Source organism: Crocuta crocuta, unplaced genomic scaffold (genome assembly GCF_008692635.1).
Source record: "Crocuta crocuta isolate KB4526 unplaced genomic scaffold, BGI_CrCroc_1.0 scaffold1289, whole genome shotgun sequence".
NCBI lineage: Eukaryota > Metazoa > Chordata > Mammalia > Carnivora > Hyaenidae > Crocuta > Crocuta crocuta.
Genome location: NW_027529606.1, coordinates 31,937 through 83,821, shown reverse-complemented (window position 1 = coordinate 83,821; position 51,885 = coordinate 31,937). Strand labels below are relative to the sequence as shown.

At 44.7% G+C, this 51,885-nt stretch overlaps 2 protein-coding genes and 1 non-coding gene across 4 annotated transcripts in view; 2 read left to right on the top strand and 1 right to left on the bottom strand.

Moving 5' to 3' along the window:
- The first annotated feature begins 6,951 nt into the window (after positions 1-6,951).
- MAGED2 (MAGE family member D2) lies at positions 6,952-14,673 on the top strand. Of its 2 annotated transcripts, none has more exons than XM_077761931.1 (13): positions 6,952-7,049; positions 8,087-8,160; positions 8,540-9,019; positions 9,622-9,930; positions 10,048-10,111; positions 10,361-10,440; positions 10,978-11,072; positions 11,762-11,841; positions 11,935-11,977; positions 12,301-12,363; positions 13,448-13,562; positions 13,950-14,368; positions 14,542-14,673. In XM_077761931.1, the coding sequence occupies exons 2-12, from the start codon at positions 8,116-8,118 to the stop codon at positions 14,358-14,360; spliced, it is 1,785 nt and encodes a 594-aa protein (XP_077618057.1). In that variant the 5' UTR covers positions 6,952-7,049; positions 8,087-8,115; the 3' UTR covers positions 14,361-14,368; positions 14,542-14,673. The 2 variants fall into 2 exon arrangements, with proteins under 2 accessions (XP_077618057.1, XP_077618058.1); XM_077761932.1 differs by lacking the exon at positions 6,952-7,049 and adding an exon at positions 7,464-7,527.
- On the top strand, positions 13,176-13,290 carry LOC144229820 (small nucleolar RNA SNORA11). Its single transcript, XR_013334610.1, has one exon. It is a non-coding gene; the product is annotated as a small nucleolar RNA SNORA11 (small nucleolar RNA).
- A 26,328-nt stretch (positions 14,674-41,001) lies between the features above and the next one.
- The window catches only part of ITIH6 (inter-alpha-trypsin inhibitor heavy chain family member 6), a 42,164-nt gene continuing 31,280 nt past the window's right edge, over positions 41,002-51,885 (bottom strand). Inside the window, 15 exon segments of the mRNA XM_077761933.1 lie at positions 41,002-41,126; positions 41,129-41,198; positions 41,200-41,246; positions 42,128-42,205; positions 42,208-42,419; positions 42,421-42,467; positions 46,584-46,738; positions 46,921-46,956; positions 48,251-48,343; positions 50,117-50,426; positions 50,429-50,544; positions 50,547-50,735; positions 50,738-51,156; positions 51,158-51,750; positions 51,752-51,843. Of these exon segments, the coding sequence (XP_077618059.1) occupies positions 41,002-41,126; positions 41,129-41,198; positions 41,200-41,246; positions 42,128-42,205; positions 42,208-42,419; positions 42,421-42,467; positions 46,584-46,738; positions 46,921-46,956; positions 48,251-48,343; positions 50,117-50,426; positions 50,429-50,544; positions 50,547-50,735; positions 50,738-51,156; positions 51,158-51,750; positions 51,752-51,843 (2,582 nt within the window).

The following is a 51,885-nucleotide window of genomic DNA, read 5'->3' as shown; positions in this document are numbered from 1 at the left end:
CCCCCCCCCCACTGGCCCTCCTGCTGCCTCCTTTGTCATCTTCCCATTCATCCCCCACACACCACTATATATTCCAGGTAGCCTAAGCGATCCTTATGAAACCCAAATCAGATCCTCTCCTATCTCTGCTCAAAACTCCCCTGTGGATGTCACTGTGGCTTACAGGGTCCTATAAGATTAAGCCCTGTTATCTATATGACCTCATCCTATCATTTCCCCTCCTGCCTTCCTCCACTACTCTAGCAACACTGACCTTTATGCTCTTTAAAATGGCAGAGAGGAGAAAAAAATGCTAGGCACAAGCTTGCTCTAGGGCCTTTACACTGACTGTTCTTTCTGTTTGAAATGTTCTTTCCCAAGGCATCCACTTGGCTAGCTTTCTCATATCATGCAAGTCTTTGCTCACATTATACCTTTTCAATGAGTTTTTCTCTGATCAACCTATTTAAAACTACAATAACCTCCCACTCTCACTGGAATTCCCCATTTCTTTTACCCTGATTTATTATTCTTCATAGCACTTACCACATTTTAACTTGTATATTTTACTTATTATCTGATTATTTTCTCTCTTTCCCTCACTAGAATATCTGCTCCAGAAGAACAAGGATGTCTGTCTTCTTCACTGCTGTATCTTCCGCTTCTAGAACAGTGGGTGGCACATTCAATATATGTAGTAGACATTCAATAAATAATTGTTGAATGAATGAATATGATAAAAGCAAAAGATTCAAAGAAAAAGAAACACTATTAGAAACTTTGTGTGTGTATGTAACTGCTTGAGAAAATCATGGTCCAAATGTAAAGCAAAATAAAATCTAACATGATTATAAGCAGCTGATGTAATATAAAAGAGACTCTCTTTGACCTTGATGGTAGAAACATTCTCCTTTGAGAGACCCAAAGATTGTGTTGTTGGACACGTAGAGAAGGAAGTATATTCCTGGTTCACTAACTGGCTGGATTTTGAAAAATATTTGCATAGTCATGATCATGTAAATGCTATTTACAGGTTTTCAGGTTTTAGAGCCAACTTGGGGACAAAACAAAGAAGACCTGGTTGTGGCTGCAGAACACAATGTAAATGTTCATAACCTGAACAATGTAAAGGAAAGATGAAACTGACAATATGGGTCATTGAATGGGCAAGGGGAGGGTAGTGACCTTAATATCCTTGCCTTAAAAAGTGGGCAATTAAAATTATCTGTCAAAAATGAATGGAACAAGGAATGGAGGTTTGAGTATATATTTAAAAAATATTTTTAATGTTTATTTATTTTTCAGAGACAGAGCATGACTGGGGAAAGGGCATAGAGAGAGGGAGACACAGAATCTGAAACAGGCTCCAGGCTCTGAGTTGTCAGCACAGAGCCCAACGCAGGGCTCCAACTCGTAAGGGCAAGGTCATGACCTAGGTTGAAGTCAGACGCTCAACCAACTGAGCCACCCAGGCTCCTTGAGTATATTTTTTTCAAGTAACAAAATTAACCAAGAACAAAAAATGGAATATCAGTGTTCAACAATGGTGGGGAGTAGAGGGCAAAGTGAGACAGTATATGCACATAAACAAAATCTTCATTGCCATACCAGGGACACAATAGGATATTGTCTAAATTTTATAAACCAAAAAACACCTTTATGCACATTATCTAGAGTTGTAAAGGGAACTACCAGCAGAACAACAAAAACAACAACTAGAAACCTTTTAAGACTGCTTGGAGGGAGTGGGATGGAGATGGGGAGGATAAGGCAGGAGACTGGTGGTTTTTATTATATGCTCTCCTGTACTGCTTGATTTGTTGCCTTGTACATGCATTACTTTAATAAAAATAAAATTACAAATACCTTATGTTGATCTCACAACAAAAAATAATTATATATCCTATGATACTTTATGATAGTACCAAAATGGACATGTGAATATCCAGTTAGACTCACCTCCACAGAAGATAATCATACTGTAATGTACCTCATATGTGTTTATGAAGAGCGTTGGAAAGGATATTCTGGAACTTAAAACACTGGAAATAGTACAGCATAGTGGTGAAGGCTCTTGTATTTGGCATTGTACTGACCTGGGTTCAAGTCCTCTCTCTGACATTCACTAGTTGTTAGTTGCTTTGTCATGGGTAAATTATCTCCTTCACCCCCAATGTTTTCCCTTGTAAAATGAGACTAATACTCATTTTACATTGAAATGAAAGCCCCTCAAGTGCAAAGACAACCTCTATAGAGATACTTAATACATAGTTGGTGCTCAGTGACTGTTGAATGACATAAAATGATGTGCGGAGGAAAGACTCAATGTACAAAGAGCAGGGGAGAAGGCATGTTAGTGTAAAAGTGAGTAGCCAGTTTCCTCAACTATGGGAAATTTGCCTCTGGTTTAACAAAATGCAGTCATTTTGATTGTGGAAAGATAGCTCTCTGAGCTTAGAGTATTATGAAGTAAATTAAATTGCCCTGCACACAAAAGGAAGAAAAATGAGATTCCATCAGCAGCTCAAGAACAAGGACATAGGAACCAGGAAATTGGAAATAGGAGTCCCTCAACATGTTCAGGGACAGAAAGGGCCCAACAGCAATGAGGAGTGGGGCCCAGGAAAAGGGATGTTTAGTAGGCCTTTCCCAGTGATGGGATAGCTGAAAAAATATGAAAAACAGGAAAGTCTGATATCAAATTTTAAGCTAATTGTTATGCTGTGCAGACTTAGACGACAAAAAAACTGATAGGTAGCCTTGGAAAGAAACCTTTGCCACTCACTTCTAGCCTGAATTTTTCAGAGGTACTTACTTTGTATAGTTTGGCAGAAGGGAATGTGTTAGGAGTGGACTGGTGGTAAGGATATTCTGGGCTTTCCATTTAAGCTTCAGGGGTCTAAAATCTTAGATGTTCCAGAATTAGGCAGTTTCATCCCCTGACATTCTGCACTAAGCAATCTTTACCCTGTCTTTCCTTATCTCCTTAACAGAGCTCCCTGGTGATAACTCCGCTTTTCATCTTTGTCCTTAGTTGATGTGTAGGACCTAGATGATTTCAGGTATTTGCCTGCTCATGTATGGATGCTGGAAACTTTGTGGGACCCAGTGACCTAGGTTCTTCATATTTTATGGGTAGGTGCTAAAGATCAAAAGATTCCAAGAGTTCACAAGGAGAAGATGGAAGGAAATCTCTCTGGTCAAAGGGTGAAGATTATGAGTGAATTTGTTTTTTCTCTCCTGATAAGATTTCTTCCTGTCCTCTGATCCTCAGTTCATAAGATAAGGGTGGCTATGGAACTATGTTAGGGAGACGGTGGTATTGAGAAGGAACTGGGGAAGTCTGGCTTTAAAAATCTTTGGGAAAGCCTCTCTGATGGACTTGAACTGAGATTTTACTTGAGTCCCTTGAATCCAATATCTCCTAAGGTTATGACTCTGTATTCCTTTAAAGTTACTCCAGAATCCCAAAGGCCACAATTGGGACTTAAAATGTGGAATTTAAAATGGTGGCAATTGTAACATAGGATAGATCTAATAGACGGTGTTCCATGGGGAAGAAATTCTACAAAGCGTCCTAAGCAAGCAAAGGCTTATCTGGTAATACTAAGTGTTTTGTTTGGTTTGAATATAGGCAGTATTTAGAAAAACAGAAAGAAAAAGCCTGAATAACTAGTTAGGGATAAATTTTGGGAGAACCTTGAAATCAGGCTCACTTATTTCTTGAAAGAGTAGTCTATACTCATTGTCATGTATACCTCACCTACCACTGACATCTCAACTCACTGTAATCATGAAACTACTACATGGCATAGACTCCCCAGTAACAATGGTTTAAATAAGGCATACATAGGGGCGCCTGGGTGGGTCAGTCGGTTAAGCATCCGACTTCAGCTCAGGTCATGATCTCAGGGTTTGTGGGTTCGAGCCCCGCATCGGGCTCTGTGCTGACAGCTAGCTCAGAGCCTGGAGCCTGTTTCAGATTCTGTATCTCCCTCTCTTTCTGACCCTCCCCCCCGCCCATGCTGTCTCTCTCTCTCTCTCTCTCTTTCTCTCTCTCAGAAATAAATAAAACATTAAAAAATTAAAAAAAAAAACAAATCAATAAGGGATACATATATTTATCTCACCTAAAAGAAATCTAGAGGGTAGACGGTCCAAAGCTGGGATGGTGGCACCATGAAATTGTTAGAAATCCAAGTTCTTTTTAGTTTACTATTCCACTATTCTTAGGATTTGACTCTTGTCCTTATGGGCTTTATTCTAGGGGGCTATGTGTCCAGCTAAAACTAGAAATATTTTTAAAGATGTTTTGTTACTAAGGAAGATGATAAAAATGGATATTAGGGTAACCAGTTAGCAATCTATTCCACAAATGTCTGTACTGAAATTATCCTCTCCAAGCTTATCAGTGACCAGACCATCACCACCTGATTGTTAAAATCCCTAGATTTTTTTAAGGCATTTTCTTGATCTATTTGGTAGTATTCAACACTATTGACCACCCCCTCTCCTTGTGAAACATTTTCTTAACTTTTTTTTTTTTGAGGGAGACAGAGGGAGAGAGAGAGAGAGAGAGCAAGTGGAAGACAGGAATAGTGGGGGAGAGAGAGACAATCTTAACCAGGCTCCATGGTCATGGGATCATGCCCTGAGCCAAAATCCAGAGTCAGACACTGAACTGAGTCATCCAGATGCCCTTAAACATTCATTCCCCCTTGGTTTTGTGACACTACTTTCTCCTGCATTTCTCCCTATTTCTTTGGTCACTACTTATCCATCTCTCTCGTGAGTTTCTTTTCCTCCACCTATGCCATAGTTACTGCTGGTCTCCAGGGCTCTTCCTTAGGCCCCATCTATTCTAAAGCTAAATATTCTCCTCAGGTGCTATTGCCCTCTCAATAGATTAAAGAACCATTTATATACTGATGACTTCTAGATATGTAACCTTAGTTCAGACCTCTCTCCTGAGCTTCAGACATGCATATTCAACTGTCTGTGGAATATTTCTTCTTGAATGTCCCACAGCTGTCTTAATATCAATGTTCCCCCGTTAGTATTCTCATTTGTTAGTATTCCATATCTCAGTGAAATGGGCTACCATTAACATGTTTGATCTCTCAAATCAGATCCCCAAGAGTTCCCTTTGATGGTTCCCTCCTCCTCCCCCTTTCCCTACACCCAATTATTCATAAAGTCTTGTTGCTTTTTACTTCTTTAATATATTCTGAATTCAACAATTTCTCACTACATCCACTGCTACCACTCTAGGCCAAACCACAATCATAGCTTACCTAGATGACTACTCACCCTGTTTCCAGGTAGACATCTAATCTATACTCCTTATGGATTAGGCAGGTAAAGTGTTCCTTCTAAAACACAAATCTGTGTTGTATCAAACCCTTAAACCCTTCAAAAACCTTTCAGTGCTCTCAAGATCAAGACCAAAGTCCTTATCCTGGCATTCAAGGCTTGCTATGGTTTGGAAGCAATGGAAATTTGGGTCCTACAACAGGAAGAAAAGGAGGGTCTGTGTCTAGTATGAAATAAAGCCCTGTGGAGAACAGAGGCCCATCTTTAATGACTGGGACGTGTGCGTGCACGTATGTGTGTGAATTTTCCATAGAATATAGAAATTGATATTTTATTAGCTTAGTAAAGGAAAAGGTTACCTCATAAAGCAGAAGGCTTATGACCATTTGAATTATTTTTTAATGTAAGAAAGGTATTGAATATTATTTCTGTAACTAACCACTGTGCTGAATTATGTTTTCTAATAACTTTTTAAACTCTTGGGTTCTCCAGGTCTGCATTCATACACTCTATAATTAATGATAATTTTATCTACTTTCTGTTATTTATATATCTTATTTTGTTTTCCTGAATAGACCCAATTACTTACGTGAATTTATTATGTGACAAAGTGCCATTTGAAATCAGTGGGGGGGGGAGATGGATTAATGTGTAGATGGTATAGGGATAAGAGACTGTGATTTTGGAAAATAATTAAGCTGAATTCTTTTACAAAACAAATTTTGGAATAATCAGAAAATACAAATGTAAATACTGAACCCCAAAAAAGTGCTTGAAAAAAACAGGGATTGTTATAGGAGTGCAGAAAGCATCTTTAAGCATGAAGCAGAATTCAGTTGTGATAAAAGGACACCACATAATAATTAAATCCTTTTGTATAGCAAAGATTATCATCAATAACATGAAAAATATTTGTTATATATGTGACACATAAACATGAGAGACATTGTCGGTGGTTACATTATTCCATGTACCTTTTGAGAGTAAGTTGACAAATTTTAAATGGAAGACATTTTTGTAGCATTTGAGTAAGCAAAATAATACCATAAATAACCAAAAAAAGCCCAATACAGACACTACAAATTCCTTGTAGTGTTGCTTATAATAGCAAAGGGAGGGGAAGACCATCTGAATGTCCATATCCATGTATCCTAGACCTGGACTGGTTAAATATTATGGACTATCTATGCAAGAAAAGTCTATGCAGCTGTTAAGAAAAATGTGCACTACAGAAAGATGTTTAGAATACATAACTGGAAAAAAATAACCCGGATTCTAGAACAGTAGGGATAGGATACCATTTGTGGGGAGAAAATCCAAATAATTAGTGTATGAATAGAAAACAATCTGGAGGGCTGTATATCAAAATGTTAAAAATGGTTATTTCTGGGAAATGAGATGAGTGGCCTTTCATTGGTATATTACATATTTCTGCATTATTTGAATTTTCACATTACCTTTGTAATAAGAAAAAATAAAGATATAAAAATAAATAAATTCAATCAATGAGTCGCTTTGAGGGTGTGGTTTTGGTTGGAAGGTTTGCAGACCTAGCCTGGTACTGTGGCATAAACACAGGCTTTGGAGTCAGACAGCCCTGAGCTGGGCCCCTTTGCCCCACCCCCAAGGAAGGAGGGGGGGCGACAGGGGGCTGCGGAAAGGGGCTGGGCTGGGCTGGTTGCAGCTCCAGTCTAGGAGGCTGAGACTTTGAGAAGGACTGAGAGGGCAGACGCATTCCGGACTTGCTCGAGGACAAGGTGAGGGGCGTTGAGATTTGGGTTTCCTGGCAGCCAGTGGTTTCAGCCCCCTGGAACCTATAGCCAGGCAGGTGGGCAATGTTTACTGCACCACTGCAGCTGAGGTAGAGATAACCTGGAGCGAGATGTAGGCAAAGAAGACTACAGAGGGTAGTAGGCGGTAGGACTGTGGATTAGAGATTAGTGCGGGAGGTGGGGGAGAAGAACGGGGAACCGGACTTGTTGGGTGGCGAAGTGGCAGTATTAGGGGGAGGAGAATATTGAGGGAAAGTGGAAATCCACAGAAGAAAATAGGAAAAGCAGAGAAGGGTTAAGGAATATTAAGGAAGGGGGTGCATAGGTAACACGGAGGAGGATGTAAGGAATGGGGATAGGGAATTCTGTGGGGGGTAAATAGGAAATGTGGGGAGTAATAGGNCTGTCTAGGAGTTTTGGAGGGGCTTGGAGAGTGAACGCACTGTTCTTTAAGGAGAAGGAGGTGAGCTGCGGGGCCCAGCTTTGGATCGCAGCCCAGTAGGGGCTCTGTGACCCAGAGCCCCACCCTCTGGGATCTGGAGAAAACCTGCTGTAGGGACCGGATCGTACCGGATCCATCCGGATAGGAAGGGAGGGGACTGGACCTAGTTTGGCTGGGCCCAAGATGGAATCACAGGCTTCTTTCTGATTTGAGGAGGGGGTATATTAAGGAAGAGGCGGAACCAAGATGCGCTTTGCCCCTGGTTGGAGAGGGCGTGTTGTGAAAAAGGGCGGGACCTGGCGGTACTGTGGACTTGGGGTTGGTGTGAGTAGGGGAGGGGCCAGGACCACCAGATACTGCGATAATTTTAGAGGGAAGCTTGTTGGGGAGGGGGCGGGACGTAATGGTACTGCAGACCTAAAGAAGGGCCTGTGTTGGAAAGGGTGGTGGACAGAGGCCGGGCCATTGCGCATGCGCACTATGAATAGCTAGGAANGGTTAGTGAAGATCAGTTTGCAGGTAGAACTGGAGGGAGTACGTTCTGGAGGCTCCCCCTTTAACCCAGGCCTTCTTTCCTCAGGCTCAGCTCTTGCCAGGCCAACTTGAGATATGTCTGACACAAGCGAAAAAGGTACGGGTCCAACCCGCTTCCAGGTAAGTCCACCTTCCTTCCTCTCATTTGCTTCTTTTCTTCTCCAGTCCCTGTTGTTGCTTCAGTTCCCTTGGCACCTCCCCCCCCATCCTTGTCCTTTTTTACCCACTTTCCTGCCTGGGTGCCCCTCCCCCCATCCTGTAGAAGGAGGGAGGAAGGAAGGAAGGATGTAGGAAAAAAGGAGGGAGGGAGGGCAGGCCTGCCATTCTTCCGCCATCACTTCCTGCTCAGAAGAAAGAGGCCTTGTTGGGGTTAGGTGGGCAGAGCACATCACAAGTTGGAGTTAGTATAGGTCAGAGAAGTGAGGCCTGGAATTTTGGAGCCATTTGCTTACTTGGGGGTGGGGAGAAGGTCTGTGAGCTTTCCTGCTTCCTCTTGCAGACTGAAGTTCCAGAGAAGGACAGTGGCTTGAAGATACAGAGCCTATTGACAGTGACCCAGAACTTGGAGGTCTCAGAGACACAGAAGACCTCAAAGGCACCGGAGGTCCAAGAAGCCATGAAGGTCTCAAATGTTGCAGGAGTCTCAAAGGCCACAGAGGTCTCAAAGACTCCAGAGGCTCAGGAGACAGCTGCCACTCAGGCCTCACCTACCACTAAGCTGACTGATACCCAGGTTCTGGCAGCTGAAAAGAAGAGTCCAGCAGCTGACACCAAGATGCAGAGTGCTGACCCTCAGCCTGTGACACTGCCTGCCAATGAGACCAAAAAGGTCAGCTGTGTGGCTAATACAAAGGTCCTGGAGCCTGAAGCTCCTGCCTCTCAGGCTTTGGCAGATGAAACTAAGCCTGAGGGTGCAGCTGCTCGGGCTCAGGAGAATCAAGATACTCGGCCCAAGGTCAAGGCCAAGAAAGCCAGAAAGGTGAGACCTCTGTAATCATCACTCTTCCTTTTCCATTTCTACCAGTTGGTTCATTTGTTTTGCAAACATTTAGAAATTTTCCTGTGCTCATCAAGGCTTTGGGGAACAATTAAGAGGAATATGATAGAATTTCTCTCTACAGAGTTCACAGATCATGGAGAAATGAGATAGTACACATAGCTGCAATCTGAATATAAAGCAGTTTGTATTTACATAGTAGCTACCATGTGTTAGACCTTGAGCTAGGCACATTCATGCAGGTTATCTCATTAAATCCTGAAAATAATCCAGTTTTATAGAGAAGGAAGCTGAGTCCCAGAGAGGTGGAATGATTTATCAAGGGTGGTACAAGCAGAGCACTGGTGGATATAGGGAGGGGAGAATCCTCAGGCCCCATCCTTATGTTGCTACTGGCCTGGTGAAGAGATGAAACTCCTGCCTGGAAGTCTGTGAAAAACAAACCCAAGAGTCAATATGGCCAATGTCTAGTCAGGCTGCTACTACAGGGGTGGGATTAAAGGGGCCTTCTGGAAAAACTAGGATAAGGGAGAAGGAACGTCTACTTTATCTGACAATATTGTGCTTTCTCTCTATTGATGCAGGTGAAGCATTTGAATGGTGAAGAAGATGGCAGCAGTGATCAGAGTCAGGCTTCTGGAACCACAGCTGGCCGAAGGGTCTCAAAGGCCCTAATGGCCTCAATGGCCCGCAGGGCTTCAAGAGGCCCCATAGCCTTTTGGGCCCGCAGGGCATCAAGGACTCGGTTGGCTGCTTGGGCCCGGAGGGCTTTGCTCTCCCTGAGATCACCTAAGGCCCGTAGGGGCAAAGCTCGCCGCCGAGCTGCCAAGCTCCAGTCATCCCAAGAGCCTGAAGCACCACCACCTCGGGATGTGGCCCTTTTGCAGGGGAGGGTAAGAACGCTGTCCTCTACTCTGCCTTGTCTACTGCCTTGCCTGTTTTTTCTGCCTTCTTCTCAAATGTTTTGCAAACATACTTTGGTCTTTCAACCTTTTTTTTCCCTTATCCAGGCAAACGATTTGGTAAAGTACCTCTTGGTTAAAGACCAAACGAAGATTCCCATCAAACGCTCAGGTAGCGTCCTGCTAACCCTCCATCCCCCAAGCTGTGCTCTCCATTGCCCGCTTTCCCATGTGCTGAGGACATTTCTTCCCCTTATGCTCCTACCTTTGTATTCCCAAAGTTCTAATTTGGCAGTGCCAGCATTACTTCAGAACCTGTCTGTGCCACCCATAGCAGAGTTCTCAATGGGTCTTTAGCTTGGGTTTTGGGGCCACCTGGCTTCACTTCAGCTCAGGTGCTTGCAACACTCTCCCCTTGCAGACATGCTGAAGGACATCATCAAAGAATACACTGATGTGTACCCTGAAATCATTGAACGAGCAGGCTATTCCCTGGAGAAGGTGAAGGGGCAGCCATGGGGGATGGATGCGATGGGGAAGCATTGAATTAAACAAGTGTACATGTCTCTTCTGGGGGTGGGACCTCTCATTAATTCAGTCCCATAACTGTGTGGATGTGTAGATAGTAGCCTGAGGAGGGGCATAGACTAGCTCAGGGTCACATAGCAAGTCTGGCAAAAGCACAGCTAGGACCCAAGCCACCCAGCTTAGTCCTGGTTTCTGTCTGCTGCTGGAAATGTCATGAAATGTATTTCACATGCTCATCTCTTTCCTTCCATTCCCCATTCTCTGTCTTCCTAGATTCCTGCTAATCACAGAGATGATGCTGATAACAGTAGTACATTCCTTACTTATTTGCTATGTGCTGATCACTTTATGTTTACGTACATTATCTCACTGATCCCTTCCCCTTACACACATCCACACACACACACACATGCATACCCACGCACCCCAACATACCTAGGTACAGGGGGAGCTGTGGGATGCCCAGGAAGCTGAATTTGTGATCTCACAAGCTGTTCTCCCCATCCGTAGGTATTTGGGATTCAGTTGAAGGAAATTGATAAGAATGACCACTTGTACATTCTTCTCAGCACCTTAGAGCCCACTGATGCAGGCATACTGGGAACGTAAGCTGGGAAAGGGCTGGGGTGGGAGGGAGGCTCTGCTTCTGTCTATGGCACTATCCCATCCCTGTCATCTCTACCCACATCTCCTTGGAGAGACAGGAAGACAGAGCCTGAAAAGCTCCTCTCCCAGCTCACACACATAGTTGGAGCCCTGCACATAGTAGTGGTGCTTGATCATGATTGACTGAAGGGTGTAGAAGCCTGGAGCAGTGCATTCCTACTGTGAGGTGTTCTGTTTCTCCAGAAGCTTCCCAGGAAAGTAGACCTGTCATTGCTTGTCTCATCCTATTGGCTTTGGTAGAGTGGTTCTCAAAAGAAAGTTTTCTGGTGTGGGTGAATCATGATGCTTAAAGGACAGGAGCATCACTGGGGCTGTGCCTAGAATTCTCGTGGGGCAGAGGGATCTGGGAGAGAAAGGAGAGACTCACCCAGCCTGGGTTGTACCAGGTTTCAGGCATTCTTCCATCTTCCAGGGGAGGATTGGATTTTCCCATTTTACTCAATAGGAGACTGAAGCTCAAGAGTTTTAAGTGCCTTGCCCAGGGTCACACAGAGCTTGAAGCATAGACTGGGGAGAATTCTCTCATGTCTGAGGAATCTGGGAGAGGCTAGTTTAGTGAACTGGCAGGTGTGTTTTTTGTGACTAGTACTTGGACATAAACCTCATCTCTACCTTGTTATTTTCCTAGGACTAAGGATTCACCAAAGCTGGGTCTTCTCATGGTGCTTCTTAGCATTATTTTTATGAATGGAAATCGGTCTAGTGAGGGTGAGTGGCTGGACATGCAGCTGAATGGGTGGCCACAGTTGGAATTCCACATGTTCATTTTCTGTCCCTGTCTCCTCTTGCCTTCCCTTGCAGCTGTCATCTGGGAGGTGCTGCGCAAGCTGGGGCTGCGTCCTGGGTATGATTGGGCTCTCTCAGTGCTTGCTGTCCATGTTGTCCTTTGACGAGAGAGGATGGTCCCTGGATTGCATCAGTCTGGTGGTCTGGTGGAGTGGGCAGGGGTGCTAGTAGAGGGTCCAGGGTTCTGACCTTGGTGGATGGGGAAATGGTCCCTAACTCTGCCCCTGTCTCACTATCTCTTGGGCTTCTGTGGAGTTTTCCTCTTATGCTAACAACCTCTTTTCTCTGTTGAAAATGCATCTGCATACATCTGCGAAGTGCCATATCTGATTAATTGATTGATTAATTGACTTATTGATGGATTTTTCTTTCTGCTATCAGGATACATCACTCGCTTTTTGGGGATGTGAAGAAGCTTATTACTGATGAGTTTGTGAAACAGAAGTAAGTGTATATCTGGTGATGGTGTGTTCCATGTGTTTTTCCTGTTTCCAGAGCTGAGTGATTAAGCTGTGGTGCATGTGCTTAGGCATGTGTATATGTGTGTATGGCAGGTAGTAGATAGCTTATTCCTGAGGTAGAGTGAACAGGAAGACACATTCCCTGACCAACATGTACTCTCACATATGCCTCAGAGCAATTCTTCAGGGTAGGGATTGTCATCACCAGCATTGCACGTGTGAGTAAACTGAGGTTCAGAGAGGTGAAGTAATTTGCTTAGGAGGTTACACAGGTAACAAATGGAAGAGTCATATTTTGATACTGGCCCCAGTGCCTTGGTTCTTTTTACTGTGCTAACCAGAGCTTTATAGAAGTTAATGTCCATAAAGAAATGCTATAGAATGATAGCTTTAGGCAGCCAGGTACTATGCTGGGGGCTTGACTTGTGTATCTCATTTCATTTTCATAATTACCCTGCAGTATAGGTGCTGTCATCCCATCCCCATTGTCAGTTGAGGGACCTGAGTCTCAGAGAGTGGAAGTTTGATTGTGGCCCTGGCTGGTAATGGGCCCATTTGGTCATGGAGCCCTCTTGACTTTCTAGCCAGGGCCCATTGTGTCTTTGGTTCTTAGCACATATGCACTCACACAGAGACATTAGCATGTACCTGCATGTGCATGTGCATACACATATACACACACAGTTGGGAGTATGCACAAAATACGCTACTCTTGGTGGACTGTTTCTTCCCTTTATAGTCATTTTCTATGGTGGACTGTCCCAGGTCTCACCGGGTTATAGACTCCCCAGTGGTGGGGTGTGCTCAGAACAGGGGGCCTGAAGAAATGGCTCCTCTGTTTACAACACACCCAACAAGAATTAAAGGGCACAGAACTCGTGGCCTTCCTATGAACAGATACCCTACATGTATCTCATCTTGTACCTCCACATGGCTTGTGGTCAGGACCAATGGGATAGGGCTCAATATTGGAAGAAAATCTATAGTATTTAGTGGGGATGTCCAGTCCATACATGGGTGGGCTGTGGTTGTCTTAGACATAAAGGCTTTCAACTTCTCTTTTCAAGGTACTTGGACTATGCCAGAGTCCCTAATAGCAATCCCCCTGAGTATGAGTTCTTCTGGGGCCTGCGCTCCTACTATGAGACCAGCAAGATGAAAGTCCTCAAGTTTGCCTGCAAGGTAATTGGATAGCTGCCCAAACTTGGCATATCAAGTGCATGGGGTCCCACTGGCTAGAGTAGGCTGTGTGTATAGCAGCCTGCAGCTCATACACAAACATTCTGAAGCCTGTTAATGTGCCATCTATCTGAATCATTTAATTTGTACAACTAATGTCATTATCCTACACCAGATAAGAAAACTCAGGCTCACAGAGGTTGTTAGGTAACATGTCCAAGGTCACAGCTAATAAATGTCAGAGCAGGGATGGAACCTTAAGCACATAATTACTAATAGTATTTATTATGTTGTTAATATTGTGTGTAGCATGTAACATGGTGCCTAGCATAAAATAGGTGCTCAGTTCTTAGATTCTGATCCTTCTGATGGTGGTTATTTCTGTTTCAGGTCCAAAAGAAGGATCCCAAGGAATGGGCAGCTCAGTACCGAGAGGCGATGGAAGCAGATATGAAGGCTGCTGCTGAGGCTGCAGCTGAAGCCAAGGCGAGAGCTGAGATTAGAGCTCAAATGGGCATTGGGCTTGGCTCTGAAAATGCTGCTGGGCCCTGCAACTGGGACGAAGCTGATATTGGACCCTGGGCCAAAGCCCGGATCCAGGCGGGAGCTGAAGCTAAAGCCAAAGCCCAAGAGAGTGGTAGTGCTAGCTCTGGTGCTAGTGCCGGTGCTAGCGCCAGTGGTGGCTTCGGTGCCAGTGCCAGCCTGACTGCTACTCTCACATTTGGGCTCTTCGCGGGCCTTGGTGGAGCTGGTGCCAGCACCAGTGGCAGCTCTGGTGCCTGTGGTTTCTCCTATAAGTGAGATTTCAGGTATCTACCTAGACTGGGTTGGGATGGCTTGAGCTTATGGGGTTGGGATGAGGAACTGGCTGGTTATAGGAAGGCCAAGGTTGCATGTGGGAAAACCCCCCTACTGGCATTTTATTTCTTTCCTTTTGATGGCTATCAGTTGACTTTTCAATTTATTTTACTTGTGTTTTCAGATATTCCTAATCCCAGCAGTCTTTCTCTTCGAGCCAGGGTGCATCCTCAGAAACATATTCAACACAGCACTCTAGGCAGCCACTATCAATCAATTGAAGTCGACACTCTACATTAAATCTATTTGCCATTTCTGAGTTTGTTGCTTTGTTGTTGTTTTGGTGGGCTGTCACGTTTTGGTATCACATTTAAAAATGAAATGAGAGAGTTTCTACCTCAATCTATATTTATTGGATTCAGGTGAGCAAGATGAGCATGCCTCTCTGGGATAGCTTGGGCCCCAACTCTAGTCTGCAGTACAGGCAGGACTGCAATGGGGTGGGGAGTCATGAGGATTGTAAGCATAGAGGACACACTAAAGAAGTGAAGTGGGCAAGTCTGGAACAGAAAGCAGAGGTAGAGACTGGACATCAAGTATAGGCTCTCTTTTTGAGAAATGTGAATAAGACAGGGAAGAGAGATCGGTACTTAAGGGAGGTAAGGGAATAAATCAAGATTTTCTTTGGAAAGAAAACAGAGGTTTGAGTGGGCAGGACCCAATAGAGAGGGAGATGTTAAAGATTGACTCATGTAGCCCTGAGGAGTTAGGAGGGTAAGGTCTGGGAGAATGGACTGTCAAGAAAGGACTTGGAGAGGGGACTGTGGAAGGCATTGGGGAGGCCCCAATAGAGGATGGAGTCTATGATTTTTGGGAAAACTTTACTCCGTGGCAAGGTGCTCAGTAATCTTGGAATCAAGATGAGTTTGTTTATCCCAAGGTTTATAAGGACACAAGATCAAAGGCAGTGAGTATGTGGGTCTGTATCTTCATTAATTTGTGCACAGTGTCTGACACAGTAGATACACAAAATGGTGTAAGAGATGGATCATGGGACTCAGGCAGGCTTGGGGAGGAAGATGAGGAAATTGAGAGAGAGTGTAGGTAGAAGACTTGACAGCAGAATGTTAAAGAAATACACCAAATATCAAGTGCCTGCTATATGTCTGGCAGTGTTCTAGGTATCTGCGAAGAGGTGTTGACAGAACTGGAAGGATGAACTAGGGACTAGTCCTATGGTCAGACAGTAGGATGATTGTATTTAAGAAGATAGAGCAGAGAGAAAGTGATGGTAAGGCCTAAGGAATGGGTGCTTAAATGGGAGTGAAGACATTTCCTAGAGATGAGGGAGGGGTCAGTAGCCTGGGGGAACAGGGTGTTGGTTGGGTTATTCATGTGGACAGTGAAATCACCAGGAATGGTGGCAGGAGTTGGGGTAGAGAGGAACACTTGGAACCAGGTGCCAAAGTACACTTGTGTGGTTGAAGGTGTCCTCCCAGCTACACTGCCCACTAAAGCATAGGGCCCTCAGACACTCCAGGATCCACCTTCATCCTGTTTGGGTGAGTATTTCCCTGCACCTTTCTCTCCAGGAAGCCCCTACCCTCTAATCCTCTGATACCAGACCCCTAATCACTGGGACAGAGTCTTATGGAGAACCTAGTAATGGTTGCCTCTTCCCTCCTGTAAAGTCAGGAATAAAGGAACAATCTAAAACAAAACCCACCTCCATTTAAAGCAAGGCAGCTCCTTGCCTATGGCCATGAACTGAGACTTGCTTTTGCTGCTGAGATGTTTTTCACTGGAAGCAGAGGTTCTTTCTTTGCTTTCTTGGACCACGGTTTCTTCAGGGGCTGGGTAGTACCTGGGAGAGGTAGACAAGGTCAGAGACAGCTTAGACTTAGGAAGGACTCTTCTTAAGAGTACCTAAGGGTACTGTGGCCAAGGATCCCCTCAGATTTCCAGGTGATGAATGGAATGGGGATGTGATGGGGGCTGGCAAGGAACTTGGGGACTGTAATTCTATGATAATTTAATTAAAAGTGCTTGATAGAGTTAAGAGTGTTATCATAGTCCTGGGAGAATTATGCCCTTTCTCCTTCCCTCTGCAGACCAATGGGCTTGCAGGGCTCTCCACCTCTTCTCCCTTCATGTAAGGCCTAAAATTTGACAGGACAAGGGGTTGGCTTATTCCTTCCCAAACGTAAGGACTGAAGGCATGTGGAGCAGGGGAAAAGAGATCGAGTCTGGTTCCAGACGAGTGGGTGAGTGGCCAGAGCTGGGAAGAAGAAATGGGGACAGACTCCAGTTCATATTTTTGCCACTTGTCAGCTTGGACGCCACTACTCCAATGAATAAACTCCCACAATTTTTGTTCTTTCTTTCACTGTGTCATTTATTAAATCCCAAAGAATTCTAGGTTATATTATACATCTTTCCCTTGGCTAGGAGATGAAAGATCTTTTAGAACAGTTTCTCCACCTATTCTTCTTTTTTTTTTTAATGTTTTATTTCTCGGAGAGAGAGAGAGAGAGACAGCGTGAGCAGGGGAGGGTCAGAGAGAGAGTCACAGACTGAAACAGGCTCCAGGCTCTGAGCTGGCAGTCAGCACAGAGCCCGACGTGGGGCTCGAACCCACGAACCGCGAGATCATGACTTAAGCGAAAGTCGGACGCCCAACCGACTAAGCCACCCAGGCGCCCCTCCACCTATTCTTCATTATCACTCCTTCATTATCACTTCATTATAAGGACCCTTTTTTGATATTTTGTCCTAATTGCTATTGGTCCCTCCCATGAAATTTCAATACCATAGATCTACCATATATATCTAATAACTATGTATATTTGTGCTTTATACATAAAATATTTTTAATTAAATACAGGGCTAGTGTTGACTCATGTTTAAGTTAAAAGTTAGTTTAAAAATCATAAAAGCTATTAGCATTTAACTTTATTTGCTGNATGTATCAAATTACATATGAAAATTAGCCATTTTTTTAAAGTAAGCTCCACACCCAGTGTGAGGCTTGAACTCACAACCCTGAGGTCAAGAATCACATGTTCTACCTGACCAGGCCAGCCAGGTGCCCCTGAAAATTAGTCATTTTTATAACTGATATGATAGCTGTATAATAAATTTTTGGAAAGTTATTCCCGATATATTTTTACAGCAAAAGTAAAACAATTGAAATTTTAAATTATTCTAAAACTATTTTTAGTGAACTTAATTTTTAGGTATTGTCAACAGTTTTTCTTTTCAGTACTTGACATAAATAATGATGGATTGAGGAAGTTTTGTAGAATTAAATAGAAACTTTTAATTTAATTCTCAAAGTCCAAATAACAAAGGAGCTGAGGATCAAAGGCAGTCAATGGCAGCAAATGGACACACGGAGGCCACTTCTCACTGTATGATTGCGATGGAGCAACGGATTGTAAATCCTCCAATCACAGCCATCTATTCTTCGAGGTTTTGTAACGCTGCCCTTTTCGTACATTTTGTGTACCTTCCATGACTTCAGCATCATTGCTACTCATGTGATACCCAAGAAAACCCAGTAAGAGAAATAAAAACAGAACTAAGATTTTATCAGGTAATCTTGAGCCTTAGAGGGCCACAAACTATCATAATAGCTTATTTTTTGCCTCCCCAAGAGTTAATTTTCACCCTTTTGGGGGTGATTACCCACCACCCCATCCACCTCCACCCCTGGAATTTAAAAGTTAAAAATGCAAGCCATAAAGTAATATTTCCTTAGTGAACAGAATAAAAGAAGGTAGAATGAATGTGGGTAGTGAGGGAAAGGGTTGGGGGAGGGAGAGACAGAGAGAGAGAATAAGAAATACCTACCAGAAACCAAACATTTATAAGAACAAAATAGATAGCAAACTTTTCCCCAAACTTACACTTTCAAAAATGCCTTGGTTCAATATAATGCTTCTAATTCTAATTCATGTATAACCACCATTCACCCCTTCTCCAAAATGAGATTACTGCAAATCTTACCACCTACTATTTCCAGCTCCAAGTCCAGTAATTTTGGACTATTCCTTTTCCTATTCTAATTTTCTTGCAATCCTTTGTAGATATGCTACAAGCTATGAACTAAATTGTACTTTGAGCCTCCATGCACATGCTGTATTCTACAGTGGGNACACACACACACCACCCCCCCACCCAGGAAGGAAATGAGGAGGATGGGAATAGCCCTTGTTCTGAAACTAGCCCAGACACACACACACACACACACACACCACCCCCCCACCCAGGAAGGAAATGAGGAGGATGGGAATAGCCCTTGTTCTGAAACTAGCCCAGAGGCCACATCTGGTGTTTCTAATTTACCTTTGTCTTGAATCCATGTGTGCCCCTTGCCTTTAACAAGCACCTGCCTTTATCTGCTCATGGTTATTTCCTTGGTAGCATGGGGCCCTTGCAGGTTCTCCATGTGTATGGTTCCTGTATTCTTATTCTAACCTTATTACTGGACACAACGTGAATGAAAGCATCCAGAAGATTCCCCAGTACTCCTAGATAGAGACAGTAGATTAAGCCCTGCTCCACTGGGTGCAGCAATCCTGAACATGACTTATAGGAGCAAGTTGCATATTATGCTCCTAAGGGACTCTAGAGGTTGCCTCCAAATGATTGTGTGAAATCTGATCTCTTGGAGACCCTACCTTTATTGGGTTGTTGTAATCTTTCTTCAACTTTTGCCACTGGACATGGAAGTGCTAGGGTCACTCAGTGAATCTCCTGGGTTCCCAATATGCTCTTTCTTACCCATTGTGTAACAGACTTCCTATTTTCCCTTGCTAATTAGAATCACTCATCTCAGCCACATAGCAAACAGCCTTTTAATGCCTATTGGTTCATTGTCATTGGGAGCTCCAAATAGCCAGACAAAAGTCTCAACCTCCTGTGAATCAAATTTTTGCAAGAGTTTCACTAAGTGAATTGATGAGAGGTGTCACTCCCATTTTCACCCTTTGGTTCCTAGACCTATGTATTCTTTTTATAAGAGAAAGAGCATCATATATTGGTTGTTGATTCAGAGAATACAATGAATTTTGTAGAATGGCCCTCAGACCTCACAAAGTGTTGTTTCCTAACTGTCGCTATAACTAAATCTTCCATAGGTCATTCCACCCTTCTGTAATGACAGTTGTTTATGGATGATGGTGTATGTGATAAGAACAGGAAACTCATAGTCATTAAACCATGGTCTTATCTCTTTCACTGTGAAATGTGTTCTTTGACCAGAAAAAAAATTGTATGGCTATTTCAATGGTGTATAAAGTATATAAAATGATGAGAAAATCCAAAGATGGTGGTACCATTAAAAGTACTGCAGGCAGGGAAGGCAAATCCATTCCAGAATATGTGGTTATTTCAGTAAGAATAAATTTATGCTCACTCCATAATGGAAGGGTCCAATGTAATCCATCTGTTACTCAAGGACTTGTTGGTCTTCCCAGAGAATGGTAACATATTGGGATTTGGGCTGTTGAGAAAGTAGGTGCTCAAGCCTACAAGTCAACCTAAGTAAAGGTAAATCCATGTTGAACCCCTCTGTAACATCCATCTCTTCTACTATGGCAATTTTGTTCATTGGCTTATCAAACAAGTACTGGGATTTTTAGAGAAAGAGGTTGACAGATTTCCATAAGCTGGGCCATTATGCCCCTTATGGTAACACAAACTTTTCATACTCAGCCCATCCTGAGAGATCTGTTTACTTACTTCTCATATATATTCAGGCAAAGCAAATACACATGTCTTACACATAATAAGCGCTACTTTGTTGCATTATTGTTATTGCTATCAGTTCTCCATCTTGTTCCTTTCCAATCTCTGACCATTTGGCCAGAGTATTAGTTGGTATTGATTCTGTGCCTGGCCAGGTCACTTTCTGGATAAAGAGATCAACCAAATGCATAGCTCTGAGTATTGCCTTCTAAGAGGATTTCTCTTCCTTACTTCCCTTCAGGGTCACAACTGTGTGGGGCTAACAGCACAGCTGTCATCTTCTACCTAGTTCCTGCTTATCAAGCAGCAACATCTGTAAACCATGCCCCTGGTGATTTTATTCTTCAATAAGCTGGTTATTGGAAACTACGCATAAGGACCTAGGTGTGATCTGATGAAGAGCCAACAGGGTGGCTTGAACACTTCAGTGATGAGTGCCAGGGTGTCCGTTCTCAAGACACAACCAGTCCAGTGAGAGAAATGATGACAGCACTGAGAGGAACCATGAAGAGCTATGGGATCCCAAATGAGCAAGTGATTCACTCTTCTTCTGCATATAGACATGGTATTCGTCACAGACGGTGTGTGAGGAACATCAACACAAATGCATAGACACAGGCACACATGTATATGTACGAATACAAGCATTGTGTACACACATTCTAATTATGGATTATGAGTCAGCAGTCAGTGTGCTCTGGTGAAAGGAGAATTGATTGGGAGGTAGGTGACAGGGGTTAAACTACCCCAGCATACAGGTCCCTGTGTGCCCTGGGACACATCCCTGCTCTCTCTGGCTTCATATCTCCTTCCCGTAAAATGTGAACAGCATTAGCTCACCCAGCCTGATCCTGTGACTGTCACATTAGATAGTGGACGATGAACACATAGAGTGCTCCCTTGACCACAGTAGGTGACAGAATCTGTGATTGATTATAGGTGAGAGTCAATGGGAAAGTGGTTTGTAAACTGTATGATTCACAGTTCCCATAAGATGAAGATTGGCTCCAGGTATATGCATGTACTTATACATGTTTGTGTGCAGAGGCAGTATGCATTGTGGAGGTGGCCACATGTCCAAATTGGGCATTGAGCTGTGTGGGCAGGGCAATACCCGGGCAGAGCAATGGCCCCAATTAAAAGACACTGGCTTCAAGTGGTGCCATGGGGCAGGGGTGGGTGATGCCACCAGTACCCTCTATTCTGCTCTGAAGAGTGAGAGGGGTGGGAGTCAGAGGTCTGAGTCCACCTCAAGGGGAGGCTGCCAGTCTGAAGGTAACAGAAAGTGATCCATGGGCCTTCCAGTGCAGTGCCTTGCCGAGGACACCACCATCTCTGCAGTGGGGGATGCTGAGGGGCAGGCAGGAAAGCATGATTTTCAGTCCTGGCTCTCTCTTTTACTGGCTTCATGACCTGGGGCTACTCTTTGCTCCTCCCTGGGCCTTAGCTTCATTAGGTTTCATAAGCCATTAGTGGCAATGCCCACCTCACAGAGCTGTTGTGAAGATTAAATGAGGCTCACAGCTGATGGTGATGTGACTGTACACAGGTGCCCAATAAAAGAGAGTGCTCCCTCCCTCCTGCACCTAATTTCCCATTTGTCCTACCCAAGCCATCCTCCCAGCAAGAATAGCTGTGTTAACAAGCCCAGGCACAAGGCCAGACACTAAGGAAAACATGTGCCTTTGTTTTATTTTATACCCATAATGTACAGGTTACTATCCATGACTGGAGAGAAGATGGGCCAGGATGGGAAGAGATGGAGCCCAGGGCATGGTTACCTGCCTGAGAAGGCAGAGGAAGACAGGGGAGGGCTTCCTGGACCAATTCATGGAACAAGAGCTATACCTTGGAAGGGGGGCACGGAGAGAGAGAGCAGGAAAAGAGCAGTAACCGGAGGGGACAAATGCTGACAGTGAGATTACCTGTCGTGAGAGATGGGAGCTGTGCCATCAGCCCTGAGTAAGGGAGGAGAAGATGGATTCAAGGATAAGGCACATTGGGGAAGCTGTCTGTGCTAGTGATGGTGACTAGCTGACAGAGGAGGGCTGGCTAGGTGGGAGAAACTGTAGAAACAAAGGCACAGAGTTGTGAGAGAGATGAGGGGACCAGTCAGACAGGGGTGAAGGGTGCTCATTGTAATGGGGCTGGAGATGCAGCCAGATGTAGGCAGGCCTGAAGTGCCACAACCAACCTATCAGACTTGCAGATGCTGTTGGCACATGGGAGCCATTCAAGGATGGGTGGGGGATGGAGTGGAAGAGTGGGTGTGACCAAAACCTGCTTTTACTCTATCACTGAGTCATCCCCGCATCCCCAGGACCCAGGCAGTGGTCACACCACCCACACATGGCCCACCTGGGCCAGTTCAGTCAATGCCTTGCAGTGCATGGGGCCCTTCCTACCTGCTTGCCCCTAGATGAGAGTCACCTCCAATGTGGCCTGTGACATTGAGTTCACTCTCACTGTGCCAGCATAGGTAGATGAAACAGGGTGTGACATGGATGTTCATGAGATAGTAGAGTGTGCAGTTCTGGATGTGGCCCTGCACTCAGTTCACCATCTAGCGTGTGCCCACATTGAAGTTCTTTATGAAGTATAGATGGCTAGACCAGCCCAAGCAGGAACAAGGGCAGCTCAGGAGCTGATGGTGCTGGTCTCTCTTTGTTATTCCCCATTTGCTCCTCTTGAGCCTATCCTATTCTGTGCCCCAGGAGAATGACTTGTCTTGATTGTATCCTCTGGGCTCCATTGTTCTGCAAACAAGACACATTGGCATGTGTTCTTATCTATTGGGTTGTCTTTTGGCCATGTATAAATAAGTTGCCTAACTGTGTTCATAACTCCTGTGGGCAGCCACTTGTCCCAATTATAAATGTCACCACTCTTATGATCAATTCTCTTGATTCTTTAACTTTGGAGTGGTAATGGCTTTTAGCTGATCAGTATATGGGTATCTGACCATTCCTTCTGAGACCTCTTAATCCTTCCCATCTCCGAAAATTATGTCTTCACTAACATATTTCAGTTACCCACTGAGTGTGTCATCTGTCTTTTGACAGCAATCTGATTAACACAAAGAGCGAATGTGAGAGACAAATGGGATGAATGAATGTGTGAGTAAGGAAAGAGTGGGTGAATGTAACGTGAATAAATGCATAAATGAATTAGTAAGTAAATGTAAATGAGGGAATGACTAGATAGGTTGATCTGTAAACTTCTATATTTATTCCTATAAGGTGGTGGTAACCACACTTGTTTCATCTCAAATGACCACTGAGAATGCAAGGGCAATGGGAGGTCAGTGTGAAGTGCAGGCTGCCCTTGAGGATACCATCTCAGGCTCTGTAGGCCAGAGAGATGTCCTGGCTGCCAGCCTTGCTTTGAAATTGATCTACAGATGTTTGAAGGCCAGACTGGCTACATCAGATTCACTATGTGAGCTGGTAGAAATACAGATTCCTGGACCTCACTCTTCTGGATTCTGCTTCAGTAGGTGGGGGAGGGACCCAGGAATCTATGTTTTTAACCCACTTGCAGGTGAATTTGATGGCCAGCCAGATTGGAGAACCACTGAGCTGGCCTACCCACCTCCTCTGAGAGATGAACGGACAGGCACAGAGAAATCACCCATGTCATGGGGCCACCCTCACCAAGCTGTTTATCTTGGAGATCTTGGCCGATTTGACCCTGCTGACCCAGAGAGGCAGGCTGGTACACATAAAGAGAAAGACAGACACGCAGATCTGGATTCAAATCCCAGCTTTGACCTTTTCCTAAGGTGGGACCACAGGCAAATCACTCAATTGCTCTGCTTCACTTTTCCCATCAGTGCAGTGGGGAGGTGACATCTATAGCCCAGGACCATTGTGAGGATTTGAGAAAATTCTGTCCTACAAATCACTGGTGCAGAGTAATGAAGATGTGATGATAATAGTAATTGTTAGCATTATTGAGCACTAAGAACCAAGTATGGTTCCAAATGCTTTACAGAAATGGTCTCATTTAATCCCCACAAACACTGTCTATGAAATAGGAGCTATTATCATTCCTGTGCTACAGATGAGGAGACTGAGGCTTAGAGAGTGTGAATAACTTGTCCAGGGGCCCACAGGCAGCATCTGAGTTCTTGGAGCCTGCACTCTTAAGCCCTAAGCTATAAATGGCAGCTCCCTCCCCCTTCTCCTTAAAGGTTAAAACAGAGGATAGAGCCAATCCTGTGGGGATAAAACAGAACAAAGACCTCTGAAAGGAAGGAAGCCAAGGGAAAGTATGTAAGCAGGCGCCTCAGAGAGTATGGGGGCTCAGTTTGCCCCGAAGCTTCCTGACAGCTGTAGCAGGAAGGAGGGGGGAAGCAGAATTCCCAAGGTTCCATTTTCTGGAAAAAAGGAGGCACAGGGGCATGTCTAAATGGTCATTTGTCTTGGGCTGAAATTCCAGTGGAGTTGATCTTGTGGCCTGCAAACATCCGGGACCAGAAAATCATCTGTGATTTCTCGAGGCACCAAGAGCCTCATTCACACACATGGTTCTGAGAGTCAGAAGGCAGAGGGGGAAGAGAACACATGAAATCCTATCCCAGAGGAGAAGCTTGCTAGACTGCAGTTTCCCACAGCAGTACGGGGCATGAGAGGGGACCTAGGCCCTGTTGCTGTGTGTTTGTCCTTCTCCACACCACACACCACACAGCCTCTGTGGGAGGAGACCCAAGCCCCTGGTCTACCTGGGGACATGACATTCCTCCAGGGATGGGGCCCAGGGTGAGGTTGTGGGTGAGGAACAGACTTCCTGAGCCCTGGGAGCTGTGGGGAAGCCTGGGTCGGTCAGGCTGGGCCTGCTGGAAGAGGCAAAGCGGGAGGAGCTGGTTGTAGGATTTGGAGAGGAGAATATAGCATTTGGGCAGGTGGAAGGGTGTGTAGGCAGGAGGAGCAGCAGGTGGTACAGGTTTTGCTTTTCCCTATGCTCAGATATTGCCCCTTTTGATGTCTCCTTTCCTGGATTTCTGCCTGGTGAGCCCTCCATGCCACCCACCTCTATCCTCCCCACCCATCCAGGTGAGGCGGACTCGCCCCCATCCACCAGGATTGAATGGGGAGAGATCTGTGTCTGAATCACCTTCTGCCCAACACTGCAAGACCAGCCTGCCTTCTCCAGCTCAGGCATCATGGTCAACTTTGTGGTCCAGTATGATGTAGTAATGGAGGACATCACTGGAGATCTGCAGGTGAGGGGGCCAGGAGAATGGAATGAGCATGGGCTCTGGAGTCAGGCAAGCCTGGGCAATAATCTGGCTTCTGTAAGTCGCTAGGGATCAGTGAGAACAAGTGGACACAGACAGAATGTTGTATAGGGAGGGACGCATGGCTTCAAACCACGAGAAACAGATGTGCTTCTCTAAGTGTTGGAGACCTGGAACTGTATAAATTGAATCAAAATACAAATGCATCCATTCCTAATTGAATCACGTTATAACACGCACTTTTAAAAACTTTTTAATTTAATTTAATTTTCTTAATGTTTATTTATTTGGGGGGGTGGGGAAGGGGCCGAGAGAGAGGGAGACACAGAATCCGAAGCAGGCTCCAGGCTATTAGCTGTCAGCACCGAGCCCAGTGTGGGGCTCGAACCCGTGAACCATGAGATCATGACCTGAGCCAAAATCGGGCGCTCAACCGAGTCCCCCAGGCGCCCCATGTTATAGCCCACTCTTAACCAGTCCTTTTGGAAAGTGAACCATTGGCTAGTAATTGGGCTCTCACACTCATGGGGCTCTCACACTTTCTGCAGCTCTGATATTCTCACACCCCCTCGGACTTTGTTGCTGTCTCTAAGTTTTAAAAATGCTTTTTGCCTCACTGGAGCCATCTCCCTAAACAGGGAGCCCTTAATTCTGAGCTCATGCACGCATGAAGAATATGCAGAGGTCCCATGCTCTGCCAGAGGGGTAAAGCACAGACCCAAAACCCTTGGCTTGATGATCAACGATCGTATGGCAGCCTGAGATGTCTGGCCCCAGCCTGCCTTTCCTGCCATACATCTCACTGCGTACAGCCCACAAACCACCCTCCAGCTGCCTCACACGACGCCACACCACACTGCACCGCACTGCACACTGTTCTTCAGAAACACCCGAATTTGTCAGCCATCTGTGTCTAAGCATTTGCTCATACTATCTGCTGCCCTGGGAATGTCTTCTCCCTCCTTTCTCCACTGGTCAGTGTCCTCCTCGTCCTTGAAGACCTTGCTCACACATCACCTCCCTGATGACCTCAGTCCACTGACAATCCCTCTGTCTGCTCTGTGCTAATATGTGCTTTGGTAACACCTCTCCCTACGCATGTGTTTACTCACTTATTCATGCATGGATGCATTGCCGCCGAGCAGAGCTGCTCTAGCCCAGTCCTGTACTCATTGACTCTGGGAACTCAGAATTGAGCTGGACACAGCCCCTAATCCTCCTTTGGAATGTCCCAGTCCTGAGGCAGCTGGATACATACAGCCGTGGCAGTCGTAAAATGTTCTAAATGCTGCATATAAATTATTCTGTAATGGGTTATGTGCAGATACCACTGAGGAGGGTTTGAGGAAAGCCTTCCTAAAGGAGTTGGCCTTTAAATTCGCCTGGGTAATAGAATAGAATTCTATTCTATTCTATAAATAGACTCTCCTTCTACCTGGGTCAACAGGGTGAAGGGAACAGCATGCAGAGAGAGCAGGGACAGCCTGTGCAGAGGCACAGAGGGATGGTTGTGTAGGGGGAATAAAATAATTCACCCTCTCAAAGTAGGGGCTGAGGGTAACCCGCCAGTAGGCGGCAGCGGGGGCCTTAACCTGGTGTTCTACCATGTGGGTGTGTTAACTGAGGTATTTGTCGGTTTGTTCATTCTTTACTTTTTCGACCATTGCCTGGAGTAAAATATAATTAGACCAGATGGAATTAGGCACTAAGTAGTAAGACAGATACTCCCATTTACTGGGTGCCCTGACTCTGCAACCCCTACCCCAAACCACTCAACTGACCTCCCATTCCTGCTTGAGTATGCTCATCTTTCAAAGCCCAACAATTTCACCCCTTCATTCACTCAGTCGGGACTCCCTGGGCACCTAATCTGCTTCATGCTCACTGGCTGGCTGATGCTGGGAACCCTGATGTGAATCACACACAGATCCTATGCACTGTCTCCGGGTGAAACACAGAGGGGGAGACAGAGAGGGAGAGAGAAAGAAGAGGAGAGGAGAAGTGCTCTTTCAGTGACAACACACGGTAAGGAGAATACTGTGATGAGGGAAGGAGGTGGCCAGGGGAGGGCTCCCTGGTGGAAGCAAAGACTGACCTGGATTAAAGAATACAAAAACGTGTACCAAGTTGGGAGGGAGGCTGTGGAAAGAGAAAGACACTCTGGCCAACTGGGAGCTGCATGATACAAGGAATGAAGGCCAGATATCTCCAGGGGTGTTTAGGGAAGGCCTAAAGTAGCTTGGAGTTCCTGGAGCATTGGTTTGAGGCACAAGAAATGGCAAGAGGTGAGAGGGAAGGCTATAAGTGCTGCAGAGGTGTGATAAGGAATATGAGATATGCCTTGAAGGAGACCGGGCAGCCGTGAGAGGAAATGACATTATGGAGTTTGAGCCTGGAAAGACCGGACTGAGCAGCTACTGCAGAGATGCATGGTTGGGAGAGGCCACAATGGAGGCAGCAGAACCAAAGAGAAAGAAGTCCTGAATTTGGGTTTTGTTATTTCGCTATGGAGAGGAGGGGTGGACCTGAGACATACCCAGCAGATTAAACCAGCAGGAAATAGTGGCTGGTTGGATGTAGGGAGTGAGGAGCACAGGAGGATTCAGGGGTGACACCCAGGTTTGTAGCTGGAGTGACCATGTGGATGATGGGGTCTCTAAATGACAAAGGCACACGTGGGCAGGGTGAGGGAAATATATGAATTTATGTTTGGGCAAAATACGTTGGAGGCGTCTTCCGACATCCAAGGGAACAGATCCAACAGTGAGCAGGTATGCAGTTGAGGAGGGGGAAGAGTGGAGAGCATTGGACTGGAGAAAGAGGTATTGGGTCATTATGGAGATTCAGGGACTGAAAGGACAAGAGCTAGGGAAGTGACCCAGGGAGAATGTATCGAGCCAGAAGAGCAGATCCAGGATGGCAATTGCCGAGGCACAGCTTCCCAGTGGTCCAGCAGCTGTTGGTCTCCTCAGCTCTTGGGGCATCCAGCCCCACCAGCTGCCAGTGGTCTGCTCAGAGCTCTATATCCCCACCACTTCCCTCCATTGTGCTACACAAGCAGTCATTTTCTTTGCCATACCATGACTGAAAACTATCAGGAAGCACTGCTTAAGGGAAAGGGGGAGAAAACGGAGCTCTAGAAAGAGGCTGAATCAGATGGGCCAGGGAGCTGATAGGAGAATGAGAGCTCACCAACTCAGATTCCCAGGACAAAAGATTCTTCTTGGGACTGACAGTGATCACCAACTGTGAAATACATCAGGGAGATGCAGTCCAATAAGAGCCAAAATACACCCATTGAGTTTGGAAACCAACTAGTTACTGTTGCCTTTAGTGAGAGAAGAGTCAGTGTGTGGTGAGGGCTGAAGCCAGTCTGTGGTGTGGAGAGGAGTCAACTGGAGGTGAGGAGACCATTGCAGGTGATGATGTCATTGCCTTGGCATGCCGCAGGGAGGCAAGAACATGGTTTGAGGTTTGGATGGGATTGGGATCAATGGGGATTTTCTTAGTGAAAAGAAAAGACACACAACTTTTTGTATTCTAAAGAAGACCCAGTAGCATGTGTGGAGCAGGTTGGAGAGAAGGGTCTGACAGGTGGAGGGGGTGCTGGAGGCTGGGAGTGCATGGGGTCCAGGACAGGACTGTTTTGTCCTTAATAGAGGATGAGGTATATGGGGTGTGAACCCTGTGCAAGGGTGGGGTGGGCAGTCCAAGGGACATGGGCCTGGTGCCCTTAATTTTCTTCATTAGGAAGGAAAGGAAACATTTCCTCAAAGTGAGGTGGCATGGGAGCTGAAGGGAGCGTGAGAGGTTGGTGACCTGAGTCATGCCTCTAGCTTATAGGCTGTGAGGTGTGGGGCCACCAGTGAGCTTGGAAACATGAAGAGATAGGTATGTGATTTGTCCAGAAACCCTCACCTACCCAGGTTATTGGAGGAATGGGAAAGCAGCTGGGCTCTGCCTTGGGCTTGAGCAGTTGCACGATGGATGACCCAGGACTTAGAGGAGTGCTGTAGAGTGCCAGGAGAAAGTGTAGACAGAGCTTGCGCATGCACTTGTGAATTAATTCAAAGGCCGGAATGGAGGGAAAGAATAAGATGTCCTCCCTTACTCTCCTTTCCCCTCGAGAGAGGAGGAGATAGTGTGTCCAGCCTTGTGATCAGAGTGCCTGAATGGCAGAGGGGAGAATAAAGCTGGTTGTCCCAAGGCAGAGCTAACTCCAGGCTACTGAGCATCACAGACCCTCAGCAAACCCATACTTCCCTAGGCTGAACTGACACTGGTCCTGGGGGCCCTCCCAGCTCCTCCCTCCCCTTCCCTCAGCTGCTCCAGCTCCCAAGCTCTGCAGAGGGGAGATGCAGTGGGGGAAGGGGGTCAGCAGCCAATCACATCCCTGACAGCCCAAGGCATCTGCACCTGGTCTGACCAATCGGCTCTGAACAAACAGCTCACTCAGCCTCTGCTCTCTCCTTCCCTGCCTACTCTGCCCAGCAACAGCAGAAAGGAGGCTTAAGGAGGAGAAGGAGGCCCTGCAAACTCCCAGCCCCTGGAAGCAATGGAGCTGGGCCCCTGGCTCACTCTGTTACAGGGAGGTTAAAACAATACTTACAGTTCCTGGAGCCCAGGCAAAATGTCCCCAGGGGCCCTCAAGACTGTGCAAGTCAGCTCTCATGGACAGGAACTCCCATATTACAGAGATCCTGATCCTTGGAGCCTTGGGCTACAAGCCAGTCCCATTCACTCCACAGCCCTGGGGCAGGCCCTGGGCTGACAGCCTGAACAGCAGAGACACAGTTCTGACGGACATTGAACAAACAATCGCACAGATGCCTATTTAACTAGAAACAGAGATAAGACCCAGGAAGGAGGAAAAAAAAAAAAAAAAAAGCAGGGTGCTTTGTAGGGAGAATAAGAGGGGGCCTGCTTTAGATTGCCTCGCACAGTTCTTGTTGGTTTCACTTCTTTATGTCCAGGTTTACGAAGGCGATTTCATTCATGACTTTGTCGGCAGAGGCCTCGCACCTGTCAAGATAAACACGGTATTATGGTATTCGTGGCATTTGTTCATTGTTGATATGAGTGGCTCCATGTTTGGTAGCAAGATGAAGCAGGTAACAAGGATGCTGTGGACCTTTTTTTAGCTCTTGTTTTAGAGGGCTCAGAAAGCACAGAGTGCTGGAACAGTGGTCCCCTGGGATCAGAGACTCTACCTTCCATCACTTTTGCATCTTATAGGCCAAGGCCTATCTTAGGGCCCTGGTAACTTGCACATCAAGAGCCATGTAGACCTAAAGCCACAGAAAACTAGGAACACTGAAACACTAGACAATGGGGCTGTAACCATCAAGACCCTTCACCACCAAATTTCAGGTCTCCAAAAGGTCCGGGGTCATAGAGCCTTCAAGCTAGAGAACTCTGGTGTCATAAAACCTGAGTCAAAAAATAAAAATAAAACCATAGTCAATTTAGACTCTGAGCCTTCCAGAGGCCACAGGTTTGTTTTGCTTTGTTTATTTTACTTCAAAGCCAGAAAAAATACAGTGCACAGGCATTGCGGTGCTTAGACACCATAGAGTCCCGGGTCCATCTATTTTTAAATATTGTAGCCCTTCTACCAGAGCACCCTTAAAACAGAATACTGGAGGGGCACCCGCGTGGCTCATTCAGTTAAACATCGGACTCTTGATTTTGTGGGATTGAGCTCCACGTAGGACTCTGCTGACAGCGTGGAGATTGCTTGAGATTCTCTCTCCCTCTCTTGCTGCCACTCTCCCTCTCACACTCGCTCTGTCTCTCCTTCTCTCAAAATAAATAAGTAAACTAAAAAAATAAATAAATAAAAGAAAGAAAAGAAAAGAAAGAAAGAAAAAACACCAGAATAGGTGCACCTGGGTGGCTCAGCTGGTTGTGCGGCTGACTCTTGGTTTTGGCTCAGGTCATGATCTCCCGGTTCGTGGGTTCGAGCCCCATGCTGGACTCCACACTGACAGTGCAGAGTCTGCTGTAGATTCTCTCTCTTTCCCTCTTAATTAATAATAATAGTAATAATAATAAAATGAATCCTGGATCCCTTGGCTAAAGAGATTTTGAATTTAGAGTCTGAATCTCTAAATTTCTGGAAGCAGTATTTTGATTTGTAATACACTAGGACTCTAGAATTATAACGTTCATGTGACCTACAGCAGTACAGTCTATGTACCTTGAAGTTCTGAACTATATAGCACTTGGGACCTAACACTACTAACTTGTATATTACCAGAGTGTAACCAAACTGTGAGAAAGGAAATATTGAGAGCTTTTCGTAGTCTTAATTGTAGGGGAAATGATATACACAATTCCTAAATTTTTTAGTCTTCCCAGTTCTTCTAAGGTCAGGAAAAATCTGAGGAGCACTTGTGAAGGTCATATTTCAGGGGCATAAATGCCCTAAAAGACTGAGACCTAAGCATAGAAGTGGGAAATGCTTCTCCTTCCCAAACACAGTACCACCATATATACTGCATTCTTGTTTAACAATAGGAGATCACAGCTGAGAGAACTGGAAGTCTAGGCTGTTTGAGAAAGAATATCAGACAAACCCAAGACAATAGAGGAATCACAAACAAAGACCTCAAAAGAAATTTTAGCCTCTGACATATGCAACTGCAGCAACAAGCAAGCACAGTCTAATCCCTAGCCAGATAGACATAAAACCTCACGCCAAAAGCCTCAACCAATTTTTGCCAAAAACCTAAAAGCCATGCTAAAATTATAAAACACAGTCTGAAAAGATACATTACCCATCAGAACTGAACATATACGGCAGACAAATTATTAGACTTGAAATTTAAGATGGCAATGACTAATATGCTAAGGGTTCTAATGGGAAACGTGGACAACATGCAAGTAGGTAATGTAAGCAGAGATGGATATCCTAAGAAAATCAAAAGTAAATGCTAGCAACATAAAACACATTCTTTTCGGGCACTTGGGTGGCTCCGTCGATTAAGCGTCTGACTTCAGTTCAGGTCATGATCTCATGGCTCGTGAGCTGGAGCCCTGCGCTGGGCTCTGTGCTGAGAGCTCAGAGCCTGGAGCCTGCTTCGGATTGTGTGTCTCTCTCACTCTCTCTGCTCCTCCCCTACTTGTGCTCTGTCTCTCCCTAATAAATAAAAAAAATAAATAAATAACTGTGTTTCTTTATTTTTGAGAGAGAGAGAGAGAGAGAGAGAGAGCACAATTTTTAAACAAATAACCCAGTGAGTATCCTTACGACTGTTGCTTTACTTTAAATTCTCCAGCAAGCATGTTCTTTTCTTCTTTAACAGTTTATTGTCAAGTTGGTTTCCATATAACACCAAGTGCTCATCCACACAAGGGCCCTCCTCCATGCCCATCAACCCCCTTCCCCATCCATCCCACCCACATCAGCCCTCAGTTTCTTCCCGGCATTCAAGAGTCTCTCATGGTTTGCCTCCCGCCCTCTCCCCGACTACCTTTCTTCTTCTTCTCCCCCACGGTCCCCCATCAAGTTCCTCCTAATCCTCCTATATGCGCAAACATATGGTATCTGTTCTTCTCTGCCTGACTTACTTCCTCAGCATAACACCCTCAGGTTCCATCCATGTTGCTACACACGGCCAGATTTCATTCTTTCTCATTGCCATGTCGTATTCCGTTGTATAGATGAACCCCGTCTTCTTGATCCATCCATCAGTTGATGGACACTTAGGCTCTTTCTATGTTTTGGCTATTGTTGAGAGTGCTGCTCTGAACATTGGGGTCCTTGTGCCCCTATGCATCAGCACTCCTGTATCCCTTGGTTAAAGTCCTAGCACTGCTACTGCTGGGTCAGAGGGGAGTTCTACTGTTTATTTTTTGAGGAACCTCCACACTGTTTTCCAGAGGGGTTGCACCGGTTTACATTCCCAACAACAGTGTAGGAGGGTGCCCGTTTCTCCACATCCTCGCCAGCATCTAGAGTCCTCTGATTTGCTCATTTAGCCACCCAGACCGCCGTGGGGTGGTATCTCAGTGTGGTTTTGATGTGTGTTTCCCTGATGAGGAGGGATGCTGGGCATCGTTTCATGTGTCTGTTGGCCATCTGGATGTCCTCTTTGGAGAAGTGTCTGTTCATACCTTCTGCTCACTTCTTCACTGGATTGTTTGTTTTTCGGGTGTGGAGTTTGGTGAGTTCCTTATAGATTTTGGATACTAGCCCTTTTATCTGATATGTCATTTGCAACTATCCTTATCTTTCCCCATTCCATTGGTTGCCTATTAGTTTTATGGATTGTTTCCTTTGTCGTGCAGAAGCTTTTAATCTTGATGAGGTCCCAGTAGTTCATTTTTTCTCTCGATTCCCTTGCCTTTCTGGATGTGTCAAGTAAGAAATTGCCGTGGAGGAGGTCAAGGAGATCGCTTCCTGCTTTCTCCTCTAGGGTTTTGATAATTTCCTGTCTCACGTTCAGGTTCTTTATCCATTTTGAGTTTGTTTTTGTGGATGGTGTGAGAAAATGATCTAGTTTCATTCTTCTGCATGTTGCTGTCCAGTTCTCCCAGCACCATCTGTTAAAAAGGCTGTCTTTTTTCCATTGGATACTCTTTCCTGCTTTGTCAGAGATTAGTTGGCTGTATATTTTTGGGTCCAATTCTGAGTTCTCGATTTGATTCCATTAGTCTATGTGTCTGTTTTTGTGCCAGTACCATACTGTCTTGATGATGACAGCTTTGTAGTAGAGGCTACAGTTTGGGATGGTGGCTACAGTTTGGGATGGTGATGCCTCCCGTTTTGGTTTTCTTCATCAATATTACTTTGCTAGTCGGGGTCTTTTGTGGTTCCATACAAATTTTAGGATAGCTTGTTCTAGTTTTGAGAAGAATCCTGGTGCCTTTATGATTGGCATTGCATTGAATGTGCAGATTGCTTTGGGTAGTATTGACATTTTAACTACATTTATTCTTCCTATCCATGAGCATGGGATGTTTTTCCATTTCTTTCTGTCTCCTTCAATTTCCTTCATAAGTTTTCTATAGTTTTCATCATACAGATCTCTTGTATCCTTGGTTAGGTTCATTCCGAGGTAGTTTATGGTTTTTGTGCAATTGTGAACGGGATCACTTTCTTGGTTTCCCTTCTGTTGCTTCATTGTTGGTGTATAAAAATGCAACCGAGTTCGGTACATTGACTTTGTATCCTGCAACTTTGCTGAATTCATGGATCAGTTCTGGTAGGCTTCTGGTGGAGTCTGTCGGGTTTTCTATGTAGAATATCATGTCCTCTGGGAAAAGTAAAAGTTTGACTTCTTCTTTGCCAACTCTGATGCCTTTGATTTCCTTTTGTGGTCTGATGGCTGATGCTAGGACTTCCAGCACTATGTTAAACAACAGTGGTGAGAGTGGACATCCCTGTCGTGTTCCTGACCTCAGGGGGAAAGCTCTCAGTTTTTCCCGGTTGAGGACGATGTTAGCTGACTGCTTCTCATAGATGGCTTTTATGATGTTTAAGTATGTTCCTTCTATCCCGACTTTCTTGAGGGTCTTTATTAAGAAGGGATGCTGTATTTTGTCAAATGCTTTTTCTGCATCTATCAACAGGATCGTATGGTTTTTCTTTTTCTTTTGTTGATGTGATGTAACACATGGATTGATTAGCAAAAATTGAACCAGCCCTGTAGCCCAGGAATGAATCCCACTTATCTTGGTGGATAATTCTTTTTATGTGCTGGTGGATTCAATTTGCAAGGATCTTGTCGAGGATTTTTGCATCTGTATTCATCAAGGATATTGGCCTGTAGTTCTCTTTTTTTGCTGGGTCTCTGTCTGGCTTGGGAATCAAAGTGATGCTGGCTTCGTAAAATGAGTCTGGAAGTTTTCCTTCAATGTCTATGTTTTGGAATAGCTTGAGAAGAAAGAGTATTAATTCTGTTTTAAATGTCTGGTAGAATTCCCCAGGGAAGCCATCTGGCCCAGGGCTCTTATTTGTTGGGATATTTTTGATAACTGATTCAATTTCCTCACTAGTTACGGGTCTGTTCAGATTTTCTATCTCTTCCCGTGTGAATTTTGGTAGTGAGTGTGTGTTTAGGAATTTGTCCATTTCTTCTACGTTGTCCAATTTGTTGGCATATAATTTTTCGTTGTATTCCCTGATAATTGCTTGTATTTCTGAGGAGTACATTGTAATATGTCCATTTTCATTCATGATTTTGTCTATTTGAGTGCTCTCTCTTCTCTTTTTGAGAAGCCTGGCTAGAGCTTTGTCAATATTGTTTATTTTTTTTTCCAAAAGCCAAGTCTTGGTTTCATTGATCTATTCAACTATTTCTTTGGTTTCTATATTGTTTATTTCCGCCCTGATTTTTTTCTTTCTATTCTCCCACTGGGCTTGGGGTGCTCTTGTTGCTCTCCCTCTAGTTCCTTTTGGTGCGCTTAGATTTTGCACTTGCGCTTCTTCTAATTTCTTGAAATAGGCCTGGAGTGACATGGACTTTCCTCTTAGGACTGCCTTCGCCTCATCCCATAGAGTTTGAGCTGTTGTATTTTCATTTTCATTGGTTTCCACATATTTTTAAATTTCTTCTCTAATTGCCTGATTGGCCCATTCGTTCCTTAGTAGGGTGTTCTTTAACCTCCATGTTTTTGGACGTTTTCCAGACTTCTTCCTCTGATTGACTTCGAGTTTCACAGCATTGTGACCTGAAAGTGTGCATGGTATGATCTCAATTCTTTCATATTTATTGAGGGCTGCTTTATGTCCCAGTATGTGATCTATCTTGGAGAATGTGCCGTGCGCTGTTGAGAAGAAAGTGAATTCCATGGCCTCAGGATGTAGACTTCTAAATATATCTGTCAGATCCATGTGGTCCAATGTGTCATTCAAGTCCATTGTGTCTTTAGTGATTTTCTGTCTAGTTGATCTATCCATTGCTGTAATTGGAGTATTAAAGTCCCCTACTATTAGCACATTCTTATCCATAAGAGTGTTTCTGTTTGTGCTTAATTGTTTTCTATATTTAGGTGCTCCCATATTTGGTGCGTAGACATTTATAGTTGTGAGCTCTTCCTGATGGACAGACCCTGTAATTATTATATAATAATCTTCTTCATCCCTTGTTACTGTCTTTCCTTTAAAGTCCAGTTTGTCTGATATAAATATAGCTACTCCAGCTTTCTTTTGACGTCCAGTAGCATGATAGATATTTCTCCATCCCCTTACTATCAATCTGAAGGTGTCCTCCAGTCTAAAATGAGTTTCTTGTAGACCGCAAATAAATGGATTTTGTGTTTTCATCCATTTGGCTACCCTTTGTCTTTTGATTGGGGCATTTAGTCCATTGACATTCAGTGTTATTATTGTAAAATATGGGTTTAGAGTCATCACGTTCTTTGTAGGACTTGTGCTTGTGGTGGTGTCTCTGGTGTCTTGCGTTCCTTGTGGCACTTCCCTCAGAGAGTCCCCCTCAGGATTTCTTGTATGGCTGGTTTATTGCTGACGAATTCTTTCAATTTTTTGTTTATTTGGAAAGAGCTTTATCTCTCCTTCTATTCTGAAAGACAGGCTTGCTGGATAGAGGATTCTTGGCTGCATATTTTTTCTGTTCATCACATTGAAGATTTCTTGCCATTCCTTTCTGGCCTGACCAAATTTCAGTAGATAGGTCTGTCACCACTCTGATAGGTTTCCCTTTGTATGTTAGGGCCATTTTCTCCCTAGCTGCTCTTAGAAGTCTCTCTTTGTCCTTCTATTTTGCCAGTTTCCCTATGATATGTCGTGCAGTGATCGATTCAAGTTACGTCTGAGGCGACTTCTCTGTACCTCTTGGATTTCAACGTCTGTTTCCTTCCCCAGATTGGGGAAGTTCTCTGCTATAATTCGTTCAAGGACTCCTTCAGCGCCGTTCCTTCTCTCTTCCTCCTCTGAAATTGCTATGATACGGATATTATTCCGTTTGATTGTGTCGCTGAGCTCTCGAACTCTCTTTTCGTGTTCCTGGATCAGTTTGTCTCTCTTTTTCTCAGCTTCCTCTTTTTCTATAATTGCGCCTTCTAAATCACCTATTCTCCTTTCTGCCTCTTCAATCCGTTCATTGGACGCCTCCAATTGATTTTGCATCTCATTTATAGCATTTTTTAAATTCATCACAACTATTTTTAAGCTCCATAGTCTTTGTAGCAGTAGTTTCTCTGATGTCTTCCATGCCTTTTTCAAGCCCAGCGATTAATTTTATGACTATTGTTCTAAATTCTTGTTCAGTTTCTGTTGCTTATATCTGTTTTGAGCAGTTCTTTAGCTGTCATTTCTTCCTGGAATTTCTTTCGAGGAGAGTTCTTCCGTTTCGTCATTTTGCTTAGCTTTCTATCCCTTGTTAATTTTAAAAGCTTGTTATGCACTCTACACCTGTGAGTGCTGCTGTACCAAAGAGGGCTCTTTGACTGTCCAGGGCCTGTCCATTCAGAAAGTCTTCTTTGAATGGTGTCTCTTGGTCTCTCTTGTTGAGACCTTGGTTATTTTATTTTCCTACTCGTAGTGGTATTTGAGACTCTCCACCATGTGTACTTTGGCTTGTTTCTTGAGGTAGCCTCTATAACGTTTTTTCAGCGGGCTCTGTTTCCTTTTCCTCCCAAACTCCTGGATTCTATAAGGGTTTCTATGACTTCAGACCTTCTCCGTTTGAGAGACGGGGGCAAGTGAAACCTGCGGAGCTCCCTACTTCTCTGCCATCTTGCCTCCCTCCTCAAGCATGTTCTTTATATCTGTTTCAATTAGATCTCTGGCCATGACCCTATCTTGTTGCTTCGTCTGACATTTTGTCTAAGTCTCTGCCTTCTTCTTTATGTTAGAAAGGCCAATTATGTTTCCTTCTCCTGAGAGGAATGGCTTTATGAAGAAGAGGTCATGTATTGTTTAGAAACTGGCGCTTCAGGGAGTGTCTCTGGTCTGTGTTGTGTGCTGTTTTGGAGTGTTTGGGCTGCTCTAAGCTTTGGGGCCATCGTCTGCAGAGGCTCTCTTTGTCTGCAGTGGGCAGTGTTTGGCCCTTTGCTGGAATGTGGTGTTTTAAGTAGGTGTGCTCTAGTCTGGGTGTTAAATGAGACTTGATGTTACTTGGAACTGACGCCCTACAGATCTCTCTGGTTGGGACTTGTGGTGTGGGCAGGAGTTTCTGAGGGACTTCTGGGAAAGTGGCTTGCTGCACTGGGACTGGGGCAAGCTTGATGAAGAAGGGCAGTCCCTCCACAACAGAGAAGTGGGGCTTGGTTTAAGCAGCACCCAGCCTGGGTGCTGTGTTGCTTCCTGCACGTGGCTCTGTGTTTATGCTGAGGGTCAGGGGAGGGAAATAGGTCCAGCCAGCAACTTTGTCCCCAGAGCAGCATATCTGTGAATGTTGGCTCTCAGGGAGGCACCTTCGGGAAGAGCAAATAAATTCCCCCACTGTGTATCCCGGGTGTTTTTCAGATCGCTGTTTCCACACTGTCTGACTTCGGGTTGTTTGCCTGCCTTCTCTCCAGATGTAGCACAGTGCCCTCCAAGTCTATCCCAGCCAAGCCCGCTGACCTTTAAAACTACAGCCTTGGGGCATCTGGGTGGCTCAGTCAGTTGAGCGCCCGACTTCTGCTCAGGTCATGATCTCACGGGTTCGTGGGTTCGAGCCCCGCGTCGGGCTCTGTGCTGATGGCCAAGAGCCTGGAGCCTGCTTCAGATTCTGTGTCTCTCTCTTCCTCTGCCCCTCCCCTGCTCATGCTCTGTCTCTGTCTCTCAAAAATAAATAAACATTTAATAATAAAAAAAAACCTACACCCTTTAAGCCACCTTGGTTGCAAGAACTCATGAATTCAGCCCTTCTAATTTTCCAAGCCAATGGCTTCAGGGAAGCATTCTCTTTGTGCCCTGTGTGCTCCTCTCTGGCTTGCCATTCTCTGCAACCACAGATCTGTCCTCTCTGCAGCACCCAGGATCCATTTCTTCCCTAATTCACATCTCCATACTTCTACCTTTTTTGATATGGCCTCTTTTCTCCCTTTAGTTTTGGAATTTGTTCTATAGATCTTCAGGTCTATTTCTGGGGTATTTCAGATGATTTAATAATTATCTAGTTGTGTTCATGTGACAAGGTGAGCACAGTGCCCTCTTATTCCACCGCCATCTTCGTATCTCCTACCCATGCCTTTTTACTTTTGAGCTACTATCTCTGTGTCCCTGGGCCTGATTCACTGTCCCCATACCCTCATTTGCAGTGGTCTATTTGTGTGTCTCTACTTCTGGCTATCCCCAGATTTACCTTGATTCTGTGTCTTTGCCTCCCTGCATCTCTCGATAGATTTCCTTGTCACTGTGTCTCTGCCCATTTGCTTAAGTTCTGTGTGTCTAAGTTTCTTTATTCCTATCTTGCTCCTTCCAGACATGTTCCTGTGTTTCTGTTCCCATTTCTAGCTTGTATCCGTATGGCTGTGTTTGTGGGTACACATCCCTGTGTCTACTTATTCTAGGATATATCTCTCTAAATTCCTGTGTCCCTATGTCACAGTGTATCCACTATACCTGGGCCCCCAGTTTGCCTGTCTTCATGTCTCAATTGCCTGGCCTAACCCTATTTCTTAGCTGGTGTTTACCACTGTTTAGGTGCCTGTATCCCCATGTTTTTGCCACTGGATCTCTCAATATATATTAGTTTGTGCTCCTGTTTCACACTTAGTGTGTTCTGCATGTGTCTGTGTCCTTGAGTCTTTGCTACAAAAAGTCTTGGTATGTGACTATGTTTCCCTATGTCTATTTTCTTGGTTTTGAGATCCCTCTCCTTTGTGTTTCCATATGTCTCTATTGCTCTATTTCCCCATCTATGTCTGTGTCCTTGTTGCTGTCTTTCTGTGTATGATCCTGTGTCTTTGGTTGTAAGTGTGTATGCGTGTGTGTCTACTGCTGTGTCATTGGATTATTTTTGTCCATTCGTTCATTCATTCATTCGGCAAACATTTACTAAGCTCTTACCACATGCTAGGCGCTGGAGATACATAGATGATTCAGAAAAGTTCCTTGCCCTCAAAGAGCTCACAGTCTAAGTCAGGGACCCATAAAAGTAAATAAATAATTACTACACACTATAATGAGTGAAGCTGGATGGAATGGGGGTGGACGATAGGAACATAGGAGACGCCCAAACTCAATCTAGGAGAAGGGTCAGTAAAGGCTTCCTAGAGGAAGTGACAACTAAGACTTGAAGGACGTGTAAAATTTACCTATCTGAAGCCAAGGAAAGGAGTCCCATGCAGAAGGAAAAGCACATGCGAAGGCCCAGTGTAGGAGAGAGCATGGTTTGTGAGAGGAACTTCAAGAACCTTAACTACACCATGGGAACCAGAGAAGGTTGTGAGCAGTATTGATAATTCGGTTAAGGTTTTTGTTTTTAAAAAGGTCACTCTTAAGGCTGCTGTGGAGTATGAATTGAAGAGAGTGGAGACTGGAGACAGGCTGGACTGTGAAGAGGCAGAAGTACCTAAGCCTCTGCGTCTACAGGCCTGCATATTTGTGTGTGTTTGTGTGTCCTTGTGTATGTGTCACTTACTTCATGTGTAAGTGTGTGTCTTTGTGTGTGTTTCCATGTCTCTAAATCTTTGTTCTTGCTCACCCTGTGCCTTGGCCTCCAGGTCTCGCAAATTCAAGTATCCTGGCTCTGGGATTCAAGGGCCATTACCGGACATAGGAAAGGTAAGGTAGCCCAGCAGCTGCCGTACACGAGAGCACTTCACCAGCCAGCAGGAAGCCCAGCAGGGCAGCAGCCTCAGCGATCCCTTTAGCAGCCTCTTCCTATAACCACTGGCACACTTGGCTCTTGGTGCCTCTGCAGGCTTAGTCCCGTAGGCCCTGCCACCAGCCCAGATGTCTGTGTGCTGGAACTGCCCTACGTGCCAGTCACGGTACTGGCCTGAGTTCCCACTAAGAGCTCTGAGAGGAGCCTAAAGCAGGAAATCTAGAAGGAAATGTAGGAGAGAAGAGGGGCGGCAAAAACCTGGAGGAAGGAAGTGAGTGAGAATTGTGGGAAATGTAAAAGAGCCAGATGGGACAAGAGTATAGTATGGAAGAAGAGAGCCAGGGTGGATGAGATTGCAGCAGATGAGGGAGAAGTCAGGCTTGGAGGAGATTACAGGCAAATTAGAGGGGAAGAGAGGAGAGCAGTAGGGAGGCCCAAAGGAAGTAAACATATCTGTCCAACCCACCATTACTGCCCAAAGTCTTTGGTGTGGGCCTCAGCCTCAGTTTCTTCCAGTGTCTCCTGACCTATAGTCTGGCTTCCTGCAATCCTTTACAGCAACCTTCAGGGGGATCTTTGTAATACCCAGACCTGAGTGTCTTTCCTCTGCTTATAACCTTTCACGAATCCCCACTGTCTTTAGGATAAAGCCAAATTCCTCATCCAGGAATTCTGACCTGGATGTAAGTGAACTCTGACCACTCCAGCTTCATCTCCTCCAACCTTCAATTTTGCCTCTATAATTTTACTCAGCCTTTCGGACTCAGAGTGGGTCGCTCTCTTCCAAAATATCTTTTGTGAGCTCCAAAGCTGGGTGAGGTGCCCCACCCTGGGTTGCTTCATCTTCCTGGGCTGTTTTCTGTCTAGCACTGGTAACTCCTTGTGACCACTATCCATGTCTTCCCAGACTAGGTGTCTCCCAAGGGCAGAGCTTGGCTCTGATTCCCTTTGTGATTTGAGGGTCAGCGTGCTGGAGGCTCACTGGCTATTCACCCTGGAGGGGTTTATCTTGGGACTGGTGCTCTCCAACCCCTCTCAGCCTCAGCAGCACTTACTAAGCTGTCTATGTGTCAAGGGACTGAGGCCTGAGACATTGACCACATAGAACTCCAGGTGGGGTAGTTGCAGGGTGCTGGATTCCTGTGGCAGCGCCAAAGAACAAGGAACTTGAGATGAGGCCTAAGGTGGAGGCTAAGGCCGGCTGCAGCAACCACACGGAGCTCCAGCTGAGGCCTCTTCAGCAAGACAGGCTAGTCCCAGCACAGGAGCAAGGTACTCTGGTGGGGAATGGTGATAGCGTAGGCCCCTGGTTTATCTGTAGTAACTCTGATAACATGAAAGTAGCTGGTTCTGCTCCCTGTGACCTGGTCTTGGTGGTACCCCAAGCGGGCAGCCCTAGAGGGAGGAGAGTGTGTCCGTGGAGCATGGGCTTTCACATGGTCATTCACATGGCTACCCGCAGCACAAGAAGGGGTGAGAGAGCCTGCAGTCCAGATTACGTAGTGCGGATTTGTGGTTAGAAAGTAGGCTCCTGAGGAAAGTGCTCCTACCAGTGCCTATCTGGGTGCTCCTACTTGTACAGTGTGTGGGCATGTATGTATGTGCATACCTGCTCACCCCAGTGGGTCTGTTTGCATGTGTGTGTATGTTTCTGAGTGTATACATGTGTGTGTTTCGTTAGTTCATATGAATATCTCTGGACATATCAGTGCATCTGCATATTTGGGAAAGGTGCTATATTACAGTATATATGTGTGTGTATATACATACATATGTGTGTGTGTGTATATGTGTACGTAGTTTATGTTGTATGTGTCTGGTTGCATGTTGGTATATGTTGACATATATCTGGGGGTGTCAGTGTGCATGCTTCTGTGTGTGTCATGGTGGGTATATGTCTACATTGGTGTATTTTATTTTATTTTATTCGTATATTTTTAAAATTTATTTATTTAAATTTAAATTAGCTAACATACTCTGGTTTCCAGAGTAGCACTCAGTTATTCATCACTTACATATATAACATCCAGCCCTCATCCCAACAAATTTCCCCCTTAATGCCCATCACCCATTTAGCCAATCGCCCACCAGCATCCCCTCCAGCAGCCCTGGGTTTGTTCTTTGTATTTAAGAGTCTCTTGTGGCTTCCCTCCCTCTCTGTTTTTATCTTATTTTACCTTCCCTTCCCTTATGTTCATCTGTTGTGTTTCTTAAATTCCACATGGGAGTGAAATCATATATTTGTCTTTCTCTGACTGACTTCTTTCACTTAGCATAATGCCCTCTAGTTTCATCCACATTGTTGCAGATGACAAGATTTCATCCTTTTTGATCGCTGAGTAGTTATTCCATTGTGTATATATACCACATCTTCTTTACTCACCCATCAGTCAACGGACATTTGGGCTCTTTCCATACTGTGGCTATTGTTGATAGTGCTACTATAAACATTGGAGTGCATGTGACCCTTCGAATCAGCATTTTTGTATCCTTTGGAAAAATGCATAGCAGTGCAATATCTGGGTCATAGGATAGTTCTACGTTTTACTTTTTTTGAAGAACTTCCACGCTGGTTTTCAGAGTGGCTGCACAAACTTGCATTTCTACCAACAGTGCAAAAGGGTTGCCCTTTCTCTGCATCCTCGCCAACATCGGTGTTTTCCTGAGTTGTTAATTTTAGCCCTTCTGACAGGTGTGAGGTGGTATCTCACTGTGGTTTTCATTTGTATTTCCTTGATGATGAGTTATATTGACCCTCTTTTCACGTGTCTGTTAGCCATCTGGATGTCTGCTTTGGAAAAGTGTATATTCATGTCTTCTGTCCATTTCTTCACTGGATTATTTGATTTTTGGGTGATGAGTTTGATGAGTTCTTTATATATTTTGGATAGTAACCCTTTATGCCGTTTGCAAATAGCTTCTCCCATTCGATAGGTTGCCTTTTAGTTTTGTTGATTGTTTCCTTCGCTGTGCAGAAGCTTTTTATCTTGATGAGGTCCCAATCGTTCATTTTTGTTTTTATTTCTTTTGTCTCCAGAGACATATCTAGTAAGAAGTCGCTGTGGCCGAGGTCAAAGAGGTTGCTGCCTATTTTTTTCTATAGGATTTTGATGGTTTCCTGTCTCACATTTAAGCCTTTCCTCCATTTTGAATTTATTTTTGTGTATGGAAAAAAAAATGGGTCCGTTTCATTCTTCTGTATGTTGATGTCCAGTTCTCCCAGCACCATTTGCTGAAGAGACTGTCTTTTTTCCACTGGATCCTCTTTTCTGCTTTGTCAAAGATTAGTTGGCAATACATTTGTGGGTCTACCTCTGGGTTCTCTATTTTATTCCATTGATCTATGAGTTTGTTTTTGTGCGAATACCATACTGTGTTGATGATTACAGCTTCATAATACATGTTAAAGTTTGGGATTGTGATGCCTCCAGTTTTGGTTTTCTTTTTCAACATTACTTGGCTATTCAGGGTCTTTTCAACAATGCTTTGTTTTTGCGGTTTTTTTTTTTTTTTTTTTTTTTTTTTTACAAATAGTTTATTGTCAGGTTGGTTTCCACATAACGTCCAGTGCTCATCCCCACAAGTGCCCCCCTCCATGCTCATCTCCCCCCTCTCCCCCATCAGTCCTCAGTTTGGTCTAGTTGTTCTTCCAGTCCATCAGCATGGAATGTTTTTCCATTTCTCTGTGTCTTCTTCAATTCATTTCATAGGCTTTCTATAGTTTTCAGTGTATATTTTTCCTCAGTTCAGTTTATTCCTAGGGTATCTCTTTTCCTGCTGCTTCATTACTGGTGTATATAAATGCAACCTATTTCTGTAGGTGGATTTTGTATCCTGCAACACCGCTGAATTCATGTATCATTTCTAGCAGTGTTTTTGGTGGAGTCTTTCAGATTTTTCACGTATAGTATCATGTCGTCTGTAAAGAGTGAAAGTTTGACTTCTTCTTTGCCGATTTGTATGTCTTTTATTTCTCTTTGTTGCCTGATTGCTGAGGCTAGGACTTCCACTACTGTGTTGAACAACAGTGGTGAGAGTGGACACCTCTGTTGGGGTCCTGACCTTAGGGGGAAAGCTCTCACTGAGGATGATACTAGCTGTGGGACTTTCATATATGGCTTTTATGAGGTTGAGGTATCTATTCTTACTTTCTTGTGGGGTTTATAAAGAGAAGATGATGTATTCTGTCAAGTGCTTTCTCTGCATCTGTGGGTAAGATCATATTGCTCTTATTCTTTCTTCTGTTAATGTGATGTATCACATTGATTAGCTTGCAAATACTAAACCAGCCCTGCATCCCAGAAACAAATCCCACTTGATCATGGTGAATAATTCTTCTAATATGCTCTTGAATTCAATTTTCTGGTATCTTATTGTGAATTTTTGCATCCAGATTCATCAGGGATATTGGCCTGTAATTCTCCTTTTTCGTGGAATCTTTGTCTGGTTTTGGAATCAAGGTAATGCTGGCTTCATAGAATGAGTTTGGAAGCTTTCCTTCCATTTCTTTGTCCTTTTCTTTTCTTTTTTTGTTCTTATTTTGGAACAGTTTTAAAAGAATAGGAATTAACTCTGCTTTAAATTTCTGGTAGTATCCCTGGGAAGCTGTCTGGCCCAGGACTCTTATTTGTTGGGAGATTTTTGATTACCGATTCAATTTTTTGCTAGTTTTGGGCCTGTTCAAAATGTTTATTTCTTCCTGTTTGAGTTTTGATAGTGTGTGAATGTTTGGAAATTTGTCTATTTCTTCCATATTGTCCAGTCTTTGGCATATGATTTTTCATAGTATTCTCTTATAATTGTTTGTATTTCTGTGGTATTATTTATGATCTCTCCTCTTTCATTCATTATTTATCTCTTTGTGTCCTCTCTCTTCTTTCTGAGAAGTCTGGCTAGTGCTTATCAATTTTGTTTATTCTTTCTAAAAATCAGCTTTTAGTTTTATTGATCTGTTCTACTGTTTGGTTTTCTTGTTTGTTTGTTTTGTTTCTATATTGTTTATTTCTGCTCTAATCTTTATTATTTCCCTTCTTCTGCTGGCTTTGGGCATTATTTGCTGCATCTTTATAGCTTCTTTAGGTTTAAGGATAGGGACCTGCATTGGTGTACTTTGTATGTTTAGAGTAGTAGAGTATGTGTGCCAGTGTGTGCTGAATTCCTGGGTATTAAGATGGATCTGGGAGTATCGGTGCGTGTATGTCTGACTGTTTTGATATATGCGTCATTGCGTGTATCTGGGCATGTATTGTGTATCACTGTGTATCTGGGTGCATCTTTGTATGTTACTACGGGTAGGTATGGAGAGTGTTGAAATATGTGTGCCTAGGTGTGTATTTGTACGAGTTTATTATATGCCCATGTGTGTATCTGTGAATGTCTTGATGTTAGCATGTATTCATGTGTGTTTTCATGTGTCTGAATGTGTACTTATGTGTTAGTGAGGTACACTGTTATGTGTTTGTTAGTATTAGCACACAAATATCTGAGGGTATTGATATGAGTATGTCCTGCTGTGGTGTTATATGGGGTGGAGTCCTTGGTGGGGGTCTCTTCTTCCTTTGGATTATCTGTGAGCTGTAGCCGGTCCCTTGGGAGCCTATCCAGTATGAAGCAGACCCTCTCCTCTGAGTATGAGATGTGGATCACAAAGTGAGGGTCCCCATCCACTGCAAGGCAGGAGATACAACTCTGAAGTTATGCCCTCGAAGGAATGGGAGGGAAGGAGAGGGGGAGGGATAGGAAGGGACGGTAGGAGACCATATCTATTTTCTCAGAGAGTGCCCAGCTCCCAGTCCCAGTGTACAAGCTGTCCTGTACTCAAACAGAACAGTGAGGGTGGCTGGCATACCTGAGGATGAGAAGGTGAAGATGCTCGGCAACATGCCTGCAAAGGATAGGGGGGCTATGTTGGTAAGGGATTGATCTATCACATTCCAAGGAACTCTGGGACTTCCCCCCTCCCCCCAGCCTGAGTCACTTCCTCTCGGAGAAGCAAATTTCTGAGCTCAGCATTTAATTCTTTTCTGAAATCTAGTCCCTACCTAGTTCTTTAGTCTTCTCTTTATGCTCCAGCCCAACTGAACGGACTATTCTTATGAATGCCCTGCTGTCTCTTGCTAGTGACCATTTCCCTCTGTTTTTCCTGCCACCTGGAATGTTTTCCTTTCCCTTAGCTTACAAGGATCAATTTCTAGTTATCTTTCCAGGTTGGTTGAAATGTTATTTTCTCTTTGTTCTCTGCCTGTGGTAAGTACAATTCTAAGATGGTACCCAAGATTCCCCAGTGTACACACCCTGTAGAATCCCCAGAACTGTGATAGGCTATCACTCCCATTAGTAAGTAAGTTATGTTATTTGATGCACTTGATCTTAAAATAAGAATATCCAGGTGGGCCTGGCTCCTTGTCTACTCACATTAAGCCCTTTATTTTTAAATGTTTATTATTTTTGAGAGAGAGAGAGGGAGAGAGAGAGAGAGAGAGAGAGAGAACGAGCGAGCAAGCAGGGGAGGGGCAGAGAGAGAGGGAGACACAGAATCTGAAGCAGGCTCCAGGCTCCAAGCTGTCAGAGCCCAATGCAGGGCTCAAACTCATGAACTGTGAGATCATGACCTGAGCTGAAGTCAGATGCTTAACCAACTGAGCCACCTAGGCACCCTTCACATTAGCCCTTTAAATTTGGGTCTAGAGATCAGAGACAGAGAACTCAGAGAGATTTGAAGTATGAGAAGGACTTGACACGAGGGAGCTTCTCCATAGCTGTTTTTGAAAATGGAAAGGGCCACATGGCGAGGAATGCAGAAAACCTCTAGGACATGAAAATGGTCCAAGTGGCCTCTAGAAGCTGAGAGTGACTGGAAACAGGGATCTTGGTCCCACAAACACAAAGAATTGAATTCTGCCAATAACCTGAAATGAGCATGGAAGAGGATAAGAACTCTGGCAGGCACCTTGGAAATCTTTGGAAATCCTGAGCAGAGAACCTAACTAACCTGTACCTAGACTTCTGACCTACAGAGCTGTGGGATAATTAATGGTGTTGTGTTTGTGGTAATTTGTTATGCAGCAATGGAAAACTAATACACTGTTCCTCCTCTGGGCTCACACAACACCTGTGAGAATTTTAACTAACTGGAAATGAAAGCTTAGGGATTTTTGTCAGATAAACTTCTTGTCCACTTTTTGCTAGCCCCACAGAACTTCCCTGAGATTTTGTGCTGCCTCCAGCTCCTCCTAGAACCTCCTCAGAATTGCCATCCTAACGCGGATTTCCTGCCAAGCACAAAAGAACTGAGAGAAATCCTTCCCAGGGAAAACATACCCTGGACCCACCAAAAGGAATATCTTCCTTCTGATTGGGAGAGTCCTCATTGGCTTCCCAATTTGACCTGTACACTGCCAAGGCTGGATTGTTATGCTCTCCACAACATCTTCATCTTTCAAGCTCAGTTATGTTCAAAATTCTTCCTTATAGCATTTATGCATTCATTCATCATTCATTCAGGCACTCTTTAAGCATCGGGGATACAGTGATTTAAAGAAAGACAGTCATAATTTCTGCCTGGTGAAGCTTGTACTTTAGTCGAGGAGATAGACATGAATGAAAGTATAATTACCATTGGTGATAAATGATATAAGAAAAAATAATAAAGTGACTGAGGGAATTATAGAATCTTGATGAAGTCTGGGGTAGTTGAGGGGAGGGTGGGAAGGACATCTGAGCTGAGGATGGCAGGCAGGGGGCAGGGTGGAACAGAGGGAACTGCTTCAAAGAGGTCCCCGAGTGGGGATAGGTGTGAGGCAGGGCCCATTAGATGAACAGAAAGGAAGCCAGTTCAGAGAGTGAGTGGGAGAAAGCGAGAAGTATGGGATAGAAGGCAGATCATGCAGGGCCTTATAGACTATAAAGAGAACTTTCGACTTCCTTGTAGGTGTTATGGGAAACGCTTGATGGGGATTAAGTAAGAAAGGGACATGAAGTAATCTTTGTTTTTAAGTGATCCTTTTGCTGCTGGGGGAGAATAGCAAAGAAAATCTCCTAAGAGAGGAAGAAGGGAGACCAGTGAGGAGGCTGGAATGGTTTTCTAAGGGAGACGCAATGGTAGTCTGCCCTAAGACGGTGACAGTTAGAATGGTGAGAAGTGAGTTCACCTGGAAAATGTCAGAGGTAATATTGTTGAAAATTGAGGATGGATGAGATATTGGTGGGTGGTGAGCAGGAGGGGCATGTCAAGGATCTCATGCCCAAATTTATATCTCTGTGACTTACTGCCACCACCAACTTGTTCTAATCCTGTCCTATAAGGTCACCCAGGAAATGTCGCTCCTCCTAGGAAGGCAGAATAATTAATGGAGTGGTGGAGCACATTCAGTCTGGGACCAGATTATGTAGGTTCAAAGTTCTTACTAGTTGTGTGACATGAAACAAGTTACTTGACTTCTCTGTGCTTCAGTTTCCCCATGGGTAAAATGCAGATATTAACAGGTAGTTTTTGTATGTGTGAAGATTAAATAAGGGACTATAAGTACAATACGTAGAGTAGGACCTGCACATAGGAAGAATTAAAAAATGTTAGCTTTTATTATTTCACAGTCCCTGGGAAATTTAAAGATAGTGATTATTATCTTTTCCAATTTTTATACCTTTCTCCTTAAGCAGGGATGTTGTAGCATGAAAGAACTAATCAGAACTGCCTTGGCCAGTGATACTTCCATTTATAAACTTGTATCTCTACCTTGCTTGGGAAGCATGAGCAATTTTCTTATCCAAGAAAGCAAATGTCAAAGCTGCAGCTTGTCTAGTTAGTTTTTGTTTAGCCTTCCCAGTCTTAACATTTCTCTTCCCTCAGAACCTCTAACTGCTCTAACTGTGCTTATGTACTAAGGCCCACATAGGTTAAGAGTCTCAAAATCTCAGAGTCTCAAAGCAAGCAAGCAGGCAACTGTACTATCACTAGAATCTGCAGAAGCCTTGTACACTCCAAGCTCCTGGTGCTCTATTCATACCTCCCTTTCATGGCTTGACTTCTTGCCCATGGCACTCACCATCTTTGTCAGGAGTGAGGAAGGTATAGAAAACCAGTGGGTTCAAGGACTCCACAAATATGGACTCCACCGTGGCCTCGGACGGCAGCTCTAGCTCCTCAGGGAGATGGAGCAGGCTGGCCACCTCAGGGAAGGTGCTAGAAGATAGCAAGACTGGCAGGTTTGGGAGGCTGCCCTCGAGCATAGGCCCGGAACTTCTGGGTAGGCTTATTGTTGGGGCTTCTGACACAGATAGTCCCAAAATTCGCCTGGTGCTTTGGGTCCCCAGCAGCAGGTCATGCTGATGCCCGCCCCTTCTGGGAGCAGCAGAGAGGGCAGGGTAGGGTGAAAGGGAATAGGGCGGGGTTCTCCAAGGACACATGTGGTCATGGTACTGCTGGGACTTCTGGGACTTGAGGTTGTGCTTGCGAATGTGCTTGGATTCTGAGAAGGTGAGACCTACGTCTGGCATGTCTGGAGGGTAATGGAGTTTGGGGGTTATTGGGGGATTGGGGTCCTAAGTCTGGAAGATGATAATCTCGTGTAATTTGGGGGAGGTGGGGTACTGGTTTAAAAAGTGACGGGATTTTAAGGGCCTTAGGTAAGAGGATCTTGGCTTTAGGGTGTGGCAGGTTCTGTGGGGTCTGGTGTGTAGTAGAAACTTGGGCATCTGAAGTGTTGAAACTCCAGGATTGGGCTGTGGCAAGCTTTTGGATGACTGTGATATGAGTACCCTAGGTTGGGGGTGTGATGGAGCATCCAGTTTGGGTTGTGATGAAGCACCAGGTTTAGAGTGCAGTAGAATAACATGTTTCATAGTGCCAGCTTTACGCTGGGATAGGGTGCCAGGATTTAGAGGTGGGACTTTTGTCTTGAGATCCATGGGTAATAGGGTGCCAGGATTCTGGTGTGATGGTACACTGGGCTTCAGAAGCAATAGGGCACCAGATTTTGAGGCTACAAAAGCAGCAGTTTTCATACTGAGAGTTGGCTGAACGAAGGTGCCAAAATCTTATTGTGCTGGAGTTGGGGGATTTGGGTGTGCTGGACAGGGCAGTGGTGCTCTGACCCAATGGCTCCAACTCCTTGCAACTGGGCTTAATTGTTGTAGAGGCAGGAGTAGTTGAGAATAAGCAGAACCTTAGTTTCACAGGCCTTGATTTGAGAGAGACCTTGGGTGCCAATGCTGGTTGGGCTATGCCTGTCCCTAGGCCATGCCTGTTGGTGGATGAGGGCATAACGGTGCCTGGTCCAGCTGCAGTGCAAATCTATATCCTGGCCTTCTCATTTGCCTCCTTGGGCTACACCGTGACCAGTGAAGTCAGAAGTGTGACAAAATTGTATTCAAGGGACAGGTTGAGGACTTTGGCTCCCAGCAGGTGGTGAGTGGAGGTGTCATGGGCTCGGAAGTGTGCCTCCAGCAACTCTCCAATGGTGAGGTTGGCCCAGAGACACCAGGTGAAGTGGGCCACATTGTAGGCTGGCTCCCCTGAGCAACCAAAGCTCTTCTTGCTGCTGTTGGTGGCCACCTCATTGTGGCAGGCCATAAGAAGCTGACTCTTGGGGCAACGGGCGGCCAGGTGGATGCCCAGTCCCCACTTGCTTGTTTGCATCTGTCCTGCCACCACCAGCTTTGAGCCACCAAAGTAATTGGGGGAAAGGGGCCCAAAGAGAGGCCCCAACCAAGCTGTCCAGGTAGTCCAGAGGCATGTCTGCCAGCAGAAGCATGGAGATATATATATATATATATATATATATATATATATATATATATATATATATAGCTCCAA

Excerpts from the sequence above, each read along its gene's own strand:
- MAGED2 (XM_077761931.1), top strand. The coding sequence starts at position 8,116 with ATGTCTGACACAAGCGAAAAAGGTACGGGTCCAACCCGCTTCCAG. Across the intron at positions 10,112-10,360 it reads GATTCCCATCAAACGCTCAG|ACATGCTGAAGGACATCATC; the intron begins GTAGCGTCCTGC and ends CTCCCCTTGCAG. Across the intron at positions 12,364-13,447 it reads GATGAGTTTGTGAAACAGAA|GTACTTGGACTATGCCAGAG; the intron begins GTAAGTGTATAT and ends TCTCTTTTCAAG.